Source organism: Aplidium turbinatum, chromosome 9, assembly GCF_918807975.1.
Source record: "Aplidium turbinatum chromosome 9, kaAplTurb1.1, whole genome shotgun sequence".
NCBI lineage: Eukaryota > Metazoa > Chordata > Ascidiacea > Aplousobranchia > Polyclinidae > Aplidium > Aplidium turbinatum.
Genome location: NC_137480.1, coordinates 4,897,648 through 4,969,736, shown reverse-complemented (window position 1 = coordinate 4,969,736; position 72,089 = coordinate 4,897,648). Strand labels below are relative to the sequence as shown.

Genomic DNA, 72,089 nt, shown 5'->3' with positions numbered 1-72,089 from the left:
CAGTTAGCAAGCACCAAATAAACCAGTTAAATGTGCGACCGACTTCCAACAAACAACTTCGAGAATGAATCAGAAAAATTTGTGATAACTCAAAGGCACAATGTTTAAACCGGTTTCAACAGGTTTGACACGAGTCTTACGGACGATGGTGCAATTTTGGCTCATGTTTTAGGAATTTCCATGACGTAATATTCAGTAGACCCGAACGGTTTCTACATGACGTTTGACCAGGCGAACAACCGTCTGGAACATAGCGGCCCCTAGTTATGACAGTCTGACATGGCATAACTAAAAAAGAATTGACGACAATTGTGAGCCAATGAATAAAAACAAATGATACACAAATTGTTTGAATCACTCACGTTTAAGTTAATACGCAAATACAAAGGGCATGCAAAGAATGAACAGCAATAAGAATAAACACGACGATACATGAAATTGGTACCATAGGTATTAGGTACACGCAAAAAATGACGCTATATACAATGATTGCGATAATAACCGACTGTTCTGGGCTCAGACAAGTGTCGGCCACCGCAGACAAAACCAGGCTCAAACCCTAACACTTAGGTGTTCTTTACGGGGGCGAGGCACGAAATATCCCTCAACACATAGTCTACTTTCACTTTCCCCGTACTCTCATCATAGTTGCAGACGGCAACTTTAGCTCTACGAACCACAGGCTTCCCTTTCCTAATTTGTGGAACTACCTCATGCACCCTCCCAAGTTGATACTTCCCACGTTTACCAATGTCCTGGAGAGAACCTACCACTACAAGTTGACCAGGCTCCAAATTCTCGGCCATTTTTAGCCATTTTTTCCGGCCCTGAAGACCTGGCAAGTAAAAATCGATCCATTTACTCCAAAACTGATGAGAAAGTGACAAATTGAACCGATAATCCCTTCTTAATTGGTCACGATCATGTGGTTGCCCAACAGCACAGTATGGGTCTAAGTATGGGGTCAAAAGTGAGGCAGGGGTGATGACAGTAAAATCCCTAGGGTCGTCACTCAAAGGTACCAAAGGGCGTTCGTTCACGATCCGAACGGCACTGCCTGTGTACGTAAGCAGTTCAATAAAATTGGGCTTACGAATTGAAGAGTCCAAAATGTGAAAAAATGCGATTTTAAATTGTTTAACCATTGCCTCCCAGGCGCCACCTTGCGCCGAAGCATCACTAAACCCATGCAATTGATATGAAACAATATCATCCGGACTGCACACACCAGAGTTTGCAAAATACCATCTCGGTAACGAAAAATCCTTAAGCAGGTCCAAAGAGCGAAGCCACGACTCCCATTCTTTAACAAAGCTATCAGGGACCTCGGTGTCCCAATCAAACTTGTTTATCGCTAATTGCTGAAGTATAAGGCGTGCTTTTAGAAAAAATGGCGCTCCAAAGCCTAGCGGATCAAAATTTTGTCCAAGCTGACTGAGCATACTTCGGCGCGTGTGTTTAGCTAAGGGCTTTAAGGAACATGCGATACGCATCTCGTCAGACTCGGTTTGCCACACACAACCCAATGTCTTCGCTGATGGCAAAGTCATATTTTCAGTCTGAAAGTCAATGTCACGAATCAAAGGTGAAAGCATCTCATTATCCAAATTTGACAAGACAATCATAGCCTCCTTGTTAGCACTCCACTTACCAAGTTTAAACCCACGGCTATCAAACAAAGCAATTGATTCATGAGTGATTTGCTGAGCTTCCTCTAAGCTATCAGCCGAAAATATAAAATCATCCATGTACATATTATTTGCAATATTGCAGAGAGTCAATTCACCAGCACTGCTGGGATTCTGCTCGATCATTTTCTTTATAGCCAAGCAAGCGATATACGGGCTACTCTTTATTCCCCAAGGGTGTACACAAAAACGAAATGGTACCATCCTACCATTTTCAAGGTCATCATCTTCAAACCACAATATACGAAACAAATCCCTTTGCGACTCAGGTAACTTTATTTGAAAGAAGCATTTAGTCACATCAGCCATGAGACCAAATCTACCAAGCCGAAATCTAGCCAAGACATCTACCAGAGGGTTTAACAAGTCAGGACCCGAAAACATTACACCATTAACACAAGTTCCTCGGAATTCAGACTTGCCATCTTAAACAATGCGCTTTTTTAATTGTGACGTAACAAAGTATGGTAAATACCATTCAAATCCCTTGACATTTCCTGCTTCACCAGTACGCTCAATATAGCCATTTGATTTAAGATCTTTCATGGTGTCAGTAAGGAAATCACGAAGTTCAGGTTGTTTTAAAGCTTTCTTCCTTAAAGCAGCAACTCTATCTGACGCCAACACAAAATTGTTAGGTAGATCAATATCTTCCTTCAACGGAACAGGTATCTCAAATCGACCATCTTTCAACTCAATATTCGGTTCGACAAGTTCTCTAGCCAAAATATCATTGCGAGACAATTCACAGGTTTCATTTTGCAACGTCAAATCCTGAATGACTTTATTCAGGTCTGCTATTTCCATATCACGAGACTCAATTTTACGCTGAAAGCCAGAGATGACATCCGACTCTGAAGACGTCTGCACTCTGCACACTTTAGCAACGCTTTCCTCTAAGGGTGACTTACCACCACAAGCCAACCAACCGAGAGGAGTGAGTAAAGCATGCGGTTCACTACGATTTTCACCAACACGTTCTTCTTTTGCCCACATCAAATGAGCGTTGTCGTTGCCAATCAGTACATCTACAGTACTACAATCATTCAAATGAAACATATTCACGTCATGAAAATGACGGAAACCATTTAAATCTTGTTTATGCGGTAAAGTTTTAACATCGTCAGCCCAAGCTGGGTTAACCACCGATCAAGTTATATCACAAAACAGTTCATCTGTCTCTAACGACTGGATGTTGAGTTTGACAAGGTCAGCACAAGTAGCTTTCTGACCAGCCAGGGTATCCATTTTAAACGACGCTTTATCGTACGGTTTAAGATCAAGTTCACACACCAAGTCACTCGAAACAAACGTCAACTGCAAACCAGGATCATGCTGACAATACACCAACTTCGATTTGCCAGTCATTGGATTCAAAACACGAGCAGCAGTAACGCGGTTAAAGGCTGCTTTAACATTTCCAATCTTAACATTACGCACAGGAACTCTGGCACGAGCATCATCTTTCCCAACAGAATCCAGAGAATCATGTGACGTCACATAAAAATCATGCAGAAGAAAATAGTGTTTCCTATCGTTGTTAGGCCCACACTTACGACAGTTATTTGCATGAACGCAATCCCTAACCATATGCTGGCGCAAACAATTCAAGCATTTGCCAGCTTTCACAATGACATCTCTCCGATCTTTAGGTGTCAAGCGCAAAAATTCTTTACAATTAGACAAAAAATGATATTCAACTTGACCACGTGACGAACAACAAATGCATGCCGGTAGGTTTTTACGTCTGGCTTCACCACCGCGCGGTGCGCCAACAACAGTCGAGTACTGCGAACTCCCTGACATCACATCATCATGGGGTTTTACGGACGTCTGCCTAACCGGACATGAAGGCAATTTTCCTTTGCCAAACTTTTTAAATTGCTGCGACTCACCAGAATCGCCCATTAGCATAATGCTAAAATCAGTCGACTTACGCGTTTCCTCCCGTACTACAAATTCAAACAAACTCTGAAAAGTAGGCTCATCAGTGCCACCATACTGATCACCTAAAAAGTCAAGATAACGCTGCTTAGCGTCAAACGGGAGTCGCTTAGCCAAATCCAAAACAAAACGTCCTTCCAATTTGTCACGCTGACCATAAGCTTGCGCGTAAAGCAAACACTGCGATAATTCATCTTTAAACTCTTTCAGATCACTGGAAGAGGTCGAAGTCAATTTGCTACCATAGCGATACTTTCTAATTTCCGGTTCTGCAAAAAGACCTCCACGAACCCCAAAACGCTGGGACAAGCGAGCTAACGACATTTCTATCCTGTCTTCCTCTGACAAGCCAGGGGTGTCAGAAACCAAATTAGCAATCGTTTGCGCAGCTGTTCTAACACAAGCTGCTTGTAACAAAGTCAAACAAGTCCCCTTAAAGGGCGAAGCTGCCATTAAGGCCGTAACACGATTTTTAAAGAAGATAAATGGCATATTATTACCATCGTAACCAATCAAGGCCGCCTTATCGAAAAACGTCCTACTATTTTGGTATTCAAAAAAGCAATCCTGCTATTGAGAACTCGATTTAGCGGGAGAAGACAAGCTATATCCCTTAAGGGGCTGAGTGGGCTCAGTCACATGCACAGCCCGATCAGACGCGATACGCCTCTCACAACCACCCAAATTACGTGTAGCTGGGCGATCAAAACCTAGCGGCGCAGAGAACTGTGAAGGGGGCAAAGCATTACTACTAATGGCGGCCCCGTGACCTGTACGCTCTGGGGGAGAAGTTCGGTTGTAATTCGCAGACCTTGGCTCTACAGCATTCGGAAGACCCTTAGCCGCGGCCCCGAGACCTCCTGAAACAGCTGGAAAACGTGTGGATTGCCCTGGTCCACTCACAGGTTGAACGGGTGTTTGGAAAAGGTTATGTAAATTAAACTGCGATTGATGTTCATTTCTGGAATGCCTAGAAGAGCCCTTCTTAGAGCTACGCCGAGAGCCCACCTCTGATCGATATTCAGCTAAAACTACCTCTTTACGTTGTTCAGCCCTCAACTGAGCGTCTTTGAGTGCGAACTCAGCAGCTCTCGCTTCGGCTCTCGCGGGGGCCTCAGCTGCTCTCGCTTCGGCCTCAGCTCTCGCGGCAGCCTCAGCTCGAATGGCCTCAGCTCTCGCGGCAGCCTCAGCAGCTCTCGCTTCGGCCTCAGCTCTCGCGGCAGCCTCAGCTCGAATGGCCTCAGCTCTCGCGGCAGCTTCAGCAGCTCTCGCTTCGGCCTCAGCTTGTATCTGGAGCTCCTATCGTCTTAGCTGCAGGTTAATTTGTGCCACTATCCGAGACGAAGTCCTAGACATCTTAGTGCTTACATTTGAGGCGCTATCCTCAGGATGTATGTCAGCATCCAACATATCTGAGAACTCACTTTCTTTTTGTTCAAAGTTATTTTTTAACGAGTTAAATTCGGGGTCTACCCTATCACGAAGTTCTGCCAAGATCGCAGAGTTAAAGATTTTAGTCAAAAGAGCATGGAAATGCCGTAATTCCTCTTCTAAAGTAGATAACTTAGATCTAAAAATTAACAGTTCCTGCTTATCACTCAAAGAACCTAGGGCTACAGAAAGTTTCCCAATTTGAGTCAAAATATCCCGTCTAAGATGCCGGGCCTCTCGAACTGACTTAGCCTCATCGTTAATGGGTCCCTCCCCAGAATGGCCTGCCCGACCGCAAAGAACATCATCAGGCTTAAACTCAGTCGAGTCTACGGCGGTCGAGTCCTTGTCGCCACCGAGTGTAGACATATTAAATGTTGGGGCTAAATTTAACAATTAAAAAAAATTAAGTTACACAAACACACAAAATTATTAGGCTACAGTAGTTATAAAAAACTTAACTGCAAAGACCGTAAAAAATACAAAAAAGAATTTAAATGCACGATACCGTAGCTGTACGAGTATGAAGTCCTAAAGTCCACAAAACTTGCTTGGATTCTTCCACTTGAATCTACAAGCACAGATGGATTGTCTTTTAATCTTCTTTCTTGCCAATGATTGTGAAAGTTATTTTTCTTCTGTACCAAACTGAGAAGAAATGTCTTTACTTTTCTTTGCTTCTGTAAGAGTGTAGACTACCAACCAACAAATCTTCTTTTATTATTTCTTGTACTTCTAATTAGTTCTTCTGCACTAGCTGACAACAAACACGTCGTTTAATTTTATGCCTTCAAGTGCTTCTTGGCCTACCAGCTAACAAATTCGTCGTTTATTTTTCTTGCTTTAATTTCTTCTTGACCTATCAACTGACAAGAACTCGTCTTTTATTTTTATTTTTTGCTTTAATTTCTTCTTGACCTACCAACTGACAAGAACTCGTCTTTTATTTTTTATGGTCACAGCGGTAAACCATAATCTCTTCGTGGGAAAATTTTAACATAAAGTTCCCGAATCCGTTCGTCTGTATATAATGACCGAAGAAACACACACTTGAACTTCTTTTCAAACAGTGTATTTCTGTAAAATTAGCCCGCGGCTATCGAAATGGCTGGTGCAACGCCTTACACCTCAAAACTGTCACTACGATACAGATTACTTGGATAAAAGACGGAGAATTTGTCCAGTTAGCAAGCACCAAATAAACCAGTTAAATGTGCGACCGACTTCCAACAAACAACTTCGAGAATGAATCAGAAAAATTTGTGATAACTCAAAGGCACAATGTTTAAACCGGTTTCAACAGGTTTGACACGAGTCTTACGGACGATGGTGCAATTTTGGCTCATGTTTTAGGAATTTCCATGACGTAATATTCAGTAGACCCGAACGGTTTCTACATGACGTTTGACCAGGCGAACAACCGTCTGGAACAGTGATGAACGCACCAGGTGATGCAGATGTAGACATCGTCAAGACGGCAGATGGACAGCCCTCATCGACATAGTACGACTTTAAATGGTGAAGACACGGACCTTTTAATATTGTTACTACACTATGCTGACACTGACCCAGACATTAAAGACCTCTACTTTCGCTCCAAAAAAACTTACTCAACCAAGATACACGACATCAACAAACAGCAATCATTGGACCAGACATAATTATGCTTACAGCTCCTCTTCATTCATGCATTCGCCGGTTGTGATTCAACGTCATGGATATTTGGTATCGGGAAGAAGACGCTTTTAAGAAACTAGTGAAAAGTCAACCAATAATCAAGAATGTGCAAATTGTTTTATTCTCCCAAATCAGACAGACCATATCATTAAGGATCTTGGAAACAAAGCTATGACCGTTATGTTTGGCAACGATGGCAGTAGTAACCTAGAAACACAGCGATACAATACATTGGTCAAGAAAATTAAAACAGCCAAGTCCTTTGTTCACCCTGAACGTTTGCCACCTACATCATCCTTTACCAAATTCCTTTGCCTCAGAGTTTACTACCAGATTATGGTCAGGATGGGTAGGCTACTGACGATGGTATGGATGCTCTAGACTGGGGATGGAAAGTAGACAATAATCAGATGGTTCCAATCATGACGGACATGAAAGCTGGCCCGGACAACCTACTGAAAATGATCACTGCAATTGCGAATCGTGTCCACCTCACTGTAGTTGCTGGAGATATTGGCTACCATGCCATGCTGGATGTGGACCATGCCAAACTGGTTCATGTGTCCATACAGAAATCACATAATTACAGACGATGACATCGAGAGTGACAGCGATGAACATTAGTAATACTTGATCCATTTGCTTTCTTTACGCTGATTATGTCAAGAGTCAACATGACCACATCGTATAAACTCTTTATGCCTGCTCAGTTTACCCAAATATATATAGAAATTTACTGGGTTTTTCAATAAACAATACATTGCTATTGTACATTTTTAATTGTTTTGGCAGCCATCTTGGATTGCCATATTGAATTTATATAGGCTATCAGATAATTTAACAATTCTGAGAATGGTCTCATTGACTTTACAGGGTATAAAAACCTAGATATAGACACCAAAACTACATGTTTTGGTCATATGATAACCGAGTTATGGTCAATTTACTATGTTATTTTAATGGTTTGGCAGCCATCCTGGTTTGCCATATTGAATTTATAGGCTATCAGATGATTTAACAATTCTGAGAATAGTCTCATTGACTTCACAGGGTATAAAAACCTAGATATAGACACCAAAACTACATGTTTTGGTTTTATGATGACCGAGTTATGGTCAATTTACTATGTTATTTTAATGGTTTAGCAGCCATCTTGGATTGCCATATTGAATTTATAGGCTATCAGATAATTTAACAATTCTGAGAATGGTCTCATTGAATTTACAGGGTATAAAAACCTAGATATAGACACCAAAACAACATGTTTTGGTTTTATGATGACCGAGTCATGGTCAATTTACTATGTTATTTTAATGGTTTAGCAGCCATCTTGGATTGCCATATTGAATTTATAGGCTATCAGATAATTTAACAATTCTGAGAATGGTCTCATTGAATTTACAGGGTATAAAAACCTAGATATAGACACCAAAACTACATGTTTTGGTCATATGATGACCGAGTTATGGTCAATTTAATGTTATTTTAATGGTTTGGCGGCCATCTTGGATTGCCATATTGAATTTATAGGCTATCAGATAATTTAACAATTCTGAGAATAGTCTCATTGACTTCACAGGGTATAAAAACCTAGATATAGACACCAAAACTACATGTTTTGGTCATATGATGACGAGTTATGGTCAATTTACTGTTATTTTAATGGTTTAGCGGCCATCTTGGAAGCTATCTTGAAAATAACCACTTTCCGGAAGTTGGATTCCTTAAGATTTTGAATATGTTAGTACTGACACCCAATACTAATCAAATCAGTTGAAAAACCTTTTGTTGCAATTTTTTTGGGGTCAAACTATATGTGCCCCGACCTATAGTTATTGCCAGGCTTGTCCATGGGAATGGGATTTCCACGGGAATCCCATGGGAAATGTCCCATGGGATGGGATGGGATGGGACAGCACGAATTGCATTTCCCATGGGACAGTAGCTAGGCATTTTTATTGAAAAATATTTTAGACAGATTGTCAGAAATTCTTCTTGCAAAACTTTAAAATTAATACGATATGTTATGCTTGAATTGCTTTCATAGTTTACTTCACAATCATACAACACTCAAGTCCGAAAGCCATGTGGCCTGGTGTAAGGTGCTGCAGTCTGACAGACAGTTCGAGGTTTTGGAGGTTGTAGACATAAGCAGTGGCGTATCCTGGTTGATTTTCGTAGGCATGCAATGTAGGGGGTGTGGGGGCATGCTCCCCCAGGAAAATTTTGCAAATTTGCCATAGGTTTTATAGCTTTTCTTGCAATCTGAGCTTTACTTAGCTGATAATTGTTTGAGCTGTTTTGCAAAAAATGAGGTTTGAAAGACATCATGAATCCAATGTCTTAATTTTATATGTCTTGTTAAACATTCAATACCAGTTAGGCTAAAGCTTTTGCAATGCAATACAACGAATACCAGTTTAAAGTTTAAACCTGACCAGCTGAAATAGGATTAGATTACCGACTACCCAACCGAAAGATCCCTGGTGCTCGGTGACATCGCCATCGTTTTGTATCTCTTTTTGTACATTTAGTCCTATCTAGTACACATTAGACTTAAATTTCCATAAATTTAATAACATTTATTGAATTGTATTTTCATGGGAATCCCATGGGATGGGATGGGATGGGACGGGACAGGCATGAATTGCTATGGGATGGGATGGGACAGAAAAAAATGTCCCATGGACAAGCCTGGTTATTGCCTACCTACCATACTAACCTATAAGAAAAACATCTGGAAAAAAATCACATAACAAAATTATGACGTCATTCATGATGCAATACTGACGTCATATTTGAAGGGGTAATTATTTTAGCATTGGTAACTTATTGTAACCAAAAAAGTAACACCAACAACAAACAAGCGACTACAACAAGAAAAAAACAACCAAAAATTAATATATGACGTCATAGTGACGTCATTAATAACACAATTTTGTGTGATTTTTATCTCGTGTATTTTGTAGTGGCAGTCAGTCCAAATGTAAAAAAATAACGTATCTAATTGCATAAAAATGCTGTGAAAAGAGCTCAAAATTGATTTTGGGGGAATCCCCGATTTGGGGATGATCACGTGACCCAAAAAGTTGCGGCACCCACTAAAATTGAAGTTAGATTCATCAACTACAAAAAAATGCAAAAAAACAACGTGTAAGCTAACACGTTTAGCCTAAAGATGCTCATTTTTGCCCCTAAGGGCCTGCACTAGAAGAAACACAAGCATCTGAAAGTGTTCATCTGACATTTTGCTGCGTTTTGGTTTTAATATGTCTTTTCCCATTGAAAACATTCTTTCAACTGCAAAATTTAAAATGCCAACAACAGCTAAGACATTAAAAAGTATACGTTGACGCTATAGGATACGTTAAAAAACCGCGAAAACTTTACGGCGTAGCCTCAAGCGACAACTATCCAAAAAAAAATGTGGCCGTAAGCATTAGCGTAAACAAAAAGTCTACGGCTTAGAATTTGCGGCGTAGGCCTATAGGCTACGTAGCCTACATCTCTGCTAAGGACTGCTGTCCATTCAGTGGCATCTAATGGATGGAATAATTCCCCGGCATCAAAACTTCAACAATCGGAAATTTCACTCTGTCAATCTCGGTAACCGACCCTGCGTCAAAAGCCTCTACAAGTATGCGAAACTACCAGGAATAACCTATCGAGGCTTTATCAGTCCGGGGGTAAAGATTCAAAACCCAAACCAGCCAGAATCACACATAGCATCTACCGTACCGCCTACCTATTTTTTGTGGCTTGGGCTTGATTCTGGTTCACGCCAACCAATCATCTTGTGACTTCTTGTCTTGTGACAAGTAGTGCGCCTGCCTCTGCAGACATGTGTGCATGAATGTGCAGTGGAAGAGGAAGAGCTTAATGCTTGGGTAGCCACTTTAACAAGTCGAAATTCTGCCACTGAAAATGACTAGAATGAAACCGCCAACCAATCATAAGCTACGATTTAAGTGACGTAAAAAATGGCAAAAAGAAGATGATAGAAAGCAAATTAAGTGATGGATTTTTTGTCAGCTGGTTGGCTTAGGGGTTAGGACTAGAAAGTAGTCATTTCATTGACGCGGGTTCGATTCCCACCACTGCTATTGCTCTTTTTCTTCTGTAATTACCAAATAAAGTTCAAAACAAGCATTAACTCTCTGGATGAGTGCTAGAAGGGTCACAATTGGACGGTAGCCTCTTATAACATATGTTCTGACTGGTTGGCGGTTGCATTGTAGTCATTCGCAGTGGCAGAATTTCGACTTATTAAAGTGGCTACCTAACGCTTGCCTACAATCCCTCCTTTTTCCTGACTCAATCATAACTTGCAATCGTTTATTTGTTTTAATTTATTGAATCTGAAGTGGGGGTAAAAACCTGATTGTTTGTACACACTTATGATTTTCACAACTATTTCGCTCTTATTGTATGTCCTTTTACGCATCCCAGTTGTGGAACAAGTTTAGATCTTCTAGTATAAAACGATTACGTGTTGCTTACAATGATTCTTTTAGAATATTGCACAACTTGCCTCGTTATGTCAGTGCCCGTGAATATCAAGTAATGTATAATATAACAACGTTTGATGCTTTATTGAGAAAAAACATGTTTTCGTTTATCAACCGTTGCATTCACTCCTCCAATCGCTTTATATCAGACCTGATGTCATCTGATTGTTTTTATCGCTCTGAATACTTTCAATTCTTCCAACGCTCATTGTATATAAATTTGTAACAGTAGATAGCCCATTTAGTGAGCTTTTAAACCGACGGCATCCATCCATCTCTCTGTGATCTTTGTGCATTTTCAGTTTGTGTATTATTTCGTTGTTTTTGTTTTGGATATGGACAACTTTGTTTGACGCAAATAAATAATAATAATAATTAAACTCAAATCCGAAGTACACACACACATAGCCTATCGCAAACGAGTACTGGCATCCCTCTCCCTTGCTTTACCGTTTGGCCTACTGAATTTTTACACAAAAAGGTAAATGGGCTCTCCACACACAACGGTACCGTACGCGGCAAAAGCGACAATTAAGAGTAAAACGTCTGGGTCCTCAGGCAGGCTACGTCACGGAAAACAAAGAAACAACGTAAACTCAACGTCAGCACTATTACAAATCAAGAGGGCAATCGAACCTCTGGGACATGTGGTTGGATCTATTCTTAGCCCATGTGGTGCTGGCTGACTGAGATGACCGCTTGTGGATTTTCACTATTATGTTGATTGCGTCATAATCCTACCGACCGCTCTAACTTACAATGCATTGTTTTTACTTTTATTTACTCTGCTTGTTTGTTTATGTGTGGCGTTATTGAAACAAAATAAATTGATCTGACTACTTTTTTTTTCGGAAAGAAAATATCATTACTTCGAATTTAAGACGGAAACGTTAAAAACATGTTTTATCAATTTTTTAAATTTTGGTTCATTTAATTTGTTTTTATTTCTGACCATCATAACGAAAAACAATATATGCCAAATGTAGCAGAGGTCTAGAAAAAAGTAGAAGCGAAAAAAGACTCCAATTAGCCTGTGATGTGCAGACTGCAGAGTTTATTACTATTAAGCTAACTCATGTAGAAACTCCAATGAGGCTAAGTCAGGCAGTAACTCACAGTGTCATTGTTTTCACACTATTTATTTATTTATTTGCATCATACAGCATGCATACTCAACATGGTCCATATTACAATCACACATAAAAACAAAGCAAATCGTCCACTTTTAAGAGCTGAGTCATAATGTACAATTTACAAAGGAGGACTTGGGAGCTGAAAGTGCTCTATCCACACAGTGGTAAAAAGGGATAAAGTTTCTTTGTGAGGGTGTTTGTATTTAACATAGAGTCTAGACATCCTATCTTATTATTAATATAATTAGCATCAAGAATGTATATGTATTCAAATAAAAGACATACAGTGGTACACAAACAGCAGCAGCCAGAAGATGTTGAAACAGTCTGATGTGATCAGCTCTAAAAAAGACTTGGCAGGCTCTTATTATTCAAAAGTGAACCAACAACAAAGAGAAAAGAGTCACATGGAAGGCATGTGTTACATGTAGCATGTCATCGTAGTGCTTGAAATATTTTTATGTATGGGTCATTCCAGCTCAATTCACCCAGTGCTGTTAACACCACCATCACCGATTTACATCAAATTTGGTTTGTGGTTAGGTTTTGGGCAAAAACGCATAAATATTAAATTTTATCAAAATCCGGCCAGTGGATTTGGAGATATGGCCCTGTGAAATTTCGTATTTTGGGGGAAAATGGGGGTACCCGGCTGATTTCAAAATGCCATTTCTCAGCAACCACTGGGTGTATTTTAATGAAATTGGTGTCATTTTGCAGGAAATTGGTCAAGGATTTCATTTTTATGGTTAATTTTCAAAAATAAGCATGTTTGGGGGTAATGACCTTTTGACCTTTGCTTTGACCTTGACTTTGACCCTGTGGATCACGTGATACAAAAAACTTGTCTACATGAAAAATATTCCTTGATACCATCTCTATAACATATGAAAAAATGGGAGAGGTAATATTTCTAGTTTAGCCATAGTTTTCATTCAAAGAGGACGATATCTGTGAAATTTTCATAAAATCCGGTTAGCTTAAACCTTATATTGTAGAATAAGTCTTGCTGCTCTTGCAACAACAGTGTACCAGCTTCATTTTTAATAATCAGAAATCAATTTCGCCATACTGTTATAGCATGGTCAGTCTGATAAGGTATATCGTTATCCATAGGCGCCGAGTTTTCAAAATAGCTGGGCGGGCGAACACATACTGTCACATCATAAAGGTTATTTTGTGCGTTTTTCAAAAGGGCGATTTTGCTAGGTTGTTGGGCTAGCCTAGTTTTACATTTAAGTCTATGTCTCCTCTAACACAATTTGGAAACAAGTAATAAATATAATTGGTACGCAACAACGTCTGGTCCAGGTAATTCAGTTCCGCATATTTTTTGTGATTGGTAAGTGCGCCTGTGCGGGTTGCGGGACGAAACTTGCGAGTTTAATATCATGACATGCTTATGCAGCATCTCCTTAGCTGTGATGAAATACCAGAAGATGTAACATACCAGCAATGGATTAGTACAGATCGGGCTCAATTGATCACATTGGTTCAATCAAAAACTGAATTCACAGAAATGCTTTCATATCAGATTATGAAATTGACAAGACTTAGTTAGTTACACTGCTAAGGCACAACATAAGTATATGAACAATTTGAAGACAACCATAAAACCGAAAACTGAAATCATTGTTCAAGGTGACTTTGCAGAAAATTACTCATGTGTAGTACAAGATGAAGAGCAAAGCTTCCACTGGGATAATAGGCAGGCCACTTTACATCCGTTTATTGCATATCGTCGACTGGCAGATGGATCACTTGAACACAGAAATGTATGCATCATAAGCGATATCATGGAACACAACACATACACAGTTTATGCTTTTTTACAAGTATTTATTGAATATTTGAAAGCTGAATTTTCTGAACTTGAAAAAATTTATTATTTTACAGACGGCTGTGCTGGCCAATACAAGAACAAGTCAAATTTCATCAATTTATGTAATCATGTCAAAGATTTTAGCATCAGGGCAGAATGGCACTTGTTTTCTACTTCGCATGGAAAGAGTGCATGTGATGGTATAGGGGGACAGTGAAGCGCCTCTTAAAAAAAGGCAAGTTTACAAAGGCCTTACAGTGACGCTATCCTTACTACCGAGTCAATTATGACATTTTGCAAAGCTAACATACAAGGAATTCAATTTTTCAATGTCAAGCCTGACCGGTATGAAGCTTGCAAAGAAAAATTGAATAAAAGATTCTCGTTGGCAAAGACAATAAAAGGAACACTAAAATTCCATAGATTTGCTCCGATTTCTGAAACAAAACTATTTGCCTACAAACTCAGTGCTCAAAAAAATCTGCCTGAAATAGTGTCAGTGACAGGAGGGAGAGATGAAGACCTTGCACTTGAAGCATTGAATGAACCTATCAACATCGCAACACAGACACATGTGTGCTGTATATATGATTATGAACCGTGGATAGGTTTGGTGGAAGACATTTCTGATGAGTTTGGAGACTACCATGTAAACTTTATGCATCCTCATGGTCCAGCCAGAATCTTCTACTGGCCTTCCTCTGCTGATAAATGCTGGATCGATATTAATAACAATGTTTGTATCATTGAAACTCCTTCCATGATTGCATCTGGCAGATGTCGTTACACTATTTCCAAAAACGATACAATTAAACTTCACATGTTGTGTAGTCAGCTCAGTGATGTGTAGTCAGCTATGGAAAACTTTCAGAACCTAACATTTTGTCTGTTGTGTCTGGACTAAACTGTGTCATTTAACTCATTTTTATGCAGTATTAATTGGGTGCGTTTATGTATTACATCATCAGAATTTGAAATATTTTACCCCCTTCCCCATTTGCAATCATTTCCCAATGTTATAAGCTTATTTTACAAAAAAAAAAAACACCCCTCATCATCATTTTGGACTCATTCTTTCTGATGATGCAATGTGCATATTGATATCGTACCATTTGTACATACCATACTATTTTTGAAAGTGATTTTAAGAAAATTTGTTGAAAAATCATGAGACATGCAAACTTTGAGTGAAAACTATGGCTAAAATAGAAATATTACCTCTCCCATTTTTTCATATGTTATAGAGACAGTGTCAAAGAAGATTTTTCATGTAGACAAGTTTTTTGTATCACGTGATCCACAGGGTCAAAGTCAAGGTCAAAGCAAAGGTCAAAAGGTCATTACCCCCAAACATGCTTATTTTTGAAAATTAGCCACAGAAATGAAATCCTTGACCAATTTCCTGCAAAATGACACCAATTTCATTAAAATACACCCAGTGGTTGAGGAGAAATGGCATTTTGAAATCAGCCGGGTACCCCCATTTTCCCCCAAAATACGAAATTTCACAGGCCCATATCTCCAAAACCACTGGCCGGATTTTGATAAAATTTGAAGTTCATGCTTTTTTACCCAGAACTCACACACAAACCAAATTTGAAGAAAATCGGAGGTGGTGGTGTTAAAAATTTCATTTTTTTTGGGTGATTTGATGTGGAATGACCCGTATAGAAAGTGTCTAGGACATTATGATAAAGGTTTAAATTTGAAGATTTATAACAACGTTGTACAAGCTGCCACATGTAGTAACTACAGCCACTACCGTACATTAAAAACTAATGTTTTCTTTTTTGTTCACTTTCTATTAGCAATTAGCATACTGGTAACCCCACTACAGAAATAGTTTTTATCTCTAAAAGAAATTCTTGTACTGTAGTTTTGTTACAATATTAAGTATGATATACTGGCATTTCAGGGAGCAAGTATTTTAGGCGCCGGTTAAATAGGTGCGCACACTGTGGCGTCAGGACATTTATGTGGGGAGCATTGTGGCGCCCTTTCATTTTGGTGCTATTCCTAGTGAAGTCTGTAGATTGTATCAGCTTGGCAGGTAGGGCAATTCTTGCGAGTACACGTGAGACAACACTTTACTACATGAATACATTTCTATAGGGCATATGAACCCTGGCTACAAGTTGCAAGCATAATGGTGCGACTTTGCTCGTTATTAAACCTAGTCTGGGTTTTCACGGAAAACTAAGTTACTCTTCACTCAAGCCTACCACCTGCTTGAATAGTAGTAGTCCAGTTTTAATCCGGTGATGTCCCCGTTACCAAGGGTGGCCGGATTCACCTCTAAGTGCCGCAATCGTCTTCACACCCTGCCTCCACATCGATCTGTCTAGCGCGTCCTCTCTTGTCAAGCCCACCTTGCTGCTTTCTTCCTCAACTTGCTTTTTCCATGTTTTCTTTGGTCTTCCTTGTTTTCTACGACCCTCCACTCGCAACTCCAGGCGCTCTTCTCAAAACATCATCTTCATCCCTTCTCAAAACATGCCCATACCACCTCACTCCATTCGCTTTTGCCAATTTATCAACACTCTCATTCAACCCAAGCAAGCTCATAAGTTCTTCGGTATTCCTTTTGTCCATCAGCTTTACACCACACATTGCTCTCACCATCGCTCTCTCAGTTATTCTTAAAATCGCCAATTCGTTTTCCCGTAAGCACCATGTCTCACTTCCGTACAGCATTGCAGATCTCACATATATATAATATATTTTTTACTGAATACTGAAAAGTTTGGGTGTTCATCAGGACAAATATCGTTTCTAGCACTAGTTGCTACGTTCATCTGATGAAATTGAAAGTAAAATTAACAACAAACAAGATGGTTTATTGCTTCACTGACGTTTCGCGCACCATGACAATGCGCATCCTCAGAGCGAGTAACATACAAAATAAAATTTCACCAGGTTATATACTGCAATGCGATTGAAGGCAAGAAAAAATAAAACACGCAATATTTTAAAAATTGGCCACACGTCATTGGTGTGTGGACTATTTTTAAAATATTGCGTGTTTTATTTTTTCTTGCCTTCAATCGCATTGTCATGGTACGCGAAACGTCAGTGAAGCAATAAACCATCTTGTTTGTTGTTAATTTTACTTTCAATTTCATCAGATGAACGTAGCAACTAGTGCTAGAAACGATATTTTTTACTGATATTTAGTGTAGTTATTATTTGACTAAACTAAAAGTGAACTCAGTCATGTTCAGAAACTTGAATAATTTATTGATAAAGCTTTCGTCGACGCAAACCTAGACTAACAACAAATAAATGCCGAACACGTGCATTAAAACAACAATATATTTTTCTGTTCAATATAACATTTTGTGTGAAAAGCATTGTCGGTTTAAGCAGCTTCACTCACTGAAGCCATGACTAACAACAAATAAATGCACTCGCATTAACAAAACAACCTATTTTTTTTGTTCAATATTTATTATATAACATTTTGTGTGAAAAGCATTGCCCTACCTGCCAAGCTGATACAATCTGCAGACTTTACTAGGAATAGCACTTAAATGAACGGGCGCCACAGTGCTCTGCACCTAAATATCCTGACGCCACAGTGTGCGTGCCTATTTGACCGGCGCCTAACTGTCTGCACATTTCATACTAGGTTAACAGAACTATTTCTGTTGGAAATTTTTACATGCTTAAATAAGCAGTTTGGGTATGTTTTGATTGAAAAATATAAACTTTAATTGTATTCAGATTGTTAAAGATCGCAGTGATGGCAAAATTAAAAAAGAGAAGGATTAAAAATTCTGCTCCCAACTCAAAAAAACTTAAGTTGTCTAAAATTAAATCAGATGATTTTGATGCTTCAGACTCAGACACATCTTTTACTGAAAAAGAAGTCACCCCACATCCAGAGGAATTAATTGACGAAGAAGATGATGAAGAACTTAAAAAGTTGAAAAAACAAAGCAATGATTCAACTTTGTTCAATGAAGATGAAAGTCACAGTTCTAAGCAGTATGAAGAATATTTTGATCATGAATTATGTAAAACCAAACTGAAAAAGTTGCAGCTAAAGTATCAAACACAAAGTGTCTTATCGTGGGAAAATCTGCATCAGATAGTGTTTTCAGAACGAACTGAAAGCTCTGAGACTGAAGAAACCAACAACAAACTTTCCACTTTAGAGAAAGGCTTCAAAAACCCAGAAGGACATCAAAGTTTAACAAATAATTTGGGGATTAATAAGATATTGTCTCAGAATTGGTTCAAGATGAAAAAGGCACAGTCTAAGCAAGTGTGTGCTGCTAGCAACCCATTTGCCTTTACACCGCTCCAAAATGAATTTTATTCTTTGTTGCATGAGTATGTGAGTTTATATTTTCCTTCATTAAGTGTTACTGAGAACATTGAAGAAATAAGATCGACATACTGCCTGCATGTGCTGAATCACATATTTCAAGGACGTAACAAAGTTTTGAAAAATAACAAAAATCTTGCAAAATTATCTGAAAAACAAGCAGAGCAAGCTGAATTTCGTGACCAAGGTATTGTGCGTCCCAAAGTCATAATACTGGCCCCATTTCGTGAGACTGCTCTTAAAATTGTCAACATTTTTCTTGAGTTGTTGAAAACTGATAAAAAATTTGAAATCAGTTACCTCAAGCGATTCAAAGAGGAGTTTAGTCCTGATGAGGAGGATGCTGAAATTAACCCTGAAGAAGTTAACAAAAAGAAACCTGTGGATTATCAAAAAATGTTTGCAGGGAACACAGATGAACATTTTCGTGTCGGCATCGCATTGCTTCATAGTGCTTTTAGACTGTATGCTCCGTTCTACTCCTCGGACATCATCATTGCTTCCCCACTTGGGTTGAGAACAATCATTGGAGCTCAAGGTGAATCTCATTATGAGTATGATTTTTTGTCCTCAGTAGAAATGCTAATTTTTGACAGTGCCGATATTTTTATGATGCAAAATTGGGAACATGTTATTCACATCATGAAGCATCTGCACAAGCAACCCAAAGATTCCCATGGTGTTGACTTTTCACGTGTAAGAAACAGTTCTTTGGACGGTCAAGCTAAACACTACTGTCAGACAGTCGTGCTTTCCAATGTTTCTTCGCCCCAGATTTCAAGCCTGCTTACTAAATATTGTTTTAACTACAAAGGTTTGGCAATGGTGAAAAGTGTATATGAGAAAGGAACCATCTGCACTATACCCAAAGCCGTGCCTCAGATCTTCCATAAGTTGAACGTAACTTCAGAACCATTCTCTGAAATCCAAAACATGCGTTTCAAGTTCTTTCTGGATCAAATTCTAAAGCAGGTTAAAGAAAAAAAGATGACAAATGTTCTGATCTATGTGCCGCAGTATTTTGATTATGTGCGACTTCGCAACCACATGAGACGTGAGAAAAAGGCAGCATCCGGGCCACATTTTGGTTACATTTGTGAATACACCAAGCCAACTGAAGTAGGCAAAGCAAGGAGACGATTTCTTACAGGAAAGTTTCCTGTATTGTTGTACACAGAACGATATCACTTCTACCACAGGCCTAGCATTAGAGGTGTTAGACATCTCATATTTTACGAGCTGCCAACTTACCCACAGTTTTACAGTGAATTATGCAACATGGTCCACTTGTCCTTAGATGATGTGACCGTGGCTTCAAACTCAGTAATTGCTTTGTATTCAAAATATGACACCACCAAGCTTATGCCTATTCTTGGCACAAATCGTGGCACCGAATTACTCAAGTCTAAAAAACTCATGCATATGTTTCTGACAGGAAATAAAGTTTAATTTTACCTGGTGTTAATATTATTTACTTATTGGTGAAACAATATGTTTTTATTGGCATTTGGAAAGTTATTGTAGCCTAGGCCTATACTGTACAACTGATGCTTTTTGAAATGAGCTGATTTTGATGGAATAAAGGTCGTCGTCACGCTTAGGTATAATGTTTTAACATAATTAGCATTGCTGATGATTTGCAATTCCATGACGAAAATATTCAGTATATTTTGTAGAGATTGTGACCATGGCATTGCGTCATTACGTTTCATGAAAAACGTCTTGACTTCTTATGGTGTTGAAACAACGACCTAATTGCAGCTTCAGCAAAATAAATGCATGCTTTTGCAACAACAAAAAGTTGTCTTGATGATTAGTGTTAGAAAGTCGCTTCACTGTCTTGTTAGAAGCCCATTTTTAAAACCATTGATTTCTTTGGTATTTTATTCATTGCACATCGACCATCTTGGTATGCGACCACTTATCGAACGAAATACGTGTTCGGTGATTACTTGCGAGATAAACTGCCGAAAATTGTTGCGCTTGGAACACTGCTGCTTAGTGTTTCACCAATCATCGCACTGTCACGTCCAAGTGGCATCCACATGGCCTGACGTGGTCAATGGTCATGCTACATTGGGATTTATTCATTGAACTAGTTGCAGTGATATCGGTCTCATCTACTGTCTATATCTATGCCATGGTTATTTTTAAAATCATGTAAATCGATGCAATTTTTAGCTGGTTCGATGTGAAGTAATGTCGTTTTTTCATGATCACTTTGTTGTGATATGTTGTGTCTTCATCGTTTTCATTGCATTGTTGATCCGGTCAAACATTTTTGACCCAACGCTCTACTTCCGTGTGATAACTCATCGAAAACTCTCTTTAGCTGTTTGCTGAGTTCATGTCAGTCGATTGAAAACATATGCTGTACAATTTATCGCCGGTCATGGAAATCTCATCTGGTAGCTATACAAATGGTTTGAGTAGCCTGCTGTGAGTAGCTACCCTAGACCGGAATGGCCCGTTTCGGCGAGTCCGATTCGGCGAGTCCGATTCGGCGAGTCCGATTCGACTAGTCCGATTCGGCGAGTTCCTTATTCGGCGAGAGCCTTTTTCGGCGAGTGCCCTATTCGGCGAGTTTTTGAAATTTTTAAAAGGAAATTATCGGGTACCGTAGCCTAATTGCAATTGCCGTTTTTACATCGTTTTAACGTCGCTAAACGTTGAAATCGTGCAGAAAGGAATAAAAAGAAAATGTTTGAACTATTAAATTAAAATTCGTCATGTCAGTTCAGTTATTTTTATTTTTGACCATCATATCAAAAACAATACACGTCAACATAGCAAAGGTAGAAGCGACAAAACGCGAACGTTAAAACGTGCTTGAATTCGTCATGTCAGTTCAGTTGTTTATCTTTCTGATCATGATATCAAAAACAATTCACGTCAACATAGCAAAGGTGTAGAAAAAGGTAAAAGCGACAAAACGCGAACGTTAAAACGTGCTTGTGACCAAAGTAAGTTATTAAGTTGAAAGAAATTTGGCAAGGTTGCATCACCTTCAGAAAAATTTAAGATATGAAGGAAAAATAAAACAAAGAAAATGTTACAAAAAAAATAATGTTTATGTCTATAAGTTAGTACTTTTGAATAGTTAAAATCATAGGCGCCTAACTATTTTTTTGGCCGTAGGGGCGAAAGCGTGTTTCATCAGCAGCAACGTAAATTCAGCGAAATGTCACGCAGATGGATGACGTAATTATGTCGCCACACTAGGATTGCTTTTATTGCCACACTCGGAGTTATCGCTACGTTCGACCTACCGTTAATTATTATAAACAAAACTCGACCAAAACACATGCTATGCGTCTGCGTTGGCTAGCGGTTGATGGACTGCGACTCTTTAAGCTAAGCGCAACATAAAGTTTAGCAACAAACTAGATTTATTAGCATGAAACAAGAGACGAAAAGGTTTACTAAAAGGTATACTGTAAATGGAATGAAAATACTAACTTGATCATATGCTTGAAAATATACCTGTTGAAAGCAAAATCATTCATGTTTACAGCAATTCAACAGCACGTCACCTTTAATAAATTTAAAAGTTGCTGACATCCGTAAACAGCCCTTGAAAAATAGTTACAGAGAGACGTTTGATTAAGTTTTCGACTTGACATTGCTCCCTTTTCACTACAATATCGCAACTTATGGCTGACCAACTTTCAAGTTTCAATTCGCTGTGATACGCCCGTTTTCGTGTTGCAGATGAAACAAAAGATGCGCATATTCCCCGTCTTTGATCGGGTTTCTATGGCAACGGACGTGTGTGCGCCTTGCAGTTTGCGCGAGTCCGTTGTTGTATTGATTATGCCGCTTGTGCGACTGTGGGCAGTGCGGTTTGTACCAGCCCTTGTTACGTTGGTTAGTGGTTACCTCGGGCCGAGACTTCAAGTTCATTTTCACAGCAACCGATTCACTGCCGCGACAATTCTCTGCAGAAGTTTCAACTTTTCAAAGCGACAGCGAGGCTGTTTGCAAGCGCATTAAGTTCAACGCACGCTGCGTCAACGTAGCAAATTATGTTGTTTTTGGGTGCATTCAACATCTGATGACATTGAATCGACGCAAAATGGTAGATTTTTGCTATGTCACAGGCAGCAAAATTAGTCATTTTTACATTGATTCAACGTCTGCAGACGTTAAATCAACGTAAAAATGACAGATTTTTTTGTCTGGAGTGGGATTGTAGCATCGCTACTCGTTCTAGTGATTATTTACTGCGAAGTTGTTGCGGTTTGCATTTAAAAATGTTTTCCTGCTGCCGATCGCTAGTTCATCTATTGCAGGGGTGCACAACCTTTTTGCTATTGCCGGCCGCATTCCGATTAATTCTATAAAGCACGGCCGCCAGTGAGTTTTAAATGATTTTTTTTTCAATTTGCGTTATCTAAGAGAAGAATTTATTCGTTAATATTTACTAAACTTATCATACTTAGGCTATACCTAATAGTACCATGAAATATCAAACATTTTGAAATGAATTTATTCAATAAAAGTCTGCGACATTGCAACTCCCTTGATTTTGCATACGAGCACCGGTTAAGACACCAGTCTCAGTTAGCCTGATTTGTTCGGTACTCGTTTTTGTAGGTACTTCATTCGTGAAAGGGCAGACTCACACTTTTCTTCAAATTTTCGACACAGATTTTCCTAGACTCGCCTTCCAATTTTGCATAATGGCGTGACATATGACGACAAAAATGCTGTTTTGCATTATATCCTTTAACAGTTTTAACCACTTGACTGCATATTAGACACATCGTAGTATGCGCTGCCGTCTCCATCATGAAATAACCCAACTCCCATTTGGAATTGAATACCCTTTTCTCCTCTGCTAGTGTTCTTTTTCTTTTTAAGGACATAATGCAATGTAGGCAGTGCCGGTCTTAGGGTATTTCGGGCCCTGTGCGGAATATGCTTTGTGGGCTGCGGGGCCCCCTAATTTTCGGGCACTGTGCGATCGCACGATTTGCACACCCCAAAGACCGGCACTGAATGTAGGCTACCGTTACAATGAAATTAGGTTGAGGAAAAAGTTTTGTCTCAAAACGATTTTAACAATATAGCCTAGCCTACAAAAACTTATGATGAGAATGTTTTTCAAGTTTTAAAATTTGAAATATTATATATAATTACAAGCTACAAGGGTATCCAGTGGTTCTAGATATCCCTGTATAATATTTAAAATACATTTCATTTTTATTAATGAAATAATTTTTTTATTTCAAAAACAGGGCACGGCCGCCAACACATGCTTATTAAATTACGTGTTAACGGCCGCATAATTATTTATCGACGGCCGCAGGTTGAACACCGTTGATCTATTGTTTTATGTATCAATGCAGCATAAAAAGTTGCTCCCACGCGGAAATATGCGTGGGGGCCTGGCCCCCACGGCTTAGGCGCCTATGGTTAAAATGATTAGTTTGGATCAACAAATGTGCGACCTACACTCCTACAGCTTAGATTGAAAGGAAATTATCGGGTAGGCTACCGTAGCCTAGTTATCCCGACCAGCAAAAATTTGTTCCAAGAACCCAGTTAGCCTAACAGTTCATTTTTACATTGTAGTAACAGAATGAAAAGGCTAACCAAATGTGTGGCCTATCGTTTTAACGTCGCTAAACGTTGAAATCGTGTAGAAAAGGGTGCTTTTGCTGACTAAGATACTTTGAAACTGAGAAACATTCACAGAAGCCCTACGATACGTTGCATTTTTAAGATAATGTATTCAGACGTTGATTCAATGTACAAATGAAATGTTATGCTAAATGGGTTCTTGGAACAAATCGTAGGGCTTCTGTGAATGTTTCTCAGTTTCAAAGTATCCTAGTCAGCAAAAGCTCCCTTTTCTACACGATTTCAACATTAAGCGACGTTAACACGATAGGCCACACATTTGTTTAGCCTTTTCATTCTGTTACTACAATGTAAAAATGAACTGTGTTCTTGGAACAATTTTTTGCTGGTTGGGATAACTAGGCTACGGTACCCGATAATTTCCTTTCAATCCAAGCTGTAGGCCACACATTTGTTGGTCCAAACTAATCATTTTAACTATTCAAAAGTACTAACTTAGTTATAGACATAAACATGATCTTTTTTTCTTTTTTTTGTAACATTTTCTTTGTTTTATTTTTCCTTCATATCTTAATTTTTTCTGAAAGTGTTGCGACCGTGTCAAATTTCTTTCAACTGAATAACTTACTTCGGTCACAAGCACGTTTTAACGTTCGCGTTTTGTCGCTTTTACCTTTTTCTACACCTTTGCTATGTTGACGTGAATTGTTTTTGATATCATTATCAGAAAGAAAAACAACTGAACTGACATGACGAATTCAAGCACGTTTTAACGTTCGCGTTTTGTCGCTTCTACCTTTGCTATGTTGACGTGTATTGTTTTTCATATGATGGTCAGAAATAAAAACAACTGAACTGACATGACGAATTTTAATTTAATAGTTCAAACACTTTCTTTTTATTCCTTTCTGCACGATTTCAACGTTTAGCGACGTTAAAACGATGTAAAAACGGCAATTATAATTAGGCTACGTACCCGATAATTTCCTTTCAAAAATTTCAAAAACTCGCCGAATAGGGCACTCGCCGAAAAGGGCTCTCGCCGAATAGGGAACTCGCCGAATCGGACTAGTCGAATCGGACTCGCCGAATAGTAGCAGACCCATCCTAGACAGCAACGTCTGCAGACGTATCAACATAAAAATGGCAGATTTTTGCTATTTGGTTAGTCGACCTCACTTTAACGTATTTGTCCGGTGTGAACCAAGTTCTTGCTGCCACATCATGTAAAAAGGTTTCTAATTAAACGACAAGCTGAAGGGTGTCCGACGTTTTTTTTCGTAAACAGTTGTTCGTAAAACAATTGTTCGTAAAATTAATTCTTCGTAAAACAATTCTTCATAAAGCATTTCTTCGTGCATGCAATTGAGAATTGATGTATACCAAGAAATGCTTTACGAAGAATTGTTTTAGGGATTTAATTTTACGAACAACTGCTTACGAACATTTGTTTTACGAACAATTGTTTACGAACAATTTACCTATAACCAAGCTGAAGGTATTGTGGTTTATCTTGATCGCCATGATCTTGCTCATGTTCCTTCTCTCTGCTACGACAAGTATTAATTCGTAGTCAGCAGGCTTCAGAGTCAATATAAGAAAAGACTAATTTGCTAACTGCATTTTTACACTACACCGCTCTTGCATCTTCAAATTGTAAATTGTTTAAAATTACAATCACACAACAACAAAAGTGTCAGTTACAATTACACTTGGTCTCCGTGGTGGGATCCAATGTGGTTTGAAGCCGGTTCGCTTTGACTAAAATTAGCTACGTCTGGAAACCCTGCTTAAAGTGAATGTAAGTCCCCTTGGTTTGGTTTTGAATCTTTATCCTCGGACTGACAATTGACTAAGCCTTGATGGCTTATTCCTTGTAGTTTCGCATACTTGTAGAGGCTCTTGACGCAGGGTCGGTTACCAAGATTGGCAGAGTAAAGTTTTCTGATTGTTGAAGTGTTGTGGCCGGAGAATTGTTCCATCCACTAGGTGCCGCTGAATGGAGAGCTGTCCTGAAATGCGTTGCTCAAGCGCACACCCAGAGAGTCGAACCAGCGCCGCGTGATCTGGAGCACGGGGCGACATGAATCTTGAAATGACCCTTGAAAAAGTTGACACAAAGGAACCGTTAATTCTGGTAGGCTACTTTTTTATTCTTAGAAAGCGGTTCGCACGCACCGACCGAATTCCATCACTGCTTGGCCCACATGAAAATATGTATTAATTGCATCCAACCAAAGATAGATTTGTGTTTTTGAACGCTCTTGTTAAAAAGTGTTGTACAACACGATCAATACCATAGGTAACTCCACGATATACAAAGCAATGGAATAAACCACAGATCGCGTTGGTGCAGGGACTTCTAACTTGTAGACCGCAGCATACAGGTACCGAAGGAAAGTGTAAGCACCACACTGCAAAGAGTAGAAAAATGGCGATGGTCCTGTCAACATGTAGAGGCAAGCAATCACGAGGAACATTAACACGTTTTCAACATCGTTTCGAGATATCCTGAGAAAAGAGATTTACATGTAGGCCACTTGAACCTCTTATGAATATATTAATAATCTTATTAAGGTGGTAGCTGAGCGCATTTTGTAAAACTAGATAACACTCGAAACAGCATTTGCTTGCGCATCGGCAGTCGGCACCTTTCCAGCACTTAATAGCACTGTACGGGTCACGATGACTGTAGTTGGAACCTTGCAGACTGTTCACTGACTCTTCCTTGGGTGAAAAATTTCGAGCGAGGCAAAACGTTTGCAGCTATTGATGTGAGCAAAAAATAAATAGGCATATTATTTATAAATTGTAGGCCTACCAAAGGTTTGCAACTTATCCAAATAAGCTTAGACACAGTGATCATTCATCTATTTAGCGTGAGTAAGGGTTACGATTAAAGTTGAAACAAATCATTATACTCAGCAAGCGGAATTGCAGTTCTCACCTTCTTGTTCTTTCTACTTGTTCATTTAGTTGGCAGTAAGAAGCACTTCCATGACGAACAGCGTCCTCGTGATTGGCAAATGACTAGAACACAAATTAAGTTAGGTAACAACCTACAAAGGCACGAATCCTTATGTAGGCTACATGAGTATTCCGGCAAGGCTACGTGGGGTGTAGACTGGGAACCAAAACTTGAGTCGGCACATAAGCTACGTATTTTTGTGACTTGACAAATGATCGCACCATACACAACATAGTTCATCGGAATTTTATGAAACGGCAGGATTATTTGATTGATTCAGATTGTGGGGAATGTCTCTGATAGTCTAATCTTTTAAAATCCCAATTGCCTGCCGTTTTTTAAGAGGATACGAAAGCTCGCAGCGATTGCCTTATTCTGACGACACCACCAGGTTCAGGGCGGCAGTTTGTAGCAGTAGCGCGTTAAACATGCGGTTCTTTTTTAAATTGCAGAAACTTTTGTGGTGCAGCTGGTAGCCGACAGTCAGTTGCAAAAGACAGTTTGCAAATGTTACGTAGAGCATATTTCAAGAATACTTGCTTGGAAAGACAGTTGAAAAGTTACCAGTAGGCCTAAGCTGTTTTTTTTAACAAAGCCCATGCAACAGGTTAAATGTAAAGCAACTATACGGATAGTTGAATTAGCAGGTAACCACTAACCATGAGAATTCAGTGAATATCCAAGCCTGATGCTAATAGCGCAATGCAGTTTCTCATAACAAGATTTATTGAACTACTATCCGTGCCAATTGTTATTTTACGATAAACAGAGATTATTTACGATAAACAAAACCCTTTCTATTGTCAGACGTGGGCTAATAAAAGCCTTCGTACGGTACCCCCTTCTTTAGATATCCCTGTTTTAACTTCTTGGAGTGTCCAGTCCCAGATGAAGTCAGATTGTAAACGATTGATGCTATGAGAAATAAATGATTTAGAGTTCCTCTCGTTTGTAACTTACGCAACTAGGCTAATGAGGGTTTATCCACAGACCTTTGATTTCACTCACCAATGTTCTGAGCCGTTCCTGGCCAGTAATGAAGCTTATAAACACAAACTCAAGTGCAAGAAGAGCAGCATAGAATCCAAAAATAGAAAGCAACTCGGTTGTCAAATTTCCAAAACGCAACATGTTATGAAACACAATCTAAAAATCACACAAATGTTTGTATTGAAAGAACTATACTTTAGCCTTCACGAGTTTAATTATATGAAGTTGAACAGGATATTAGGATCCAACTTGGTTTCAACAGCCCTTGTAGTAACAAAGGTAGAAGAATTCAATTGAGTGGGTCTCAGCACTCAAGCTAATCATTATCATCATTCGTTCAGTCAACTTCGACTCTGGGTCACTTTGTAAATCTTCTCCCTCCACAGCTCTCGATTCCTCACAACGCCCTTCAGCTCTTCCAAACCCATCCCGCTGTCATTCATCACTGTATTAAACTATCTCGTTTTGGAACGGTCCTTTTCTCAGCTGACCACACCAAGCATAGTGCATTTTTTTAGTGATTTAACTTAGCCTACTTCTCATTAGGTTATGTGGCCAAACTCAGCTAACCTTAAAAGTAAACTAACTAAACTAAAAACAAGCCCATGAAAAAAAGATCAGGTGAAAACCAAGCTAAACGTAATAACTGGACCTTTGCCTGTACGTTATTAAATTGTGCGTCAAAAATAAAGTAGATCTATTTAGGCTACAGGTATTAGATTACACAACTAAGTTGCATAACAAATCTACTGTGGTGACGCATTGCAGGTCTGATACTCTGCAACACCGGGATGCAAGCAAAATTAATTTGGTATTGAACTGAGCCTGCAGACATTTAGGTTTGAAAACTTTTTTTAGATTTCAAAACTTTGGCCTATTAAGTTTTTGCAAATTATTCTTTATTTCCTACACATATTTAATGGCAAATGTATCAAGTAAACTCACCTAGGCCATCCCGTATAGGCAACTGAAATATTTTAAAATTTTTGAAATATAGTAACGTAGTGCGACTTGATTTTACGACGACCTGCAGATGTTAAAATCTGATTCATTGAACAAAAACGGACAAGGTCACTTAAGTTTCAATTTAGCAAATGAAATGAAGCGACAAAGTAAAAAGGAAACTTTATACTTTACGCTTTCACATGCAAGAAGTTTCTCACGTAAACTAAAATGTGAGAGTTGAAATAACTTCGTGCAATTTAACTCACGAAAGCAGCTGGGAAAGACACCATATCACTTAGCCTACGCCTACGGTACCTTAGAATAACCGATATAAACGACAAGTAGTTCAACAAATAAGTGAATAGACTTTTTTATGTGTTTCCCGTGTTCAAAAATGTTACATTAGCAAAAAATCAAACGTTTCGGCCAACAACATTTGAAACCTATAAACTCTCACAGCGGCATCACTCACAATGACAGTTTGATCAGCCTCTAAATTGTGTTTACAACACAAAGTTACTACCAGGGCCGTTGAGCATAATTTAGCCCAGGTACCTACTAATAAAATACTGGAGTTTCAAAACAACATCGCTAAATGTAATCAATAAATCATCTCTTGCTTCATGTCGTGGAGCAGTGAGTTAAAATGAAGTTATCAGCTACAGATCGGCAAGTAGGCCTACGATATGAAAAAAACGTTTCCAACGCAAATTAAATCTAACCTACACTTCACATCACAATCACGCTGAGCACTGAGTTGATTCTAGAGTGGAATGTCAGAAGTTCACTGGACGTGACTCATTTCACTTCAAATAAAGGTCATTTTCAGAAAGACGTCAAGTTTGTTGTCGCGCGTTCAGCGTCTGCGCGGTTTGTCCCTGATCGTGAGCGCACAGCTTTGTTTTCAGAAGTCACTTCAAGACATAGACTACTTAGAAGTGGACACAAAAGTAGGTTTTCTTGCCTTCCTCTCCACGCCACTTAAATCTTCAACAGGCAAAGTCTGGATAGGACAAGAAATGGAAAGCGGCTACCTCTGTCTTGGCTGCTTTCGAATAAAGGTCTTTTCAAGCAGAAATTGCGAAAAATCCACACAATGCATCAAATCACCATTTGTATTAAAAATATTAAAGTAAATAAAACTTCAATAATAACAAAGTGAGCTACTCGCGATGATGATTCCGACAAGGGAAGAAAAAAAAATCATCTCTGCATGATATGGCTTTCTCGCAATCTCGGCTTTCCGGTAATGTTGTGCCAGTTTGGATGACCAATCCTTTACTGAGATCCGAGTATCGTATTACCTCGAAACCCATAACATACACTCCAGTGTGGAATGCACATGTTTTATCACATGCAGACAGAGTGGCTGCTGACGTTTGCTGCCCAAGCCCGGTGAGTTGTGATGTTGTGAAGTTTAAAATTCGATTTGAGAAATCTTAATTCAACCTTATAAATGTAAAACCGAGCAAGCAGTGTCTGTGTGTTAGCCACTTGGTCAAATTCAACACTTCAGGAAATAACAATCGCGACCATATTGAATTGAAATTGCATGAAAAACAACAACAGCGACGGGTTGAGGTCTAACAATGTTCCTCCTACAATGTAGGGTTGGTTGCTCTATTGTTGCTATGATATATGATACAACAATCGCTTTGTTCTGTCAGACTGCCACTGGTTACAAAACTATGAAAGTAGCAACACTTGCAACAGACAGTTGGTTAGTGCAACTCGTGAACATCTGTGTTCTAATCACAAGTCGATATAAAAGCATTGAAATCTGTTCCTAAACTCAATGGCGTCAAAGAAAAATACACAAACTCCAAAAACTAAAGTCAGTGTATACAAATTAAGTGTGACAAAATTCAACATCTCCAAACTTAATGCAATCGGTAAATTGTTTTGCAGCAATTTCAAATACGTTTGATGGAAACGCTGGTGTTGTGTGGGAGTTATGATGTTTGTTACTTGTGCTTAACACAGTGAACTTTCGTTTATTGGAGTTTGCGTTCATTGATGCAACGTCACACTACATTGGTTTAATACAAAGCGTTATGTTGAATAAATAAAAATAACAATTGTGGCAAAATGTGCTGCAGTAAATTTGCACCTCAAAAAGACCAGACGCATCATTTAATTTCTAAATTTGCCACAAAAACAGACGGTTAATTGCTGTGAAGGAGCGCAGGTTCCAACCGGAGGGGCGCCAATTATTGGAGAAATATTGTTGAAACTTGGCTATTAACGGGTGGGGTTTCAATGCTAAGCACTGAGCTGATTATAGAGTGGAATGTGAGAAGTTTACTTAAGATAAGACGACAAGACTAGAAAGACGAATGATAGCAAGATTTTGAATATTGTACAAATAGCAATCACTCAAGCGTATGATGAATATACACCAGGTGTTATTGGAAGAGGGATAAGAGAAATAATATAGGAATGCCTGATTTCATCAGAGCTATGCAACCGCTAAGCAAAAGCTTTGCTGAAGTGGCCAATAGAAAGAAGAAATGGGTATTAAAAGAGAAGGAAAAGATTTAAATGCGATAAGATTTGGGAATAATCAGATGATGGTTAAACGTTTGAAGCAAGGCTGACAAAATATATCCACAATGAAGAAGAATGCAGAAGATAAAAAAAATTGGCAGAAAAGAACAATAACCTTCCGTCAGGCAGAGTTGCTGCAGCTAAATATCAAAGTTAAACATTGGAAAGTGTTTCGACCCGCCCCTCTCCAGCAATAGGTTTCTTCCTCAGCATTACAAGCAGGTTGTGGAGTCGGAAGAATTTTGGCGTGTCCGGAGTAGTCGTTAAAAAAAGGCCGATTCCGACTTGATGCAAAACGACAGACAATAAAATTTTTAAAAATAAAATTTTAAATTTTAAATAAATTTTAAAATATATTTTAAATAAATTTTTAATTTTTAAAAATAAAATTTTTGTTCGCAATCTTTTTTCAAAATATTGTTTCTTGTTCTCCTTGATGCTCTACAACTTCACCAAAAAATAAAAGTGTTTGTCAGTTTATATGAAAACCGCCGTTTCAATTTCAATTGCAACTTCAAGTAAAGCCAAATTTTAAAAAAGCATAAAAAAATCTGGCAACCCTCTAAAATCTGGCAACACTGAAGCCGAAGTCAGCCAGTTATTAATCGAGGAGTCGGAGTCGTACATTTTTCGCGCGACTCCACAACCCTGATTACAAGCAATTGACAAAATTGTGTATCAGACCGATAAGTGTGCGGATAAATTAAAAGAACACAAAGTCTGCGCACAAACGCTGGTTGATTTCCACAACACGTGTCAATGTGCAATGATATAACATTTTTTAATCAGTTATTGCATTTTTGCACCATTTTACCGCTCGGCTGCATCTACACATGTGAATAAATAACAAAAATCGGCTGAAAGTTATCTTCCTAATTGGGTAAAACGATCCAACTTCTCCACTAATTCTATGATTGAAAGTGAAAAGCAACTCGTGACAACAAAACTGTGATCTTGGTCGTCGTGACCCATCAAATAAAATTCGCTGTAGCGATTTCACAATCAATAGGTAACACATCCCTTGAAGGGAAAGAATATCCGAGAGGTGATGTCGGGGCCTCAAGTTCGATACTCACCACGGGCACGTCCAGGTTTGACCTATAAGTGCGTCAAGTTTTACTTGCTGGGCTAACGTTAGTGGATGTCACTGAGCGCGTCATGCATAGAGTAACATGTTGAGCGGCTTCAAGGCTGTTGCCAGACGCAATGACGTCACTTGACGCAGAGAATGCCTCTTATGTTAAAAATAACTGTTTCCAAAGTCCGGATGAAAGCTGATCGCTGCGCCCGACTGGAGTCAATCTTCTCCAAGTCCGGTACAAGATGAGTGAAAGCCTCCGAGAGTCTCCCTTTGTAGCTCTCATCCGGCTGGCTGGCGACGATCTGTGGATACGTAGAGGAGGAAATGAAACTGCGATCATTAAAAAATGAACAACTCCACATCAAAGCAAATATGGTTGCGAGCACATTTTTGGACGTTTGATGGATCGGAAGTTGTTGAGAATCAGGATTCGGATAAAGAACAAAAAAACAGACACGGAGAGGAATCGAACCACAAGCCTTGCGATCCAAAACTCCAGCTACCACAACAAGGCACTGACGCATCCGGATGCAACTTTAAAACTACAGTAATTGCATTCAGAAGTTGGCATTCACAATATTTTAAATTTGTGTTAATTTTAAGTCTTGGAACTATTTTACTTTTGCAGAGCGACCACCTACAAATAAAATTCCTTTTTTATTAAACAAAAACATGTTTTCTGAGATAACTAAAAATCGTACGTTTAACATGACTTGTGTCCAGAACAAAATCAAATGCTCACGAGTAACACACCAAACTAACAAGTAATAACTACACTTTGTTTCAATCATTCCACTGATGATAGGTGGCAATGGGTACCTGGTGAAACACTTGCATCGTGTGTTGTGGTTGGAAGCATAGTAGGGAGTAGAAAGTATCAGCGGCTGTACGTAGTAGATCCATGTCGGCAGCGTGCACAATCAGGGTGTCGAAGACGAGCTGAACGGCGAGAAGCAAGCGTCATGAGTCGTTCAGTTACTGGTTTAGAAGTTTCATGGCAACACTAATTAATTATCTTCGGATAGCAAACGCTCTTCATGAAACTGGTTTGGGCACTTCCGCGTACATGAAGATACTTTCAGCAGACGCTGGTCTTTGTCATGCACCCAGGTGTCACTTGGTGAAGATGAAACGGTAGCGTTTCGAGCATCACGCTCAACCAGCATCTCTTGACATTGTTTATCAACAAACCTATTTGTGCATACATCAATACAAGCGATGCAAAGAATAGTATGCAACCGCTGAAATAGAATGAAGCACATGCAAATTTAGAATTAAAAAGTGCAAGGCTAGCGCAAAACTTGGGCTACAGAAACACGATAGCGGTAATATCGCAAGTCAAATCATAGTTTGGATGATCCCAGACAGCAAAATCTGTCATTTTTACATTGATTCAACGTCTGCACACGTTGAATCAATGTACAAATGACAGATTTTGCTGTCTGGGATGTAATATTAGGCTAAGTTTCCTCCATGTACGCTAAGCACATCACTCACACGAACAAACGAGGCGGTGGGTTCATGCAGGGGGGTGGGAGCGGCCTTTGTCTTCAAGCATTGCGTTGCCAAACCTTCTACAGCCTCCAAACATAACTTACAATTTTCAGTTCCATATCTTTGTGCAATTTTGTTAAGAACTGGTACAACAGAGTATTTAAAAAACGTTTGCATACACAATAGTATATATTTATGTAAATATTATACGTATATATGTACAGTAGTTAAATTGAGATATTGCATGATAAATGTAGCTAAAACTTGTTTAAGGTAAACTTTTACTTAGTTTAAGGTTAAGGTAAGGTAGTTTAAGGTAAACTTTTAAATCAATAACGAAACAGTTGTGTTTCGCACTGACCTACCTTTTAAAGTGGGCGGTGAGAAAACTTTGAGAAATTATTAAACAATTAATAATAATAAACTCAAATAAACTAAACTAAAGACATACAACTCCTAACCTGTTCCACATCGGTAAGATCATCATTAGGTTTATTCAAATAGAATTGAAAAATATTCTATTTGAATAATAATCATCTCGTGACGATCCTACTAGTGACGCGAAACATCCCAGACAGCAAAATCCATCATTTTTACATTGATGTAACGTCTGGAGACGTTGAATCAATGTAAAAATGACAAATTTTGCTGTCTGGGATGGTACCCGGTCATTTGGTCGACAGACATTTGGTCGACAGGACGTTTGGTCGACAGACATTTGGTCGACAGGACGTTTGGTCGACAGGACGTTTGGTCGACAGACATTTGGTCGACAAGACATTTGGTCGACAGGACGTTAGGTCGACAGAACGATTCATTTTAGGGTTAGGGATAGTTAACTAACCCTAACGCTAACCCTAACTCTAACTCTAACCCGAACCTAACCCTAACCCAAATGTCTTGTCGACCAAATGTCTGTCGACCAAATGTCTTGTCGACCAAATGTCTTGTCGACCAAATGTCTGTCGACCAAACGTTTGTCGACCAAATGTCTGTCGACCAAATGTCTGTCGACCAAACGACCGGCTACGGTCTGGGATGGTGCAGAGAGTTATGATCGATAGTTTCTCTATTCATATGCTATCTATGACTTTTTATCGTTGCATTGATACGGTGGTATACACGTCCGCAATGTTGCTGCAATGTAATATAACATTGAGGATACGAGCTGAGACCGACTTGGAGGGAGAAGACGAAACACTGCAGCATGGGCTGGGGAAGCTTCTCTATCTTCTCAGGATAAATCTCGCATAGGAATGTCACAAGCTTGTAGTATTGGCTGAAGCAATGAAAATGCAATAACTTTTAGATTGAAATCACTTCAAGATGGAGGCGTACCGGGATCACAGCCAGCAAACCACTCTTTTTTGCATTGACTCAACGTCTGCAGACGTCAGAATGTCAATTGAAAACTTGCTGAATATGACAAAAGTCAAACGTGAAATTAATGTAATAAATGACGCAATAACCTAAAAACATAACTAACAATGCTCTTATCTGGCCTCAACACTGGCGTGACAAGACATGAAAGAATGATTGTAATAATACCGTTGATTTGACAAGTCGTTTCACAAGGCCAAGATAAACATTCGTAAATGCGTGGAAGTTACAGAACCACGTAAATGATCTTGACGTCATATTACCACAGATACACGCATGACTGCCGTTAAAATGAAACTGACACCTTAGAACACGCAAAATTTTCAAGCTTGCAAACGTAGGCCATGCATGTACTTACAAACAAAACGAGGGGTAGAGAAGCAACTGGCTGCTGACGAGGGGGAGAATGATGTTGAGTCCATAGAGCACAACATCGGCAGCGGATGTCTCCTCTGCACTCGGACGTATGATAACCTCAGCTTGAAGCTCAGTATCTGAATAGAGAAGGAAGATACAATGCGGAAGTGATTCTTTTGGCAGGAGGCATCGAACTCAACGGTGGGCCGGAAGCCGTCCAACAGAAGGTAACCGATACAGTCAAAGCAAAAAATAATAATGTAAGTTTTGGCATAGCGCTCTATCAATTGGATGTGCTGATTTTACGAGCTGTCCAACAAAATCGTATATAAGTCATTGTTGTACAAACTTTCACTGCTTCTCAAAACGTAATTGCACGTGAAAAGTGACGCGGATAATTTTTGGTGAGGGTTCTCCACATAATGAACGAAAAAATATCACTACATGAAAAATACGGAAATTCTGATCCGAAAATGGCTTGAAGTTGAAGATGTTCATCTACAAAGAAGTCGGTCAATTTTAATGAAAATAAAAAAGGTACGGGAACTATGATTTTCTGAAAAACAATTTTATGCCCAGTCCCAGCCAAGCCGACAACAGGGCACTTGTAAAATAAACAACTTCCTTTCAAACCTGATTCATTGAAGTCGATGAGATCCTTGGACAAGATGTTGGTGAGCAGCTCAATGAGCAATGTGATGTCTTGATAAGAATCCTCTTCATTATCATGATGACGCTTGCCTATGTTGTGCTTGCTGTAGGCACGTAGAAGATCCAGTGACCACTTGTACAGGTGGTCACACTGCGCCTAGAGAGGTATCAGATAACGCTTTATGTCAGGAGACCTGGACATTTCTTGGTTTGAAATATCGTCCAAGGAAACATGGAAATTTAAAAAAATGGCGCTTTTCCTAAATTTACAGAAATATGGTCCAAGCTGATGAGGAGAAACAACTCAAACAAGACTGAATAAACCTAGGTAACCTTAACCATAGGCATAGTGTTCAACATTGTCTAGTGCATGCTTTTTATCTCTTGATTTTAATCGTTTATCATCAAAGGTTAAACACAATGTCAACAACGCACTATCCGTTCATTGGCAGGTTCAGGAAGCTGAAGCACCATGTTTGATGGCAAACCGATGCTTTGGTGGATTAGTTCTGACAGTTAGCTTTGAAAGAGTGTAAGAATCGATTCCATTGACCAGACGGAGCAGATGGTCTCTGTGTTTAAGATGACGGCCAAAGGGTCTCCATATACTTCGGCAATGCCTGGCTAGCATTGGAGGTAAAAAGTTGGACCAACGGCCTCAAAACCTCATACGAAGACGACTGGACCGATCGACGACGGTTTATGAGCAGTCTGCAACTATTCGGAGAAAGCGTTTTTCGGAGAAAGATCAGCCACAATTTCCAAATGGAAGCATGAACTGTTGTTCTGTTTGTTATTTTACATTTACTGACACATCTACGTTTTTCCTTTAAATTAAATCTACAAGAAACCTATTTGGCGTTTTCATTTAACTTGTTAGTCTTAAGTCTAGGGAAGGGCATTTTCGAATAATTGAGGATTCGAATCTATTCAAGAGTAGCCTACTTCGGCCTAGATCGAATCCGATTCGATATATTTCCGCCACAGGAAATGAAGAAAATGCAAAATAAAGTCAGTGTTTTGTTTGCGACAATAGATCATAGGATTTCTCCAAATTCGAAATACTCGGCATAACCACAGAGATATACCATTGATGTTGAACGTTAACGACAAGTAATATTGATGACAAAGTAAAGTACAATGTATATATGCGCCATTCCATTTCCATGTATTTGTGACGCAGTATAATAGCTCTCGATTAAACTTCTTAGTTTACAATTCCTACATTAGGAACATCAGCATTAGAGCTAGCGATGAAAAACATTGATATTATTATTAACATTAAACATATTCAATTAGACTTTTGTTGATCTTGAGGTCTCTGAGCACGAATTTATGTAGCAGTAATCATGCTGTCAGTTGGCGCCATCGATCGAGAAACAATCATTTGTTAACATTTGAAAAATCCTTTGGCACATCCAAACTGATATTCATTGGCGAAATTAAAGAGCGTCACAGTCTCAAATCTTCAACAGTATATTTGGTTCGCTATATTGTGACGTCATCACACGAAAGGCTTTTAATATGTCGCACACTTTTCAAGAATGCTACGATGTCGTATTTCTATTGTTGCTGGTGTCAGTTGCTTCCAAAAAAAAATGTTTTCAAATTAATACTAGCCGAGATGAAAGCAATCAAATACTATCTGGGTGAAAAAATACAAACCGTTGAAAAAAAACGATACAAAAGCGTTTCATTTCCTCTTGAAAAAAAAATCAGTGGCAGTTGCAACAATAAAATGAAACAAATCAAGTTGGTGGCGGCCTCACATCGAGCTCTCAGATTCATGATGCCGGCGTTGGCCGAAAACCGACAGAGAAGGTCGATGCAAATCAACCCAAATAAAGAAAATAAGCAAAATATTGATTGAAATGAGCCAGGTACGCACTGGTCAAACCCAATGACTCTTACTCTTCATCAAGTTTAGAGCAGAACCGTTTCGTTAAACAGTAAACTGACCAGTGTCTGCAGTTTCATAAGCTTTTGAAAGGTTAAAGTTTGAAGTAGATAATATCTTTTTCGTCAAAGAAATAAATTAATGACTTTTGATATGAATGTTATCCAGAGAGCAAGTATCTTCGACGGACGTGTTGCATGGCTTAGTTCCCAGTATATATGACTGTCTGACACTTCCGCCAACGAGTTCCATGTACATACAAAACGCTTCACTTATGCCTTGCTTGTTCAAAGTAAAGTTGGATATGTTGACATGTAACTTTTTCCTTGATAGATCAATCTGAAAAAAAAACAAGTAGATCGCAAAACCAATTGATTTGCTGTCTGGGTGCAAACAATTTGCTCTTTCTACGTCTGTGAACGAGTTTTTCCATCTGGGTATGTCGGTATGTTGGGGATGATATAAGTAAGTGACAAGTGGGCGGAAAACATTGTTCATTCGATCAAAGACAATATCATGGGAAAATCCAGCTGACAAACCAGTCTTTTCCTACAGACGTTGAATCAACGTAAAAAAAGGGCTGATTTGCAAGCTGGAAAGCGAACAGAGTGTACACTGTAGTCACTAGTGTACATATCAACATAAGCAAACATAATGGTGCCAATTGTTTTTCACACGTCCATTTTATGGCCTGATCAGTGATAAAAAGATCAACATTTTCAGAAAAGCAACGTCGGTTGATGAAAAAGTTTAATTTTCAAACGCTGTGTGAAAATGAAAAACGTTTCTGTTCGCTTTTTAAAGCGAAACCTCGCAAAAATGTGAGGTTTAGTTAATAGACAAAACAAAGTCAATATATTTTAATTCTCAATCTATCATCTTCGTGTTTTGCTGAATGTGCGACGTTGAAAGTATAGAAAGTGGTAGATTTAATCCAAAACACCGAATGCTTCTTAACACTAGACAGAAGTCGTTGGCATCTCTATCAAACTTTCAATTAGTTATCTACAGTAGACTTTACCAAACTGTGTGCCGCGGCACAGTGGTGTGCCGCAAGAGGGGCGCAAGTGTGCCGATAAAGTTTAGTGATTTGAAATTTGCAGCCCACGCGCAAATCTTCAAAATGTCAAATCTTAGTTTAAAAGGAAACATTTGCTTTCGTGTTACAGTAAATTACGACGATAAATTTCCGACAATTAACTCTGTAAATCGCTTGATCACCAGACCGTTCACAGCTCTCACTATTTCACTGCGTAATAAAAGTTGTTGCGTAATTTCTCACAATACTATATCACATCACAACAATACTTTATCATCTACCTTTTCCAACCTACCAAACTCTTATTCGATGAAATTGTTAAAGAGACAGCAGCAAAAATGTACATGGCAAAAATGCCATACTGGAGTTTCACCCTTGTTTGGGATTACCAATGGTGCATATCTATATTGTCTTGAGTGAGAATCGAACTTTGATGGAAATTGTGAAGGTCCTTGACTTTAGTGGGAATCGAACCTCGGTCGAGTTTGCACTACAACGTCCAGCATGCGTCTCTGCGCACTTGGAAATCCAGGTATCCTCAGTCCCATGTACTGAACCCAATATAGACCGAAGTTAAAAACAACTTCACTGTTGGGTTAAACAACTTCACTGTTTTAAAAACAACTTCACTGTTAGATGTGGGTAAGAGCTCCATGTGTTTCTCGGCAGTCGAGTGTAGCAAGAATTGGCAGTGATAGATGCGTGTTTCGCTCATGAGGCTAGTATCGCACCACTAATTCATGCCACATAGTTCTCAACTGCTGCTTTTGTCAGTCCATTAAAACCTTACCTTTGTGGAAAGAAAATAACTTAACTTTAGAACTGGATATGTACTGTTCAGAAGGAGCGGTCTTCCTGGCGTCAGAACTACCTGACTACTCATAATGCTCACTACAGAACAGCGAGCATTGTGTTTCAACTAAGAGCTCCATGCTACAATCTCGACGGAGGTTCGATTCCCGAAGACGTACGGTACATAATTTCCATCAAGTCGGAAGTTCGATTCCCGCTCGACACATGCAATACTGATGATCCCAAACAAAGATGAAACTCGAGCATGGCGTCTTCCATTTTCGTTCGATCGTGGTCTTAACGACTTCTACAAATCCCCACATCTCCATTTATTTTAAAATATATTTATATTGACGGACCAAGTCAATGTGTCGCAGAAGATTTCAAACTTTCTTACCCTAAGCAAAAACGTTTGAAAACCACTGATCTACAATATGCGATGATGCACTCGATCAGCTCGCCCATTAGTTCACACACTCTAGTTGCACAATTGATGAGCATCCAGGTTTATATACAGAAGAATAGATCAGGCGACCATGGTTCAAACCTCGGCGTGTGCACGTGACCAGCTGCGGCATTCAAAGCAGTGGAATATGGTGGATAGATTAGCTTATTGACAGGTGGCTGTACATATCTTTGTTAGAACACTTAAAGACATTCCTGAAGGTGAACACGAAAATTGGCTTTCTTCCCTCCCGTTCCACTTAATCGAAGTGCTCAACCACCGGGTGTAAGCTTGGATACAAAAAACAAAAACGAAAGCGTTCTTCTGTCAATCTCGGTAACCGGGCCTGCGTCAATGGTTCAAAACCTCTACAAGCATGCAAAACTGCTAAAAAAGAATCAGTGGATAAATATTCTTTCAATCAATCAAGCAGCGGCGTTGTTGGCCACTAACAACGCTATAACTCACCTGCTGGCTACATTTCTTGGCGACAAGTCGAAGGAAATACAAAACAAATTTCTTAGCCGACAGAGCAGAAGGTAAGAAATAAAAGTGATCATTTTGTAAAGAAGGATTTTCTCGGGTAAGTTTGGTCAAAGTATGGTTCGAGCTGCCCTTGGTGAAGACCAAGAGTGCTTTTGCTCTCACGATTGAAAAGGGTTTCCAGCCGGTTATGTTTTGTAACAAAACGCTCTTCGTTCCAACTTGAACATACATTTGGCACGCCTAAAAATAGATCAATGTTATGAATAAGCTTCAAAAATTTTCTGAGAGGAACACTCTTCTTCGTGCTGGTGTTTATCTAAGTTACTGGCTGGTGCGTTGACAGGGAATAAGAGTTTTCCAAAAGTAGTATAAGATGAGTAATAAAATCTGGCAACACTGAAGCCGGAGTTGGCCAGTTATAAATCAAAGAGTCGTATACCTTTCGCCCGACTCCACACAGCCCTGTAAACCTCCGTTCTTGTTTCTCGGTGTTAGAATTGATTGCAGATCATAACTTATACCAGGATCCATGCATTGTAGGGTGCAACATCACATAAATGCAGTTGCAATGCAACAATACAACATAGTAAATCAAAACAATCAGGTTTGGTACGAAAGGCTATTACCAAACTTGATTGTTTTTGTATTTACTGGCACTGTAGTAAGATAAAAAAAACTGTATTGTCATAACAATTTGCCCCGCCATTTCAAGCGTTCCTTATAACAGCGAAACGATCTGTTAGGCACCAGAGAGTTTAAAATACGAAGTCCCGTATCGCAACGTAACGTTTAGAGAATAAGATACTTTCTTGAAATGGATTTTTTAGGTTTGATGCATTGAAAGCAAAAATATAAGAACTTACCGGCAAGTCAAAAGAACAAGGTTTTGCGTAAGTCAAAGAAACCAACCCACTCAATCTGCTGCCTCCGTTCAACCCGCCACAAAATACCAGTAGTGCGTCTACTAATGGGTAAGAGGAGGCATCGAGATATCCCTCTCCCTCGCATGAAGTGAATAGCTCGTTGTCTGTTTCCACCAAGTCGTGTTCAGCTGTGTGAGGTGGCTCCTTGTCGACGTCCACCCAGTACAGTTGGCTGCGTCTTCCTGTCATACAAATAATCGGTTGCTGCTTTCCTTTTTGCGCTATGCTCTTCAAGCGTCCAAACGCTGTTTCAAACGAGATGCTGTTTCGGTAACGGGATTGCTGTTTTGCACAAACTGTTTTTACTACAAAAACTGTCACTAAGAACGTCAGTAGTTGTGGAAGGGAACGGAAAACATACAACGACGTACCGCCGTTGGAAGGCGCTGTAAATCGTGATTAGAGTGTGTGGATCACCTGGGTCATGAATCGAAGTTCGGGCTTGCAAAGACGAAAGGACGAGAAGCAATGCAATCGAAACAATTGATAAGACATAAATCGTTAGCTTCCTCCTGAAGAAAAATCATGAGGATTAATAAAACAGATCTTTGTAGAAACAATGTGAGAAATTGTTCATAATTTGTTGAGTGTTCATCATTATGATCATTATCATCATTATGATCAGTCATTTGCCGGCAAGGGTCTGGCTAACATCCAGAATCATTAGGGTACTTACCAAAAATAAATTAAGTTGATATTTAAAAATAAACGGGTCTGCTCACGCTAAATTTTCTTTGAATATTTAAATTGGTGAGACCTATTCTGAATATGCAAACAAACGTCACAAGTAATCATGAAACGGCCCCGCTAACTAACGTCTACTGTCGTTGAATCAAAGTAAAAAAAAAGTTTTTTTGACTGAAAGGAAAGTGCGTTTATGGTAGGGTAAACAAAAAGCTGAAAAAATCACGAGAAAAATGTATTCTTCATGTCGCAGAATACGAATGAAGAATCCACCATCTGTAGGTTGACGAAGGGAAAGCGGAGCGTGACATCAAAGATCATTGGATATTTAACTAATTTTATTTTTCTAATTGTTGTTAAAGTAAAAGGGCAACATCCCACCCAATGAGCAGCGTAGTCACACCGAGATTTTGTAGACAATCATTATGCGTCTTTAGAATAACATTGAACTGCTTTTTTACAACTGAGATGATAATATTAACAAGATTTCATTTACGCAGCAAAGTTAATTATTCATGGCACAGAAGTATGTTAAAACTATGCTTACCTTTTAACCAGAACAAGAACCTTTTTCATGTCATTCGTCGGTCATTGCAGCAAGAACTTTCCACTACACTCGTGAAACGGGGTTCAGGTATTGCTTTGTAATTCAAATTAAATTGCTATGTCAACTGTCACACCTTGCTGGTCCTTGTTTGAACTAAGCAACAACAAAGCGGCGAAAGCAAAATAAACGATCACGTCTCACGAACGCACTAACACGACTGACACAGCTATGCTACCTTAAAGGTTGTACCTTTAACACGTGGAGTAGCCTAGGCTTTATTTTCCCTTTTTTCGAAAGACAAACTTCTCCTGTTGTACTGATTCGATACAGAGACGTCGAATTAATGCGAAGTAGGTATTTCATGAATGAAACACAATTCAAAGCGTTTTTCACACAGCAAGCTAATCTATTGACTCAACAATGTTTGCAAATGGCGAATTATTTGGTTGACTTCACAGCACGTCATCACAAACATTTTTATACAGGGCTGTGTGAGCACCATCTTGCCCTCCCCCCAAATCCAATAGTGGGCCCCTGTGTTTAGTGATGGCTTTTAAAAATAGGACAAGAAAGCGTCAGTTCGTAGCCCCAAACTCTTTCAATGTAGAGAAAAAATTCACATTTATCATTTCAGAAAACACTCTTAAGATTTTAAAAATAGTAAATATGCTGACAATGCAGTAGCGGATCTGGAAAAAAGTTGGGGAAGAACCAGACTTTTAATCCTGTAAAGCAAAATTTACAAAACATATGGACAATGCAAAACTTAATGTCCGAAAAAGTAAAGTTGGACAGGGGTGTAGGCTGTAAGGGGCTTGCCCCTCTCCCCCGGAAAATTTTGACAAATTTAATCTCGTTTTGATCACTTTTTAGATTCGGTATTTTTGGCGCAATAATGTGTTTGTTTTTTATTAAGATACACACTTTGTATGTGACCAGATCATAGGTCGTTTTGTATGTAACCAAATTCATCAAATTAAAATTAGAATTGGGTAGAAGGTTTGGTTTAATTGAAGTTATCTCAATATTTCAAAAAAAAAAAATCATTCACTGCCACAGAAGGATTTCAATGATGTATTTCTTTAAAACTTGTATAGCCTGTCGTGTCGTGGTAGCCTGTCGTAACCTTTCAGCGCGCTAGAACTTAGACAATCTATCTGAGGTGTCCCCACCTTCACCAATAGTACTTTCACAGAACTTTTCACTGCAGCCTAAAGCCTATCTCTATGAACACTGAAAGTTATGAATATAAATTGTTAATTAATGAGGTTATTTGAGTGAGCAGTGTTGAATTTCAACTTCTTGAAGGTAGCCTAACTAACTAACTGACTGTAAGCATCAAGAAATAGGCAGCGATTAAAAGCAATAGTGTGGAAAACAAACAGACAGATGGAAAACAAATGACATTAGTAAAAGGCAACTACGTAACTACAAAAGAATTTGCACCACAGGGTACGCGATACATCTAGTAAATGTTGAGGAGAATGGAGGCGTCTCCCGCAAATATTTGTTTGTTTAAATTTGGGTTGTAGCGTTTGATTAACAGCGCTTCCTGAATTTTTGTGTCAAATTGGGATTTTTGTCAAATTTATGACATTTTTATAAATATTTTCAGATTCCTGGAGAGGGCTTAACTTAAGTTAAGCCGAAAACGTTCGACTGTTAAAACTATTTGTAAATATGTAAAAAATATTGTTATAATGCTCAACCCTGTTGTATTGTTGTGTCTTGCCTGTCTTTGGTACAAGAAAGCAAACTCTTTCCCGAAACTATATTACTCTCCTAGTTAATACAATCAAAACCTATCTTCTCATACCCGACAGTTGCATCAAGAATAGGACCACCTCCAACTGCTTAAAGCTGTCTTCTTTCTACAAATCCGTGATCACTTTTGCTAATGATGACCTACTTTTCAAGCTTGCTCTACGCGTTTGAGAAACCTGTTCAACGTTTAATTTATTCTTCAAGGCATGCATTACGTCAAGAACTCGGTAGTACCGACGTGCAGCCTTGGAAGGTAACTGCGTATTTCCTATTCATTTCCATGTACTTTGTGAATGGTTTACCTTTTTAATAAAAGGTATAATTAATAAAGCCAGGCAATCCAGGTAAAGCCATTAATAAAGCCAAGCCAGGCAATCCCGCGAGACCAGTCGTTTCCATGATTGGCACTCCGGAATATCAACTGGAAAAATTTCTGGACAATATCATAAAGCCGTACATTCCCAACACTTACATGCTAAATTCGACTAAACAATTCATGGAAAATCTGAAGGATTTTAAATGTCCTCCGAATAGTGTTATGGTGAGTTTCGATGTGACACCGCTATTTACTAACGTGCCGCTTTGAGAAACCATTAATATTATTGCTGATCACATTTTTGATGACAACCAACCGCATCGACCACTCATTGAGAAAAAGAATTTCATAAAATTGTTAAATCTGGCCACTGAAGGTATGTTTATGTTTAATAATCGCTTGTTTAAGCAGATTGATGGCGTCACCATGGGTTCTCCACTTGGTCCAACTTTGGCCAACTTCTTTTTAGCGCACTTGGCCTACTGGCCTACTTTTAAATTACAACGCTTTTTGCCCAAATAAGTGGAAATCTGGATTAATCTTATGTCTTTTATCTCGTGCCCGTTTGGTTTGCTCGACGGACTTATTGTTCCACAATGAAACTAACAAGTTGAAAAATATGCTACATTTAAATGGATACCCGTCATACTTTTTTGATAAAATATTAACAGCTTTTTTGGATACGAAACCGAAAGATAAACCCGGAGAAGACGATTTTAGCAACTTTTTTGATCTACCATTCTTGGGAAAAGATTCGGTAAGATTTTCAAAAAATCTAGCTAAAATTGTCAAAAAGAAATTTGATTGTGACATTTACCCTGTATATAGAACGTTCAAAGTAGGCAGATATTTCCAGCTGAGGTCGCCTACGCCCTTTGCTCTATGTTCTAATGTAGTTTATAAATTCAGTTGTTTGGGTGATGCAAGCCTGACATACATCGGTATGTCAACAAGACATTTATCGACTAGAGCTGGGGAACAGCTCAATTTGAATTCTGTACAGAAAAGCGCAATTACAGATCACATTTTTTCATGTACAGAATGTCAAAACAACGTTTCTATGAAGCAATTTGAGATCATGTCCAGAGGCAGGTCTGAGTATCAAACTAAGATCTTGGAAGCCTTGTACATAAAACGTCACAATCCACTTTTGAACAGACAATTGTATGCTTGCGGCTCGTCTTTCTTGCTCTCTGTATTTTAAAATTAGTTTTTTCGTACCTTGCCTTTCTACCATATCATGTGATCTGTTTAACACCTTTTGATGCAGTTAACTTTGATTCTCGTGGAGCCTATCGTTGAGTTTGAGCTGGTCAGAAGTACTGTGCAGTTTTTGTTTTTTCCTGTTTATAGATTTAGTTAACCATTGTATTTTATTCAGATGTAGTTAAGTTGTATGTATATTATTCCTGAAGAGGACATCTTGTGATGTCGAAAACGTTCGATATTTAATTGTTGCGTAGTTTTGTGTTTTATTGTAAATATAATAATCTTTAAATATGTTAAACTTGATAACGTTGCTCGGCTTCGTATGCCTATGGTTCAACAAGACAAACTCTCTACCGAAGCTGTATAATTAATAGAAAACCTCGTGCCAGTGGGATCAATCACAGACCAACGCCCCGTTGCGCATGCTAAACAACACTCAACCGTGGACACGACGTCCAACAACGAAATATTGTAGCTGCTTGGACCACGATTGCGGTTCGTTTGTTAGTTCTTAATTAGAAATAAAAATTAGCAATAAAATAAAAAATTAGCAATAAATAGCATTGATCGCTCTACAATTGCCAATATATTGCATGTGGCATAAACTACGGGTATGAAGTTATTGATACCAAGACAATGCGAAACCACATGTCGCCCGCTAACCAATTTGTAAGCACTGCCATGTTATTCATCATTACATGATGGAACCATGCTTTTAAATATAGACCGCTTCAAAATTAGCAAAAATAGGAAACATTCAAAAGAACGTACCGAGTGCCTTAAAACATCAGCGATTTGCAACCATCCGGCCTAATCATAATCAATCTTAAAAACTATAAACACAAAGAAGAAATTTACAAAAGCCGGCTATAGACCGCAAAATAGTAGAATACACTTCTTTAAGATCAGCCAATCATAACACAAACTAGTGTCAAAGTGCAGAAACAAAGTCATTGCTTCAAGTGATGAAACATTCCTACCTGCTTAAGGTAGCACATCTGCTTGTGGGTGACCTCGACAAAAAGTTCCAATATTAGAATAACAAGGTCCTCGTAATTAAAATACACGTCCAGAAGTTTTGGGCAATCTGTGGATGGAAACCTGTTATTGTTTCTGCTGAATCATCAACAACTGCTGACTCATCAACTACTGCAGTTCGGCGATCTAGTGATTCCAGAACACTTTAATAATAAACACAATGGCCGAAGATCAATACGGTATCAATCGAAACAACCTCACTAACAGAGGGTTCACTGTTAGTAATGTGGCAAAAGTACCACCCGCATCTGAGTCAATATAACCTGGGTTCGAAACTAAGTTTGATCAAACACTGCATTCCATCTAACGTTAGCACAAAACGTTAAGGAAAGCAGTACACGACATCATGTGCTTGAGTGCTTTGTTGGCATTACATGACCGTGTGGTGAGTGCTCGGTTGTGGGGGGTAGAGGTGTAAGGAGTGATCACTGATTATGCATTTACCTTCCAGCACAGGTGATAGGTATCCAAAGAGGAGACAGGAATTGCTAGGGCGAGAAGCAATAGCGACACCTTGCAGCAGAATAAGCAGCGCCGAGACCTCTCTACGAATATTTTCGTCGGTAGCAGATTTCATAAACCAGTCTTTTGAGACAAGCTGCTTGTAATGCTTCTGCAATGGCTCCAACGTCTGAGAGGACAAGCGAAATTTAAGTCATGTTATACAGTTGCCGCTATAAAAACTTTAAAGGGCTTAAGTAACACATGATCAAGTGGCTTGAAGTATGCCTAGACAAGCATTTCGAGACAATCTTCACTAACCTGTTCCCAATACTTTTCTTTATAAACGTTCATTTTCGCCGAACCGGCCAGCACGAGTGACGTCATAATCTTCTGCTTGACGTAGTTCGGCAGGTTGCAAAAAGGTTCAGAGTTGTCGCAAAACTGCTTGCAAAAATTCCAAAAATCTCCACATTCGACCAACAAGCTACACCTAAATCATATCCATATGTCTGAATTTTTACCGAATGACGAATGTAGAAGGCCAAAAGTTTGGCAGAACTATCATCAAACTCAAAAGATCAGAACTTTCCCAAATTAAGAAAAGGGAAGTACAACAAAGTTAGAAGACCGGAAGTTTGAAATACAATTAAAAGGTTAAAAAATCGGCTATAGGTGAATTGTTCGTAAAGCAATTGTTCGTAAAGCAATTGTTCGTAAACAATTGTTCGCAAAATCAACTCTTCGTAAAGCAATTCTTCGTATAGGTGAATTGTTCGTAAACAGGTGATAGGTGAATTGTTTGTGAACAATTTTTCGCAACAGCAAGGTTTGTCTTGCAATTTCCGATGAAGGTGCGTAATGCAAATTTTCCTGAATAACCAAGTTACGACGACACAAAGAAATAAGCACAATGAAAAAGCGCATTTTTTGTTATTTATTGGAATACAAGAATTGTGTGTGTTTAGCAATTCTTTGCTTACACTACCAATACTACTTTGAGTAACTTCGTACAAATTGTCCACGAGCCAAGTTTAGTATGAAGTATTGTGTGCAATTCCACGCAAGTAATCACAAATTTCATCATCTTGAAAGTCTTGACGCCAAGTTCGGACGACTCTAGTTAGTCTTTCTGCACTGTCCTTGTACTTCTTCTTTGGAGGAGGTCCTGCCTGGCCACTGACATACTGTTCAATGTGAACCTGATTTAGGTTTTGCTCTCGCTTGATTGCAGATATGAACTTCCAAATATCTGGATGATTTGCAGATACCTGGAACATGAACCCTCTGTGCCATCCTTCAATGCTATTATTAGTTTTGGGAAGGCCACTGAGGACGCCATCATAGCAGATCCACATTTGAATTGCAAACATTGGAGGACGGCGCCCTTGACGACTTGAACGGGCAAGGAGCTGCAGATTTCTTTCAGTGGCAAAGAGGACTATACGGTTATCTCCAGGCCCAGAATCATAGGCCAAGAATGTTACACCAGCAAACGTTTGCTTGTACTCCACTGGAAGCACAATGTCACGGAGAGAATGTGGGATTGCCGGGCCTGCATTTTCCTTCCATCGCACTTGGGTGACTGCCCTTTTCATGCTCTGCACACTTGGCAGTTTTGCTGCCGTGGCTTGACTGAGTCCAATAGTTTTTGCTGAGACGAGGTAACTTGGGGCATTACGACTGTCTTTTGCTGCACAACGAATATTTTCCATAACCTTTGCTGCTTCGACATGACCAGCATCTCCAGCATGATTGTGCTCACCTCTGGATTGTACAATGGCTGCCATAGCAGTGTTACTCGTGCAGGACATTTCTTATTAAAATGCTCACATTTCCAATAAGTAGTTTCTTGCCCTTGTGCGTTAAGTGCACTATAATCTTTGTAATAAAGCTGGCCACTACTGTATACAAAAGTTTTGGCTTTCCTTTTTCGCTGCTCACAAACTGTAATGCCATTCTGAATCAGGGACTCTACACTCTGTCTGCTCGTCTACACTCTACACGTACAGCACGTCTTTAAGCACAATTAGCACATCTCTAGCATCGGAATGGCCCGTTTCGGTGAGTCCGATTCGGTGAGTCCGATCCCTTAACGGGGGATTTTTTCAATTTTTTTTTTAAATTATCGGGTACCGTAGCCTAATTATCATTGCCGTTTTAGGGTTAGGGGTTAGGATTAGGGGTTAGAGGTTAGGAACTCACCGAATCAGACTCACCGAATCGGACTCACCGAATAGTAGCAGACCCCCTAGCATATAGGCTACCCTAATTGATTGTTCGTAAACAATTGTAACTGTTTTTTTTTTAAAGCTGTAGCCTAACTTTTATGAACATTTGTTTACAAACAATTAGCATTACGGTCAATTGCATGCCCGAAGAATTGCTTTACGAAGAATTGCTTTACGAAGAATTGATTTTACGAACAATTGCTTACGAACAAATGTTTTACGAAAAACTGTTTACGAAAAAAACGTCGGACACCAAAAAATCGATACAGGGCGTGAATGCCCAATAAGCATCACATCTACTTAATTTACAGACTACCTTTCGCCGTGATTGGTCAAGTTGTGGAGAACGTCACAAGTTTCAAGTAGCAAGTCAGGCTCGGCGGACCAATGCATGAACATGTGCACCACATGCGAGGTCATGTAGCCTACCAACCACTTGGCGCCGTCAGAGTTACGACCGAACGCGCCGGATAAAACCGGACTAATCTGAAAAATAGTTTTCTAAAGTTCATGCTGATTGATGTTTAATATTGTCAAAACGTGCAGCTCGTACGTTGGAGAAAATATGGCTGTCGTACCAATAAACGAAACTAAAAGTTTAAAATTATCAATCTTTGTGCGATGCGCACACAATTGTATTGTATTGGCGAACAAACCCTCAATCTTGCCGAGCTTCAAATCTACTAAGACAGGCCCGACCATTAAAGTTTGAACTTTTTAAATAGCAATATAAAAGCAACCAAACAATTCAGTTTTGAGCCAACAAATAACGTAACAGTTTTCTTAAGCAAACATGACTAAAACTGCCACCAACCTCTTCGTAGTAATCTTCGGGAAAGACGAGGTAAGCTGAAGACCAGACTCTGATGAACCACATAGTGTCTTGCGCCAGTTGCGGGCTCAATATACCAGCCATCCCAGACGAAAGGGCGCTGGTTTGAACCTCGCTCAGGCGGATGATGTTTGACACAAGTCTGAAACAAGATACTTTGAGAGTTTTTCTGTAGTTTGTTAAAGAAAGAAACTCGTTTATTTTCGTCTACTAAAACAACATACAACTTGTCAGTAACACGGTTGTAGTGGCACAATTACAAATCAGTTTAACAGCACACAAGAAGCAATGGAACAACCAATAAAGATTTAAAATAGTCGATGAAAAAGCAAGAAATCTACTTCCAAGCATGCCGTCAGTGCACACAGCTAATACGGCCTCGATAGGTGCCTCACCGGAAGCCTGTGCAACTCTGCCACGCAGGAGTTTAAGTTCTTCTTTGTGGGAACATAGTTGCTTCAGTGAAAAGGCTTCTTCGGTCGGACAGGAGAAAAAATGATAGATGTTCCGCATTTAAATAGATTCCGGAAAAAAATGGTGATTATTGTGTTTTTAAAGCCACCATGGCTGATATAATTAATCCCATATGGTATCAACAATCCTTATCGAGATCGAACCTTATCACGAAGTCGGTGGCCTGCTCAGCACCGGGAATGTCCGATATTTTCTCCTTGGGCGATCCAAGTACACGAAGGGTGATGTTCTCATCAACCGATGCTTTCTGCGCGATGGAATACTTGATGATCTCTGGAGGCATCAGCACTGTCTCCCCATCGCAATCATCCACAAGAAGATGGCCTGAGAAGAGAAACAGAAGAATGGAAGCGAGGTTTAAGTATTTCAATTACAATTCTCTACTCAAAGCTTTAATGTCCTGACAGTTTGAATAAATCAAAATATTTCCAATACTACAATGACATGCTCCACAATAGAGGTGATAATGATCTATAAAAAGTAAAAAATATAGTTTTCAACTAACCAGCCATTAGAATAATCCAGTGTAAGTCTTCATACAAATCGGTCATGATGCTACCATCTGGCGGAGAGGCAGACTCGTGCTGTCGTGTGAGTTGTAGCCGATCTTGGAGTCTATTTGTGCGATCCTCCAGCATTCTGTGAAATGGAATTGAGTTAAATAGATCAAAATACATACTTTTATTTGACACGTTTTGGTCGTTCTACTCCCGGTGCCGCCGATTGCCGAGTGGCACCCCTTCGACTATAGCTCTTGATTTCTCTCACGACTATGAGTGATTCTCTTTTCTCTTATGCTCTAGGGAGTAACGCATATGGCCTTTCTTAGGGCTATGATCTGCTAAACTGAACGCCCAGTGGTTGAAGATTTAAAGGACGTGAGGAATCTCCCCTCTTCAAGCATCTCAGTAAGTGGTTTACGAATACACATTACAAGCAGGTACTACCCGTGGGTATCAAGCCGACGCCCTATCGCACGTCAGGCAGACACTCACCGCTAAGCCATGGAGCCCTTGCATTGAAGCAAATGGCGTCATTCGCTTCGCAATTGCAAAACTTTCAGCCACAGTTGGCATCGTTTGTGTGGATTGCAGCTCTCAGTTGCTCCAACAAACTCATTAAATAATGTGAAGTAGACAATTAAAAGACAGGCATCATGATTCCACTGACGTTTCACACACCGTGTCAACTTACAACCTCAGATTAAATACTAACAGATGAGGAATAAGCCTAGTTTAGAATTGCAGAACAACTTTTCTCATCACTATCTAAATCTGATTTTCCCCCCACAAGTGGAGGTGGCCAATTTCTCACAACGATTGTCTTCAATCACTTTATCCACCTCATTCTGCCTATTGAATCTTTTCTAAATCTATCAAATGGATTCTTCTGGAGAAGAAACTACTCTTTAGCTTATTTGCGTCAACAAAAAAGCAGCAGACGACACGAAAGGACAGTCACCTGCACAGGAGAGGAGCGATAGTTTGCGGGGTCATACGGGATAGGGAGGCTATTGACATGAGCTGCGTGGCAAACTTTTCAATGTCGTTTTCATCCAGTTCGTCAATATCTTCATCTGAGGTTTTAAATGTTCACGTTAGAATGTTCAATTTTGAGAACCGGTTTAAAATTAATTTGAAACTTGACGGCACATTTCGTCTTGATCAAAGCCTTCATAGAGCGCCAGCTAATGGCGTACATTCGTCCACTACACGTTTCACAAAATTTAAAATGCTGAAAAGTATTCAGAAGACATAGATTCACAACTCAGGACGAAACATGGGAAAATGCAATGCCATGATTATAAACTCGTTGATATGATGCGAAAGATAAGCAAACGTACAGGAGCAGAGACAAGACATACAATACACGAACCAGGCCAGTGTATGTATTCATAAATACATATAGCAGACAAACCCTTTACAAACAGCAAACCAACAGCTTCAAGGTTAACGTCATACTCGCTGTAATATTCCACGCCCACAGCTGCCGTTAGTTCGTGTGTGCGCTTCCACATCACGCCTGGTTTATTGAAGCGATAATAATAATAAGCTTCGGCAATGCTAGTACCGATGAACCAAGCGTCTGTTGGTTGGCTTAGTGGATAGAGTGCCTGTCTCAAAATCCTTAGACATGGGTTCGATATCACGTCAGGTCATACCAAAGACCACATTAAAATAGCACTGCATCTCGTTCTTGTTTAACATTCGGCATTAAGAAAAACTGATTTAAGGTGTGGCAACACACTGGTTGCGCTTTCATATAGTTGGGCCGACAGGGGTATATAAAAACCTATAACCAAGAAACATCGGTGCATGAAAAGGTTGTACTGTTTTGAACCCTTACAATAAAAAAGAGTTCACCTTCTTTGGATGTTTTCCGAACGCCGTCAGGGGGCGCCAGATGGCAGTGAATGAAACACTCAACGATGTGGGACGCGCAAGGAGCAAGAAACAATTGCTTGTCTTGTTCCTCCATGTTCTCGATGAATGTGGTCCATGAATCCAGTATATTGTCGTATGCTTCCATGTAGATCTGGTCTTCTTCGTCCATCTAAAGGCATTTAGTTGGTCAGTGCAGGTAAAGGTGCAATGGCACACGGTTATAAAAAAAAACAAGCAAAGAAAGCACGTAGTGATTCCTAGATTTTAAAATAGCTTCATTTTCATCACATCTTGTATATCGACATCTTGCTTTCATTTTTTTTTCAAATACGTCACAAACATTTGTGTTCCATCAGAACGGCACATATAGGGTTGTCGAGTGTAGTTTGTGCTATACAATTTTGACAACTGTGCTTGAGCTGGCGTTACACATCAACACGCCATTAGTAGGACCGAACCCACACCAAGTGGTACATAAACTGTTTCAATGCCATCGCCAAACTGTTCCAATAGTTGCACTCTGTAGTGCAAACAATAGAACACTTTTTATACCTCTTCACTTTCCTCTGCAGCACTTTTCCCAAAATTGCAGGTGAGTAGAGTCACGACTTGAAGAAATGTTGGGAAGAGGTTATGTTCACGGGGCAAGAGGGCCCATGTTTGGATAGCGTTGGCTTCCACAAGATTGCGCACAACATTCGAGACACCGAAGGCTTCAAATCCTTCCACTGAACCACTACCGAATGACAACAGATTAAATTAGTACTTGGTCATATAGGTTTTTACTATCTCAGACCACTCCATAAGAACCTGATATAACTTTAAGCATGGAATTTTTGCAATACATTACAGCATAAGCATAATGAGCAAACAGTATCGTAATATCGACATATACTAGGCTGCACCTTTGCAGATGCGGATAAACCATCGATGTCTTGTGCTTAGAACTATGCATCGCTTGGTCAACCCTAGTGCTTGTCACTCGCAAAGCTGAATGGTGAAGGCATCTGAGCTATGCTTATTGCTTAGTAGGACCTCCGTTCGACGACCACAAAGAGCACACGGCCTGGTTTGTTGAGACACATAATGACATTCTCAAGCACCAACTCGACCAAAGCAAATTGGATTTATTAAGCGGATTGTACAATTCCAATGAGAATTCACGGTAAAGGCCGCTTGATTAAGACTCGTTGAAAAAACGTGAAGTAAAACCCGTCATTACCTTGCATAGACGCCGAGAAAGCCTTGTATGAAGTTGCCGAGGTAACACATGGCTTGCTGCTGGTCGCTGAAAACACTTCCTTGCAACGATGCGAGCTGAGAGAGGCACGATATGGAAGCGTGGCATAACGACTCGCTTTTACGAACTTTTATGTGGAGCTGCAAAAGCAAAGAAACACGGTGTACAATCTCGTGTGAAAAACATAAACTTGAAACAATTCGCTGTGTAACAAGAACGACCATAACTGTAAGATAGAGGTTGTAATTATTTTCACTCTGAGCTTACACTTAACATGAATCAATAGGTAGTAACAGAGCTGAATGCATCAATATTTGCTAAAAAATTTCCTTGAGATGAAATTATACTGACAGGTTGACTGAGATATAAAAGCAAAGGCAGAAGAGGGAAGGCTAAGGCTACGTTTACATGACGTTTCATTGCGCCCGAAATGAAAGATTTCCATTTCGGTTCGTTTGGCGGACGCGTAATCTGTTTACACGCGGCGACCGAAGTGAGATTCATGGCGGTCTGGATTTCACATCGGTAGTTTTGACAGAAATGAAACCGATGTCAACTGGTTGCGGCTATGTAAACACGCCGCAATGAGATCCTAGCAATGAAATTAGCCCTAGTAGTTTGATTATAGTCAGTCAGCTGGTAGTGTAGTAATTGGTAGTGTAGCACGTTAAAAGAACTTGAACATAACATAAATAAAATAGTTTTGTTTTTGAAGTCATAATAATAGAATTTTACCACTGGTCTAGAATGTTGGTTGTGCTTTAGAACCAGCTATCTAGCCTACAACCAATCATCCCAATTTTCTTAAAGATATGCTGCAAAGTGTATTAGGAAAGGAGAACTTGAGCATTACATCAGTACAATAAGCATAGCCTTATATTTGTAAAGTCATAATGATATACATTTTCAACTGGGACTAGTCTAGAATGTTGGCTGTTTTTTTAGACTGAGCACAAAAACTTATTGTCAATGTCATCTGTAATCATTTAAGACATGCATTGGACTGGTGCACTAGTAAAGAGCAAATAATTGGCCAATAAATTAAGCTAGTCCATTCTTGAAGAACACAAGTAAATTTGCTCTGAACTTGTGATGTCAGTCTATTAACCTAAATGAATTTTGAAAGCACTTCTGCTGTTTCAGTACTGGTTAATGTACCCTAGAGTGGTTCAAAAAAACACAATTTTCTCGGAATCTTCCTCCACAAGGCTTAAAATGTGCCATTTCCCCATAGAAGTGCCCTTGCAAAAAATTAAACTGATTGGAAGTCGTTTAAAGGTCAATCAGATTTTCACTTTTTTACCACATTCTGCCTATGTCAAACCCTATCGCACACAGGCCGATATTGTGTGCAAGACTTACAGAGAGGGAAATGCCCCCTATTGTTTTGAAAACCACAGCAGAGAATGAGCTAGACTTCTATATGATGCAGAATTAAACTTAGTGTGTATGTAAACAGATTTATTAACTTAACACCCAACAAAGCAAAAATCTTATTTTCATACTAAACTATCGGCAATTCGGCATCTACCATTTTTATTGAAAAACACTTGAAACCGGCAGTAGTCTCATCAGTCATCACTTCAATTATTTTGACAGGTTAAATAAGTTTAAGCATAATACAATTTGCTTTTATCACAAAGAGACATCCATATCACGATAAATGAATTAAAATACAATGTTAGCATCAAGGACTGTGGTGTTAAATCAGATATGACATTCGGCCACTGTTTTCGTCACAGTCTCATTTCAGGCTTTGTTGAGATTAAGGGTTGCTTTGGTTGGCACCGGAAACCTTTTCCTGTGGATGCTTACTAACTGCAGTAGGTACTGGTACTGTTTCTGAGTCTCATGAAAATGATTGAAGTGATGACTGATGAGACTACTGCCGGTTTCGAGTGTTTTTCAATAATAATGGTAGATGCCGAATTGCCGATAGTTTAGTATGAAAATAAGATTTTTGCTTTGTTGGGTGTTAAGTTAATAAATCTGTTTACATACACACTAAGTTTAATTCTGCATCATATAGAAGTCTAGCTCATTCTCTGCTGTGGTTTTCAAGGTGATAGCGGGCATTTCCCCCTCTGTAATTCTTGTACACAATATCGGCCTGTGTGCGATAGGGTTTGGCATAGGCAGAATGTGGTAAAAAAGTGAAAATCTGATTGACCTTTAAACGACTTCCAATCAGTCTAATTTTTTGCAAGGGCACTTCTATGGGGAAATGGCACATTTTAAGCCTTGTGGAGGAAGATTCCGAGAAAATTGTATTTTTTTGAACCACTCTAATGTACCCTTTGGAATTGCATGTTTTATTGTAGAATCTATGTTGTTTTTGTTTGGTAGGAGAACCAACTTTATTTTCAGCGTACTCAGTAGCCTAGTTACAGGCGCGAAAATCACTCATGCGTAGAGGATGTATTCCTTTCACCCGAAAGCAAAAGCAGCCGCTATGAGATGGCATGTGAACAAAACCTTTTTCACGCCGCTTTGAGATTTCATTTCGGTCATTTTCATTTCGCCTATCATGTAAACGTAGCCTAAGTTTGTAGAAGCGGATAAGCGAATTCGAGATTTGGAGGGTAGGCTGCGTACCTGCCAAAACAGTTGTATTAATGAAGGCTCACATAACACAGTGGACCAACTAGCTGTCGGCTTGAAAGATAGCTTCACTGTACTGTCGTGGAATAGCGCAGACCGCCTCTGGTCTGTAGAAAAACATCGACAATTAGACAAAAGCTAAATCTATTTCATAAAAGTGGTCCACAAGTGAACGTGAAAGCACGAAACGGAGAAAAATATATAACTCTATCAGCGAGCTATAATTAATTGCTTGGTCAGTTTGTAAAGTTGTGCAACGACTGGGAAAGTCAAGGAACGGGCGGCTCAATACTGAACAAGCACCGTTGAAAAAAACACAACTCTCCATTCGTAGGTACCAAATGGATGAAACAAATTTTAGAACTCAGTTGAGCTTGTTCAACACGCAAACGAAATTCACTTTCCTTATTGATTTCGACCATATGCTCTTTCTTCTATTCTGAATTAGTTGGCGTATTATCACATCACTTACATGCTGCTGGCGAGAACTGCCAACTAAGGATCTGCTCTGCAATGACGTAAACCTTCTCACACAAACCAGCCTCGGCGCCCGATAGACAGTCGGAGGACACAGATTGTACGTGACGTAAGACTTGCAGCACGAGATCGAATATCTGACACAGGTCGTTTTCCTTGAAAATTAGAAATATGAAGTTGGTAAAAAAAATTGGACTCCTGGAGATATGGTGATACTCGCAAATAGATTAGGTTAAATTATGAAAATAATCTTTCAATATTTCACAAGGTAAAAAAGCAGATAACCGGGACAGTATATTTCAAAGTCCGGTTCCGGCAGTTTGAGGTTTTGAACCGCTAACGAAAGCCCAGCCATCTCGGTTGACAAACTGTCATTACCTTTAGCATTAAATAATTAATTGCAATAATGGTTGCATTCAATCAGTTTTTCATTTTTGATTTAGATCAGTTTGGATCCAAAAGTTTTCAATGAAGTGCTTCAAATCAACCGAGCAGAGACTTGGACCCGAGACATTCAGACGACAAACCATAGTTGTGTGACGTACATGGATCGCACCCACCTCGAATTGCCTCTTACACTTGCTGTGTTGTTCCCAGGTCACACCGACTCCGCTAGACCTGTCGGATGCGGAGAACTCTGTGCAAAGAGCGGATAGAATCGAACACGCGGTTTTCTCCTATTTCAAGAACAATGCTATTACCATCTCAAACAAGCATGCATAACTCAAAATGGAACAAGGGTCGTAACAAGAAAAACTACATTTCGTGGGAGGCATACAAACGTGATTGTAACTATTTTATAAAGTGACTGTCGGATATCATATAGATAGGGAAAAAATAAAACCATCATCCTAAAGGTAATCGCCAAAGAAGCGTACCCCACTATCTCATTGTTGTATTTAAAAAAATCGTTATTACAGAACGTAAGTGTAACATAATTATATTTGAATCATCTCGAGGGCCGCATGAAAAGATTTTGCGGGTTACAAGTGGCCGCGGGTTGTATGTTGTGCAGATCTGATCTAAAAGAATTTAAAACACAGAATATATCAAACAAATGTGACGTGGAAATGTTCATGCAAGTCACGTGTTGGCAGCAGCTAGTTGATGATTGGTTATTCAAAAAAATACAGGGTAAAAATTGAAGGCGGTGACACACCAAGCATCAGGAAAATAAACGTCGTCACTTTTACATCGTTAACCTCCAGGAAAATGACTTTGTAAAAATGAAAAAATTCGTTAGGCTTTCTTCTTCGTCTCTCGTGTTGTCGCTTTATGTCAGGGCATCCGTTGGTTAGCCACTGCCTGGTGTCGTCATCGATGGAAACTAGGCCTTCCATACCATGAGGTGGTCTGTATAGCCGGCAATCCTTGATAATGTGGGCTGCCGTCTGCATTTCACCACACTCACAAGCAGCACTCTCTGCCAAGCCCCAGCGCAACATGTCTGCACCATAGCGTCCAACACCAGTGAGCAAACGGTTACGCCTTGATGAGGCAAGTCTAGAGAGGCCATGGCCCAGCTGGTTCTCGGGCGGGGATCTAATTACTTGGCGAAGTGGGGATGTGCTGCTTGACCATTGTTCACACCACGCCGAGTGGCACCACTGTTTGCTAGGGCTTCCACCAGAGGCTGCCAGAAGGTCTTGTGCAGCGCGTACAAATGGCTTTCTTGATTTGAACCGCTGCTTTGGTGGATATCTCAGCGTGGTTGCGTGTAGCAGATGGCCGGGGTTTAGGGCTTTACGGCTCAGGGAAAGAACAGCACGTTGGCGCCGTAGTGCAGCTGGCTCAATGTTTGCGAGGACAGGCAAGCAGTCAGTTGGAGTTGGACGGAGGCAACCTGTGACAGTTCGCAGGCAGTTGTTGATTGGCACATCGACAAGGTCAGTATGGGCGTTTCTGCACCAAATAGCAGCACAGTATTCAGCAGGGGCGTAGACTAAGGCTAAACCACTTGTTCTCAGCACTGAGGGGCTAGCACCCCACCTTGTACCAGCAAGACGTTTCAAGAGAGCAGAGCGAGCTGTCACTTTTCCGCGTAAGTGTTCTAGGTGTTTGCGGTATGTAAGAGACCGATCAAGTCAAACCCCAAGGTCAAGCCTTAAAGCAGCCGGCGGCCATGGCCGCTAAGTAGTGCTTGAATGACCGCCTGTGCTACCTCCTCCGTCGGCCAAGTTTGGCCGCCGGTTTCTTCTAGCCAATTATTTAATTTCGCATTAGAATGATCGTGGATTAAATGTCGAAAATATGTAGTATCAAAGAGTGACGCAGAATTAGGCCAGCGCATCATAGTCACTACTGTTGTATTGAATATATCCAGCTGCGATCACCAGCGCTGAAAGTCTTGTTTGCAATTCCCGATGTTTATTTTAACGAAGCGTTAATCCGAAGTGCTAATTTACATCAGCTGGCAATATTGTCGTTTTTATATCGATTCAATGTTGTCGGACATTGAATCGTTGTTAAAAAGGAGAACTAGGTTAGTTGACATCCGTGGGTAAAACACATGTCTTCATAGTTGAGAACGCTGTGGGTTAGTGACTTCACACCCTCAATGGTGACATCATAACGGAATAAATGGTCAGGTTTTATGAAAGGCGGTATGCAGTTGAAACAATTTACTGAGCTGCGAGCAGTTAAATCAATTTAGGGTCGTTAGATGGTCCCGCAGTACCGGATTACAATCCCGATAAAGCATTTAATGCGTGGTACAACGATTCTATTGCAGGACGTCGCCCAGACTTCAACAACGCTAAGTGATCATTTTAACATTGTTGCAAGTTTAATGCTATTTACTTGTGCTATCGTTATTGTATTTTGGCCTCCAAGCACGCAGATTTGGCCGCCGAGAAGGAGCTCTCGGTAGGCCACGATGGCTGCCGGAAAAAAACACGAGTTTCAAGGCCTGCAAGGTATGTGGGTGTGGCTTCAAAAGGAAGTGTCCGGCCGTTATTTTGGATGTTAATTTCCCTGTTTGAGTCTCTATTACATAGGTGGAAGGCAGAAGTCACGGTCTTCGCTTCACTCAACTTGAGGCGCCATTGGTGCAGATAGGAAGATAGAATGTCCATATCCTTAGTCAAGGTGTTCTGCACTGTTTCCCATTTGCGGTGAGAATAAAGAATAGCCAGGTCATCTGCGTATGCGTATTTATTAGAGGAATTATTTGGAAGGCTTTGAGTGAAAGTGATGTTGTGAATGGTTTTTCTTACTTCCTACCCACGTGTGTTGTGAAGTGTTTGTGGCAACTGACAACTCAGAGCTTTCTTACCTTTGGCGGCTCTCCAGAAGCGACAAGTTGTGTCAGGTGTTGATAAAACGGGGTCCTCCGTGAAGGATCGCCGTTCTCAATGCTCGACCGCTTCAACATCACAGCAAGAACGTTGCAAAGCGTCTCCCGTACAAACCCGGTCGTGCTGAAAGTGACAATGAACCAGGCTGTTGATGCAAGATGGAATCACAGAGGCAACAGGTGGCTATAGCTTCTGACTCTTCACATACGTTACACAAGAGAAACTACGCAGTCACACAAAAAATCAGCATCATATCGATCTAAACACAATTGCGCCTAGTCTTCTTATTCAATATTTTGTCAGCTGTGTATGACGTATGGTGTCCCAGCATACGTAAGCCTAGCTGACTCAAACAGCCACAATAACTGATTCATCGACTTATAAAGGCAGCAGTGATGATATCTGTGAACAGTCCAAGATGAAGGCAGAAGTCGAAGTAATGCGCAATAATGTTATCGGATAACACTATTATTAAATAGGTATTATAAACTGACTAGTGGATTAGGCCTACTGCAGTTCAAGGCGCGGCATAGATAGTAGAGGCTGGAAGTAAGATGCAAAAAAGTGAAAACTGCACTTACTTTGAACGATCAGTGATGAAAGTTAGTACAAACTGCTGCAAGGAGAGCTTCACTTCGGCTGGTATCACGGTCCACTCTCGAATGATCGCTTCCTTCATGGCTGCGGCAGCTTGGTACTGTACCGCGTCGGCTGTGCTTGTTTCTAGAGACAATTCATTGGAGCAATTAGTCTGTGGCAGACTACATCGCCACTTAATTATTTCCCACATGCATATTGCAGATGAAAGGTTTTTGAACATTTAAATAGCTGCTAAACTGTTTAGAAGTTTAAGACGAACACTGTGATGTTGATAAAGATCTAACTTCTTTGATCTCATTAATTCTGTCATCAATGAGATCTCTGAACGATCTGGATCGTCGTATTGTCTGAATCGCGGTTAACATATTCCAACGTTAGTGATGCAAACGATGTTTAATTGTTCACACAAAGGAAGCGTTTGTAGTGTAATTTCAAACCAACTTGATTCAAATGCAACACGCGGTTGAGGCACATGAAGTTTACTTCAAACGTGGCATTTGGATAAACCCGGACAGCAAATCAGTAATTTTTTTCCCTTCTTCACCAATTTCCAACAATGTCAAAAAATGACTAATTTGCTGTCTGGGTGGCAGTACGGCGGCTCCGTCAAACAAACAGACAACTGACCTAGAATAGTCGTGCAGACATGATAGGGAGCTTTTGATTTCCGGAAAGTCATGAGAACCTCTTCCGCTTCTTGTCTCTCTTCAGGGGTGACCATATTAGGCGCGGCAAGGGATATACGTGTCGCATATTCGATTCTTTTGATATAATCCATTCAAGTAAACTAACTTACAACAATAACAATCTGCTGACAACAAGGTGGAAATGTAAAACGTGATAATCCGGCCAGAAAATCAGTCCTTTTCAACATTAATTTAACGTTTGCAGACGTTGAATCAATCTTGAGAAAGCCTGATTTTTCCAATGGGGGGGGTATAACCAAAAGGTATTTTTGTACAATAAATAAAAAAAAAATAAAACAGCAGTTTTTCAAAGGAGATCAAAGTACAAATTAAATCAAGATGTTTAGTTAGCCTGCACCTGTGATATGCATTATGAAAGTATAAATACATTGACGAACGTACCAAAAAACAAACTATATCAAACAATTTATAAATTACTAATCTTGGCAATTTTGACAAAAAATCACAATGTGTTGCATTACAGTGATAAAGCAAACTGACAGTGTTGTGTAAACATTTCTACAGAGCCGCATAAATGCACAGTCGCACAGTGTTACTTAGAGCGTGGCCTACGAGAATATACACGGCCCTACAGTTTGCCTTGAATGGCAAAAATTAGTAGGGTAACTTTTGTCACGAAGTAGCTGACTTTCTAGCGCTGTATCAAGTGATAACATGATAGTTGTATTTCTACAGCACACCAGCCAACAAATTAGTCCTTTTAGCATTAATTTAACATTCACAGGCGTTGAATCAACGTAAAAAAGAAGTGCTTTGCTCAACAGCAGAGGTTTTTGGAGCTATTGACTGCAATCCTAATATAGTTCAAAGTGATCCTTTGAGTAAAACCAAATAAAGCATAAAAGCAACTTTAATTCGGCATTTCAAATGCATAGTCAAACTAAACACAAAACATTAAGGAACAATTGCAGTAGAGTGACGTAAACCTCAGACGAGAATAATGATAGGACGTCATTGTTGTCAGACATTAATCAACCACGAATAAAAGTGAGCACAGTAAACAATTGGTATGCACGCGTCAAAAAACATTGTGAACTTAAAATAAAATGTAAAATGTTAACAATCTTTTGCTTTCTCTCAGCTAACGTGCATAAAATGGAACAACAGTTAGAATGCAACGTTTTTTTGAGGATTTGCAAAGCCGCTTAAATTATGTGCAAAATGGAGATATCGTATTTGGCAACTGATGTCACAGTTAGTCACTGTCCTCACGTAAATAATTCTATTTCAACTGCTGTACAATACTGACCTAAAAAAGATACAATACTATACGTAGATATCACAACAGCCAGGATTAAATGTCGCGCTTTCGCCGTTTATGTTTGAAATGCAATATTGCGTCTTTTCGCACTGAATCACTGGACATTTTTCGATTATTATTAAAATACACATTAGTTATAATTGCATTCACAAACTTGATGTTTGCAAAATGCTTTTGACACAAAAAGCTCAATGGCATATCATTTAAGAGCAAAACATTTTCTGCAGCAGTTCTTTCACTCAGTTCGCTTTGCCTCATCACGCTGAGAGCAGTATCTAGCATGGCAAAACATTTCGATGTGTAATGAGCAAGATCAACAGAAGGCAAAGTTAACCACCTCGTGACAGTTTCAAAAGATAGTCATATTCATTGACAAAAGGTTCACTACTAGAAGAAATTAACAATGCATTGCATTCAGCACACTGTGAACGTTTAACGATTTTTTTTGCACAGTACCCTGCCACGACCGCTGCAACTTCAACAGCGTTTTTATCCAAGCAACAGTTTTTAAGTTCTTCAGAAATATTGTTTAGTTTGTTTCTTAATGTTAGCAAAGCAGTATCGTTGATATCAGGCCGAATGTCCGCATTCCACATGGAAACCGATTCTTTTAAAAGAGTCTTAATAGCTAAAATTCGTTGGGAAGCTTCAACTTCACGCAACCCTACTAAAAACCGTCCACCACTCATTTGTCTATATTTTGAAAATGTAAGTTCCAGCGGATCTGTTTGGAAACGAGATGTTAAAACGTATCTGTTGTGTTTTTAGCTCATTCAATCAGAGTCATACTGGAATTCTGTTTTATTATAAAATTGCACAACCAAGATATAGTGTGAAACCTGCAAAGTAAGCCCAAAACGAGAAGTGCCAATTAACAAAAGCAGGCGGATGAATACTAAGCAAAAGAGAAGACCTGAGGGAAACGAAAACAAAGTACATCGTTTCAATGCAAATAAACTAAAATACATAACACCTCCCCAATAAAATTTATGACCACCCATAACGAAGAGGTGGTTGGCGTCTTCTCTTTGATCGCCTTAATGTTTGTTCTTGATGCGATGACGATGATGGATCGTCGGTCGCTATCGGCGTCGATGAGTCCTCGGTCGCTATCGGCGTCGATGAATCCTCGGTCGCAATCGGCGTCGATGAATCCTCGGTCGCAATCGGCGTCGATGAATCCTCGGTCGCTGTCGGCGTCGATGAATCCTCGGTCGCAATCGGCGTCGATGGAACCGGAAACTCGTCAGCTGTCGATGACGACGTGACAGTAGTCTCCCCTGGGTCCCCGTCTTCCGGCGAGATGTAACGCGGACGTAGCTGGTTGATATGGCGTCTCCATATTGGACCTCGAGGGTCTACTCGAACCTGCAAAACTACGACTCCCGTGTCGCTTCACCACGACGGCAGGAACCCACCGAGGGCTTCGGCTTTGCCTGGAACCAAAGTATAAAGCATAACAAGGATCACCAACATCGAAGTTAATTGTTTTCCGGTTTTGTTTCCGAGGCGAAGGACTCGTCGATGGTTTCGTGATCTGAGCTGAGGAAGGAAGTAAAATATCTAATTTAGTACGTAGTTGTCGGTGGTTTAATAACTCACTGGGAGAGTAACCACTGGCATTAGGCGTACGGCGAAACTGCATCAAGAATTGAGTGGTGGCACTTTTAGGCGGTAACGACGATTTTCTCAACGCCTGCTTGAAAGTGCGCACCAAACGCTCTGCAGCACCATTCGTAGCTGGATGGTATGGTGCTCCAGTGATGTGGACTATACCCCTAGCTTTACAATAATTCTTGAAGTCTTCTGAAGAAAACGTAGTCGCATTGTCTGAGACAATGGAGTGGGGGTATCCAAAATGGGCAAAATCCTGCTCTAAAAGATCAATGGTAGCAGACGTCGATACGGAAGAAGTTGGGTGAATAGAAGGATACTTACTATAAGCATCGGTAACAATAAGCCAATTATGACCTAAAAAATTAATAGCGTGATCGACATGAATTCGACTCCAAGGCTTCTCTGGAGCTATCCATGGGTGGATAGGAGCCTTGCTTGGTGCAGCTTGATGCTCACCACATGTAGTACATGTTCGGCAGAGGTCGACAATGTCCGCGTCGATCTTGGGCCAGTAGACTGCTGTCCTGGCCAGCTGTTTCATTCGCTGCATGCCGAAATGACCTTCGTGTAAAAGAGAAAGAATATCATTGCGGAGTTTAAAAGGAATAACTACTCTAGAACCATATAATAAACAACCATAACATGTTGTTAGAGAATCAGCAACTCTTCTAAACTGTTCGATTGGATCGTTAGAGTTTGATTTCGCAGGCCATCCTTCTTGTGTAAAGCGAATGATTTTAGACAAGACTGGATCCTTGGAAGTTTCCTTGCGCAAAGTAGAAGAATCGGAATGACTAACCTGCGAATCCAACGTATCAATTTCACAGACAATATCAACATCATCTGCACTTTCCTCCCCATCAAAAATTGTGTCATCGTTGGACGGAAGACGGCTCAAGGCGTCAGCATTTTGGTGATGCGTTGTTTTGCGATACTCTATAGTATAACTAAATTGACTCAAAAACAACACCCAGCGTGCTAACCGGTTAGCCGCCAGCGAAGGGGTAGGTTTATCTGGACCAAAAAGTGAAAGTAAAGGCTTATGGTCCGTTACCAAAATAAAATTCCTACCGTAGAGGTATTGGTAAAATTTCTTCAAAGCGAAGATGATAGACAAAGCCTCCTTTTGGATTTGGCTGTAGTTTCTTTGAGCCTTCGTCAAGATTTTCGACACATTTGCTATTGGCCTCTCGCTTCCGTCCGGGGAGCGGTGAAACAGTGTGGCGCCAATGCCCACGCTTGATGCGTCGCACGCAATTCCTAAAGGAAGCAACGGGTTAAAGTGTACGAGAACATCTTCTGCGGAAAGAAACGTTTTTAATTTTGCAAAAGCGCATTTTTCTTTGTGTTCCCAGCTCCAAGGAACACCACTCTTGGTTAAATGATATAACGGTTGCGCTATCGTAGAAAATTCTGGGGGCATAAACTTAAAATAAAATTGAACCGACCCCAGAAAAGAACGTAATGTTCCAACATTGGAAGGAGCAGGCATGTTCAGTACAGCATCGACTTTAGGACCCTTTGAAATCCCCTGTTTAGAAAGAACATGACCTAAGTACTCGACATTTGCCTGGGCAAATCTACATTTTTCCTTCCTACATCTAAGACCTTTCGAAGATAAACGATCGAGTAGTCGTTTAAGGTTCTGGAAATGCTCTTCCGCTGTAGCTCCACTTATCAAAATGTCATCCAGGTAGACTGCTATACCTGGAAGGTCACTAGTTAGATCATCCATTATCTTTTGGAAATGGCCTGGGGCAGAAGAGATGCCAAATGGCATAACATTTTGCAGTAAAACCCCTCTATGGGTACTTAATGCCAATATTTTTCGACTCTTTGGACCTAACCTAATCTGGTTATAAGCATCTGCCAGGTCAATCTTAGTGAATCCGTGGCCACCCCCTAGTTTACGCATTAAATCCTCTGGAAGAGGCAAAGGGTGCCTGTGAGTTTTAAGTTGTGGATTAACCGTCGAAGAATAGTCACCACAAACCCTTAATTTGGATTTCTTACCTTCGGTAGAAGCCTTGCGAACTGGTACTACAGGAGTTCCCCAGTCGCAAAATTGTACAGGTGTCCAGATACCTTTTTCTATGCCGGCGTCATAGGCAAGAGCTAAGTCTTCTTGAATGGCGAAAGGCACTGGTCTGGGCTTTGAAAACACTGGTTTACTCAGAGTTAAACTCAATCTCTAATTCGTAATCCTGAAGACAACCTAACTCAGGTTTAAATAAGTCTTCGTATTGATCACATAACTCGGAACAAGATTTTTGCAAGTTAAAATCTATGTCGTTGTGACGATGAATAGCATGTAAAGATGAAGAAAAGAACTTATCTACCGAAATATCTAGTGCTTGAATAGCATCACGCCCTAATAAGTTAAGATTAGGGATTTCACATACCATAAATTGAACTGTGGTCGTCTTTCCCGATTTGTTGCAGCTCGCTTCGGCTGTGAAAGATCCAACAATAGGCATCGAGTGCTTACTTGCCGACTGAAAACGTAGCTGCGGAGTCTGCAAGATAGGGTTGCCTAGCTGCGACCAAACTTCAGAAGAGATGAAATTTCCCCCTGTAGCTGTATCAAGTTCCATTAAGACGGGAAAAGACTTAATAAAAATTCGAACCTCGAGTTTAGGAACTTTACACGATGAATTATGAACAGTATTTACCTCCTGTATGCAGTTGACCTTAGAAGAATGAACTTGAGCGGCTTTTTTACGACATGCGGATTGTACATGCCCTGTAAGTTTACAGAAATGACAGATCGCATTTTTAAATCTGCAGTTGTTAGCAAGGTGATTAGAGTTACCACATCGATAACACTTACTTTGCTTGTTCGCATTAGCACTGGCCACTGTAGCTTTCTTGAAAGAATATCGTCTATCGGTGCCTTTAACTTTATGTACCACCGACGGTTCAGTGCCAAACACCGTCTCTTTAGCCACTTTTGCAGCGTCTTCAGTTTCTATGGCTATTTCAAGAGCACGTGAAAAAGTAAGATCGTCAGGTTTAATTTTAAAGAGAGCTTTAAGAACTGCTTTGTTTCCAACCGAGCACATAAAACAAGTACGCAAAGCTTCATCTAAAGGATTAGTAATAGAAGAAAAGTCGCACGTGGCAGCGGCTTGCCTTATTCGTGCACCCAATTCTGGAACAGTCTCACCTGGTTTCCGCTTCAAGTTGCTCCAGAAGCGAAATCGTTCACGAATAACGAAGCGCTTAGGGTCGAACTGTGCCTTCATGTAATTCGAAATTTCCTCCATTGTAAGTTCATTGATTGGCTTTGCTGTAGACTCTTGTGCGGCCAGATTGAGGATCATCTTGTAGATGCTGGTTGACTGGTTAGTGAGGAAAACTTGAGCCTTCTTATCATCAGGAACGGACTGTGCTTTTACAAATGTGCAAAAACGTGACCAATAATCAGTCCAAAGTTCTAAAGTTGAATCAAACTCACAAAATTTAGGAATGGCTTGAAATAACCGATTTTGGTTTTCTGATTTGCATGGAATTTTGAGGGCTGAAATTAACTCCTTCAGTTGTTCTTCATGATGACGTTCTTGCTGTTGCATTTGTTGTCGTGCCTGTTCTTCTTGCTGTTGCATCTGTTGTCGCATCTGTTCTTCTTGCTGCTGCCTTTGTTGTCGCGCCTGTTCTTCTTGTTGCTGCATTTGTTGTCGCATATGTTCTAGCTGCGACTGCATTAATTCAACCACCTTGTCTATATTGTAAAAATTAAAAGTTGTAGAAAGTAAAACTCGTAGGGACTAAAACTGAACACTTCTGCGTACCACTGTAAGTTTCTCGTTCAGACGTTCAGCATCCCATCCTCGTCGCCAAATAACTCTGTTGTGTTTTTAGCTCATTCAATCAGAGTCATACTGGAATTCTGTTTTATTATAAAATTGCACAACCAAGATATAGTGTGAAACCTGCAAAGTAAGCCCAAAACGAGAAGTGCCAATTAACAAAAGCAGGCGGATGAATACTAAGCAAAAGAGAAGACCTGAGGGAAACGAAAACAAAGTACATCGTTTCAATGCAAATAAACTAAAATACATAACAGTATCCAAAACCATCTTCCAACAAACCTTCTATAAGTGAAGCTGTACATTTCAATGTAGAGATCATAGCAGAGCTGGTTTGTTTACTTAAAGTGAATTTCTTGGCGTTTGGACACTGCATATCCGCCCACATCTGAAACCATTCAGCTAACTGTCTGAAAAACTTTGGTTTGTTGTCATTTTGCACAGCAGCATTTCCAAGGCGGTAATTTGAGTTAAATTGTTGCTTGCTGTTGCTTATCGTCCACCATATGTTAATTAGCTTTAAAAAGTTAGATGCATCTGGTCTGTCACCATAGTAACTTTCAACAGCAGCTGATGTGGTCGGATCAAAAATTGCAAGTGCAAGTGGAGCACTTTGCTTGTTGTCACCAGGAAGTAAAGATTTGTATGACAACTTGAATGCTTTACGTAGATTGCCTTGTAACTTTTGGTCTTTATCATAAACATTATGAAGCAATCGCCATGAAATTTCTCCTCCGGGTAAGCAAATATCATCAAAAAAACCATCAAATTGAAATGCGGGAAATATAAAGCTACCAGAGTTTAATAGGTTGTTTCTTAAAACAATGAAAACTATTAATACTACAAAAAGTGCTCAATGCCAAGCAAAAAGGCAAAGCAGAGCGAATTATCTTTAAACCTGTACTTAAAAAATCTTTAAACCTGTACTTCCTGAGAAGATATTAAATATTGCAACTGTAATTTAATCTGCAAAAAAAACCTCTAAACCTGAATTCCTGAAAAGATATTAAATATTATAACCTTATAATATTTATTATCTAATATCTTTTCAGGAATTCAGGTTTAGAGGTTTTTTTTGCAGATTAAATTACAGTTGCAATATTTAATATCTTCTCAGGAAGTACAGGTTTAAAGATTTTTTTGGCAGATTAAATTACAGTTATAATATTTAATATCTTTTCAGAATTATCGATTCTTTGCTGGTTGCATGTTTTTTTCAGACTTTCTGATGATCCGTTAGGTGAAACAATTTGTAAAGGCTTCAGATAGTAATAACTATATTTGATTTAGGTTGTTTCTTATATTTTTCATGAGGTGAACAGAATCAAAAAACATATATGAAATAAGTTCTGGTTTGCTGGGATGATTAATTGCATTTACATGTGATGCAACGCCATACTTACGATATAAATCTGCAAATGCAGCAACATTTGAGGAGTGATTGTCTGATATGATGGCACGTACCTTAAACCCAACTTCATGAAGACATTTTATACTTTCATCAATATGAGATGCTATCCATTTTCCTTCAACTGTTATTTCAGGAACAGCCTTAATTACAAACGGTATATTTTTTCTGAGACCTACAATCATAAAAGTCATAATTCCTTTGTATAGATTTCCATTTGGATCACTTCCAACAAGCTGCCCACTGTGATACTGAACACCTTTTTGAAGATACATTTCGTCAATTAAAAGCACAACTTCTTTGTCAAGTTTTTCTTGCTGAAGTAATAATTTTGCTGTCTTCAAAGGTTCAATCCCTCCCTTACTCAGTTTACTTAATAAACTCAGTGATGGCAAAGAAAAGTTTTTCAGCATCAGTTTGTATGCTGGGAGTGAAGTGTACCTCAAAATAAGTGCAAACTGCAAAAGATCAGCAGAATACTTTGGACCACCAGTGGTTTTCTTGTATCTTGATCTGGTCAGTTCATCAAGAAAAGGATGCAATTGATCTTTATCTTCTGCAGTGTTGTGTATATATGATGGAAAGTTTTCTAAAGCAGACTTGCTTTTTAGCTTACAGTCACCACCTTTTCTAAACCAATCAGGCAGTGGTATAGGTGATGACTTGTAAAATAGCTTAACATGCATTGATCGATCAACAACAATAGTCTCTGTTACAACAGGTATGTCATAAATTTTGCAGTTTTCAAGTTTGTAAAAGGCAGTCTTACTTTCTTCCAGATTTAAGTTGTAATCTTTGGGACAGAGACTTGTGTCGATATTGATAAAATCTCTTATTTCATCACAAACTTTAAAGTCAATTATTTGATCTGGTAATGTGGTTTGCCTTGAAGGTGGTTTTCTGGAGGTTGAAGGTGAAGGCAATACCGAGGAGGGAATGTTTTGTACTTCACCATAAATTGATGGAATAGGGTCCAATTCCCATCGCAATGTTGTGCGGTTGCCAATCTTAAGATATTTAAACTCAAAATGCTTTGCAC

General features: G+C 39.6%; 4 protein-coding genes across 4 annotated transcripts; 1 reads left to right on the top strand and 3 right to left on the bottom strand.

Annotated features, from left to right (window-relative positions):
- Nucleotides 1-17,933: 17,933 nt before the first annotated feature.
- LOC145777320 (U3 small nucleolar RNA-associated protein 25 homolog) lies at nt 17,934-20,965 on the top strand. The gene has a single exon (XM_082588673.1). The coding sequence runs from the start codon at nt 17,946-17,948 to the stop codon at nt 19,980-19,982; it is 2,037 nt and encodes a 678-aa protein (XP_082444799.1). The 5' UTR covers nt 17,934-17,945; the 3' UTR covers nt 19,983-20,965.
- A 5,357-nt stretch (nt 20,966-26,322) lies between these two features.
- On the bottom strand, nt 26,323-28,229 carry LOC145777752 (prostaglandin E synthase-like). Its single transcript, XM_082589197.1, has 3 exons — nt 28,096-28,229; nt 27,067-27,149; nt 26,323-26,630 (listed from the first exon to the last, which is right to left on the bottom strand). Exons 1-3 carry the CDS (start codon nt 28,216-28,218, stop codon nt 26,387-26,389), a joined length of 450 nt encoding a protein of 149 aa, XP_082445323.1. The 5' UTR covers nt 28,219-28,229; the 3' UTR covers nt 26,323-26,386.
- A 1,139-nt stretch (nt 28,230-29,368) lies between these two features.
- On the bottom strand, nt 29,369-63,026 carry LOC145777163 (exportin-4-like). The gene is made up of 23 exons (XM_082588471.1): nt 62,876-63,026; nt 62,230-62,371; nt 61,627-61,771; nt 58,913-59,029; nt 58,348-58,507; nt 57,870-57,982; nt 55,257-55,414; nt 54,587-54,770; nt 54,014-54,203; nt 53,112-53,226; nt 52,156-52,289; nt 51,794-51,974; nt 51,159-51,318; nt 50,661-50,830; nt 48,435-48,606; nt 48,117-48,303; nt 47,615-47,721; nt 36,515-36,689; nt 35,883-36,018; nt 35,310-35,423; nt 34,148-34,265; nt 33,470-33,589; nt 29,369-32,952 (listed from the first exon to the last, which is right to left on the bottom strand). The coding sequence occupies exons 1-23, from the start codon at nt 63,024-63,026 to the stop codon at nt 32,782-32,784; spliced, it is 3,420 nt and encodes a 1,139-aa protein (XP_082444597.1). The 3' UTR covers nt 29,369-32,781.
- LOC145777391 (uncharacterized) lies at nt 38,568-43,525 on the bottom strand. The gene is made up of 5 exons (XM_082588759.1): nt 43,346-43,525; nt 42,532-42,626; nt 42,055-42,296; nt 41,174-41,431; nt 38,568-38,768 (listed from the first exon to the last, which is right to left on the bottom strand). The coding sequence occupies exons 1-5, from the start codon at nt 43,372-43,374 to the stop codon at nt 38,568-38,570; spliced, it is 825 nt and encodes a 274-aa protein (XP_082444885.1). The 5' UTR covers nt 43,375-43,525.
- Nucleotides 63,027-72,089: the final 9,063 nt, after the last annotated feature.

Excerpts from the sequence above, each read along its gene's own strand:
- LOC145777320 (XM_082588673.1), top strand. The coding sequence starts at position 17,946 with ATGGCAAAATTAAAAAAGAGAAGGATTAAAAATTCTGCTCCCAACTCA.
- LOC145777752 (XM_082589197.1), bottom strand. The coding sequence starts at position 28,218 with ATGTTGCGTTTTGGAAATTTGACAACCGAGTTGCTTTCTATTTTTGGA. Across the intron at positions 27,150-28,095 it reads AGGAACGGCTCAGAACATTG|TCATTTGCCAATCACGAGGA; the intron begins GTGAGTGAAATC and ends TTTGTGTTCTAG. Across the intron at positions 26,631-27,066 it reads CAAGTAGAAAGAACAAGAAG|GATATCTCGAAACGATGTTG; the intron begins GTGAGAACTGCA and ends CTCTTTTCTCAG.
- LOC145777391 (XM_082588759.1), bottom strand. The coding sequence starts at position 43,374 with ATGAAAAAGGTTCTTGTTCTGGTTAAAAG. Across the intron at positions 42,297-42,531 it reads AACTTCGATTCATGACCCAG|GAAGACGCAGCCAACTGTAC; the intron begins GTGATCCACACA and ends TTTGTATGACAG. Across the intron at positions 41,432-42,054 it reads CTTGTTCTTTTGACTTGCCG|GCGTGCCAAATGTATGTTCA; the intron begins GTAAGTTCTTAT and ends ATCTATTTTTAG.
- LOC145777163 (XM_082588471.1), bottom strand. The coding sequence starts at position 63,026 with ATGGATTATATCAAAAGAATCGAATATGCGACACGTATATCCCTTGCC. Across the intron at positions 58,508-58,912 it reads AGTGTAAGAGGCAATTCGAG|GAAAACGACCTGTGTCAGAT; the intron begins GTGGGTGCGATC and ends CTAATTTTCAAG. Across the intron at positions 48,607-50,660 it reads TTGACCAATCACGGCGAAAG|GTGTAGCTTGTTGGTCGAAT; the intron begins GTAGTCTGTAAA and ends GATATGATTTAG.